The sequence below is a fragment of the Trematomus bernacchii genome, unplaced genomic scaffold, assembly GCF_902827165.1.
Source record: "Trematomus bernacchii unplaced genomic scaffold, fTreBer1.1, whole genome shotgun sequence".
NCBI classification, from domain to species: domain Eukaryota; kingdom Metazoa; phylum Chordata; class Actinopteri; order Perciformes; family Nototheniidae; genus Trematomus; species Trematomus bernacchii.
In genome coordinates, this window is record NW_022987851.1 from 9,081,679 (window position 1) to 9,141,590 (window position 59,912).

The 59,912-nt window shown below is 39.3% G+C and overlaps 6 protein-coding genes and 1 pseudogene across 7 annotated transcripts; 4 read left to right on the forward strand and 3 right to left on the reverse strand.

Annotated features, from left to right (window-relative positions):
* The first annotated feature begins 1,546 nt into the window (after positions 1–1,546).
* LOC117468977 (mitochondrial uncoupling protein 2-like) lies at positions 1,547–9,914 on the forward strand. Its single transcript, XM_034113367.1, has 6 exons — positions 1,547–2,084; positions 4,371–4,578; positions 7,216–7,419; positions 8,661–8,762; positions 8,853–9,033; positions 9,139–9,914. Exons 1-6 carry the CDS (start codon positions 1,959–1,961, stop codon positions 9,251–9,253), a joined length of 936 nt encoding a protein of 311 aa, XP_033969258.1. The 5' UTR covers positions 1,547–1,958; the 3' UTR covers positions 9,254–9,914.
* Positions 9,915–12,591: 2,677 nt separating this feature from the next.
* Positions 12,592–13,851, reverse strand: LOC117469020 (vacuolar protein sorting-associated protein 37D-like). Its single transcript, XM_034113413.1, has 4 exons — positions 13,759–13,851; positions 13,516–13,687; positions 13,361–13,434; positions 12,592–13,008 (listed from the first exon to the last, which is right to left on the reverse strand). The coding sequence occupies exons 1-4, from the start codon at positions 13,849–13,851 to the stop codon at positions 12,592–12,594; spliced, it is 756 nt and encodes a 251-aa protein (XP_033969304.1).
* Positions 13,852–14,046: 195 nt separating this feature from the next.
* On the forward strand, positions 14,047–22,464 carry camkk1b (calcium/calmodulin-dependent protein kinase kinase 1, alpha b). The gene is made up of 19 exons (XM_034113265.1): positions 14,047–14,058; positions 14,222–14,276; positions 14,954–15,108; positions 16,740–17,059; positions 17,166–17,213; positions 17,303–17,356; positions 17,449–17,500; positions 17,583–17,692; positions 17,938–17,974; positions 18,070–18,091; positions 18,226–18,314; positions 18,625–18,824; positions 19,018–19,071; positions 19,161–19,234; positions 20,075–20,162; positions 20,257–20,385; positions 20,810–20,913; positions 21,898–21,948; positions 22,283–22,464. Exons 4-19 carry the CDS (start codon positions 16,820–16,822, stop codon positions 22,362–22,364), a joined length of 1,434 nt encoding a protein of 477 aa, XP_033969156.1. The 5' UTR covers positions 14,047–14,058; positions 14,222–14,276; positions 14,954–15,108; positions 16,740–16,819; the 3' UTR covers positions 22,365–22,464.
* Positions 22,465–31,558: 9,094 nt separating this feature from the next.
* On the reverse strand, positions 31,559–37,435 carry ywhag2 (3-monooxygenase/tryptophan 5-monooxygenase activation protein, gamma polypeptide 2). The gene is made up of 2 exons (XM_034113299.1): positions 37,200–37,435; positions 31,559–34,774 (listed from the first exon to the last, which is right to left on the reverse strand). The coding sequence occupies exons 1-2, from the start codon at positions 37,284–37,286 to the stop codon at positions 34,118–34,120; spliced, it is 744 nt and encodes a 247-aa protein (XP_033969190.1). The 5' UTR covers positions 37,287–37,435; the 3' UTR covers positions 31,559–34,117.
* Positions 37,436–40,416: 2,981 nt separating this feature from the next.
* On the forward strand, positions 40,417–43,457 carry LOC117468924 (RIMS-binding protein 2). Of its 2 annotated transcripts, XM_034113297.1 has the most exons (5): positions 40,417–40,886; positions 41,242–41,398; positions 41,708–41,829; positions 41,947–42,018; positions 42,118–43,457. In XM_034113297.1, the coding sequence occupies exons 1-5, from the start codon at positions 40,665–40,667 to the stop codon at positions 42,181–42,183; spliced, it is 639 nt and encodes a 212-aa protein (XP_033969188.1). In that variant the 5' UTR covers positions 40,417–40,664; the 3' UTR covers positions 42,184–43,457. The 2 variants fall into 2 exon arrangements, with proteins under 2 accessions (XP_033969188.1, XP_033969187.1); XM_034113296.1 differs by having other exon boundaries at positions 41,708–42,018.
* Positions 43,458–46,690: 3,233 nt separating this feature from the next.
* On the reverse strand, positions 46,691–49,650 carry ca4b (carbonic anhydrase IV b). The gene is made up of 8 exons (XM_034113321.1): positions 49,499–49,650; positions 49,312–49,356; positions 49,058–49,222; positions 48,550–48,695; positions 48,347–48,439; positions 47,857–47,923; positions 47,451–47,614; positions 46,691–47,340 (listed from the first exon to the last, which is right to left on the reverse strand). The coding sequence occupies exons 1-8, from the start codon at positions 49,557–49,559 to the stop codon at positions 47,161–47,163; spliced, it is 921 nt and encodes a 306-aa protein (XP_033969212.1). The 5' UTR covers positions 49,560–49,650; the 3' UTR covers positions 46,691–47,160.
* Positions 49,651–51,509: 1,859 nt separating this feature from the next.
* On the forward strand, positions 51,510–55,766 carry LOC117468942 (annotated as a pseudogene).
* The last annotated feature ends 4,146 nt before the right edge of the window (positions 55,767–59,912 follow it).

Genomic DNA, 59,912 nt, shown 5'->3' on the forward strand with positions numbered 1-59,912 from the left:
CGAAAACAAAACCGGTTGCAACCATGTTGTCAAAGTAGCAGCAAAAAGAGCCAATGTGATGTACTGCCCGCTTGTTTGTTTGAGAGCTTGAACAACTACTGACAAGTGAAGAAATGCATGGATGAAATGTTGATGTGTGGTTCAGTTGCCTCTATATGCATTGAATACAAACTGATGATTATTTGCGATGCATTTATGTGAAGCAGTATTTTATTGGTGTTGCTGGTTAAGATAAGTATGATGTAACTATTTTATAGACTAATATGTAGCTTTATCAATAATGCCGTGCCACATTTTATAAGCTATTTGTTTTGAATGTAAAGTAGTGAAGTGGGAGTTTAAACTAACAGAGATTTATGCCCGGGCAGCCGAAAATTATGTTTTGTGTGCACACTTTTGGGCCTTTGGGGACTCCGTAGAATCACCGCAGACAATTACATTTCAGGAAGTTACTTTGAAACTTGCATGTAAAGTTTCACGCTATGTTTTGCTAAATGAAAGTTAAAACGTTTCACTATCACTCATATCACTTTGTCTGATCTCTCTCTCTCTCTCTCTCTCTCTCTCTCTCTCTCTCTCTCGCTCTCGCTCTCGCTCTCGCTCTCGCTCTCGCTCTCGCTCTCGCTCTCGCTCTCGCTCTCGCTCTCTCTCTCTCTCTCGCCCTGTAATGAGTTGATTCAACTTCTTAATGTCAGTCTAAATAATACAATTATGTTGGTCATGGGCGTAGGAAGCATCCTGAATGTGGGGGGGACATTTTTAACGGGTAAAATAAGATATAAATGAACCAGCAACAATCTTGCCTAGGGCAGCAAATTGGTCAGAACCGGCCCTGGTGTCATCCCCACAGCACCCCCCATTTGAAACATGTTCCCACGGCTATGTTTTCATATTTAAGTTTGTAGCGAGTAGAGGGCTGCTGGCAGGCCCAGACTGGCCATCGGGAGGGCCGGGAGGTTTCCCGATGGCCTTAATGTAGGCTATTGTGAACGCAACGCTGCGCAAATGTGGGTTTGCCTCACACAGGGTGACTCTGTCTACATGATGTGGCATCTGTTTCATATGGGTGTTTCCATAGATCTAGTCTCTTTATTTTCCCCTCAAAATGCACCAGATTGATGCATTTAACTCCAAAATTAAAAAAATATCTTACCAGGGGGGGCATGCCCCCGGACCCCCCTAGAGGATTTGAGGTCCACCCCAAAATATGTTCACATGGATAGGTTCCCAAATACATTTGCAATTTTTTTTAAATAGTAACCCCTGTCCATATGTTTATTATTGGTGTGTGTGTGTGTGTGTGTGTGTGTGTGTGTGTGTGTGTGTGTGTTGTGTGTGTGTGTGTGTGTGTGTGTGTGTGTGTGTGTGTGTGTGTGTGTGTGTGTGTGTGTGTGTTTGAGTTTGAGTGTGTGTGTGTGTGCGCGTTAGTTTCAAAGACCCCCATAGAGCTCAGTTTATAACTCGAACCCTGGACATGGCACTTCCTGGCTTGTACAGTTTTCTTTTTGGTCTATGAGACAGTTCTAAGGACATATCCTGACCAAATGCTCTGTATTTACCGAGGTAACTAAAACACCGCTCCTCACATGCGTGGAGCAGCGTGTGTGTTTTTGCGCGCGTGTGTGCAGGGCGGTGCAGCAGCAGAGAGACAACCCCCGGCTGCCGGCTGGTTCGAGATGAGCTGTTATTCGTGGTGACCGACCGGCAGTTGTTTTATTTAAAGTGGAGAGTTTGGAGCTTTGTTTTTATGGCTAATAGCACAACAATATCCAAAAGACACACTTTTTTAATCCCGGAAATTTGACTGCGGCTGCTGGAGCTAACTCACCTGGATCCGTAATGGAGCGGCAGAGAGTAGCATGATTGAACACTTTAATTGTAGGAAATAATTATTGAATGCGCTGTCTGCTCGTCCTGGTTTTTTTTCACAACACTTTGTGCATCCTCTGAGCTGAGTCATGGTTGGTGGAGGATCCGCTGATCTGGCTCCATCAGTCGCTGTCAAAGTCTTCTCCGCTGGAGCAGCTGGCTGTGTGGCCGACCTGGTCACCTTCCCTCTGGACACAGCCAAAGTGCGACTGCAGGTGAGCAGCATCACCTCAAGTGTATGAATTATCCCCCCAACATATTATAGCCACCTAAAACATCTGTAGCCTATCCTTTGTTTTCATTTACCTGTGTTAGCTAGCTGGATATAAACTGTCAAAACCATGGGCGTAGGAAGCATCCTGAATGTGGGGGGGACATTTTTAACGGGGGGTGTGGGGGCGAAAAAAAATATAGATTTCCTGTATTCCGGTGCATTTTAACAGGTGGTTTGATACTTTTATGTGGCTATACTAGCATGAGGAAAGTGATGGGTACATTTTGTAATTTCATCCAGTAGTAAAGAAAGGAAACATATTTGATTATTAATTCAGAGCCGTCTTTGAATTAATAAAAAGCAGTTTAAATGCCCATTGTTTGTACATTTATATACAACAATAATTATTTGTGAGTGCATTGAGAGATATTGTTGTGGAGAGTCATTTATATATAAATCGCAAAATACATTTGTGAATCCTTCTGTGAGCATTTATTAATATTGAGACTGATCTGACTCCATACGGATGTTAAGTTCACCTAGGAATGGTATCATTGACTTAAATGTTCAAATAAATGTTGCTCTTCTGTCTATATTGGTCATATGATGCACCTTGACTGAAATGTTTCCTGTTCAAGATCCCCACTGATTTCCTTAAAATCCTGGGATGAGAGTCCACATCACAATTTACTCTCAACTGTCATTTCCCTTTCATCACTCACCTCAGCAATGGACCTCTCTCCACTGTCCCTGTATTCTGCCTCTGACTCACTCTCAAGTGCCTAGATGTCAAGAGAGGTGGTGAAGTGATAATTATTTATTGAGCAGTATATTCTTTCACATTGAATCATAACAAGTCATACTGAATGTAAATACAACTGACTCTAAAGTAAGTCGCAGTCTGTGACATTGGACATTTTGAAGACTCAAAGTCCCAAGCAGTAGGTAGAATATTCTATGTAATGTGCACAGAAAATAAATAGTTAACTGAATACTGGGATGGAAATAGCCTATAAGCACTCAGTAAAACATAAACACACACAAAAAGCTTCTGAATGATAAGAAGTATAATTAAAACATAATGCACATTACCATTTTGAGAGAGAGTACCTAAATTAAAGAACTCATAAAATAATCTCTTATCGAACTGAGGCTCCAGTAAAACACACTGACTGCGTCTCTACATGGACATCAGTAAGCCGTTTATGAGTATTATATGGTGTTTACATGAGCACAGAGAGATCGGGTTATTCATGTTCCCTGTTTACATGATAAATACTAGTAACCTGGCATTTCGATGCCTTTTTCTCATCTAAACTATTCAGTATTTGTATTTCTCTATCATGACATAAAGACGAAACTCCTCTCCAGAATTGAGACGCCGCCATCACTGTTAACTGATTAACTGCTACCAGCTGATGACTTATTTTCCTCTTCTTTGAAAAAAATGTTCTTATGTCCATGTGTCTGGGGGAGAAAACATCTCACACCAAGAGATCGTCAGCTTTGATTTTCGCTGTATTAACCATTTCCGAACATTTGGTGTGTGTGCCTTACCTCCGGCTACCGGCATCGCTTCAACAACAGATCTGAGCTGTCCAACTATGACAACACTCCTTGACATGCGCGCGCTATGTGAGAATCTGCCTTGGTACAAAGTAGCAGTGATAAAACATGGAACGGAGTTTCATTGATTGGGCATTTCTCTCAATAAGCAAGTGGAATGGATTTCATTTGATAGTGAAGCACTGACACAGCGCTCTACAAAGTGCGGCGAGTGGATAGACCGATTCATGGACTTTCCGCATAGTAAAAGTGGGGGGGTCTAAACTAACCATTTGAAAAAGTGGGGGGGACTTGTCCCACCCTCATATAATGGCTGCGACGCCCATGGTCAAAACACTTTACCAATGCTGGGATATAACTTATTGGTTAAAAGATACACACGTTTTTCCATTTTGTAGTTATTTCCTCTTCTACTTCAATACATTTTTAACTGATAACATCCCCCTCCTCAAGTCTCTACAATCCCCAAATTCATTGAACAAGACAAGTCCTCAGTGGTATCGGCATCTGCTTCTTGCTTTGGTTTTACTGTAGGCAGGCACTGTACAGGGGGAACAACATAACACCAGTGCTTGTTGCTACATGTCAAACCTATGGCGTAACACTTAACATACGAGGAAATCGCTATGTCCATCAACGCCATAAGAGACTGATATTAAAGGCACATTTTGATTTGATCTCAAGTGACCTTTTTGAAACTTGTTTATTCATGTCACTTCAGATTCAAGGTGAATCTAAGCCCTCATTGGAAGCCCAGAGGATGAAATTCCGAGGTGTGTTCGGCACCATCTTCACCATGGTGAAGACCGAGGGCCCCAGGAGCCTGTACAGCGGTCTGGTGGCAGGCCTGCACCGACAGATGAGCTTCGCCTCCGTACGCATCGGCCTGTACGACAGCATGAAGCAGTTCTACAGCAGAGGCTCAGAAAGTAGGCTATGTGTCCAAGTTTTAACAGACAGTCAACCAATCAGTGCAGCTCTTTCCATCACTTATTCTGACCTGCAGTTGCAAACAAAATTATTGCTGGGATTAAACATGTCACCTTCAAGATGCTTCAGTGCAGGGGTACTCAAACGCTATGCATGGGGCCCCCTTGAGGGGGTTTCCCGGCATGTCGTTGCAGTACATTAAAGGGTGTTTCATGTTGTCGTTGCTGTGGACCAGGGTGCACAGACATTTTGGGGGCGGGTGCTCAAGTGAGAAAAAGGGCACTTCCCATAATCATTTATAAAAAAAAAATGTAAAACAAAAAGTTAAATATAGTTGCACATCTCTGACTTACTGACCAATTTATTTTAATACCCTCACACTCACGTAATTGTTTAATACTCAGCAGAATTCTACAAAATAATCAGCTAACACAGAGACAATGGCCTTCTTTATTATTCACTAAGCACAAGAGCAGACAACAAACTAGTACAATTAATAGTTATTAAATGAGCAGCCAACAATCAAAATTATGAAGTTACTGTTTAAGGACATTACAGGCAAAAAGATCGTTTTTTCATGTAGCCTACTTGTTATTTTAGTCTATTTTGCATATGTTTTCTTTCACTGTAATGGAAATAAAACTTCCAAGAAACACATATAAATGGTGTTCGTTTTACTACCATGTCTGAATTCATCTATAGATTTAAAGCTAATCTGCATTTAAACATAACATTTCCGGGGGAAATACTGACTTGACGTAAGTAACTATCTGGGGAAGTTGTGAGGTGATATGTTTTTTTGTTTTATCCTTTTCACCTGCTATGCCTTGGTAACTGCATGCAAATTAGCGCATTTTAATTAGGCCTAGTTAACGCCTAATTTGCATATCAATGTGGCGATTGTGATGATGTTATTAGATACACATTTTACTGTATTCACTTGAAGTGTCTCCCCTTAAGTACAGTACATTAGCCTGTATGCCCATGATAAATTGCCTTAGCTAAACCTTGAGCTAACTTATCCACTAGCTACTACCTACCTTAGTTAACTATATTTGTTATTGTCTTTTAGCTAATTAGCTGTAAACTCGAGGCACTGGCAGTTTAGTAATTTGTTCATCACCACTCACCTTCAAAATAAGCCAAGAAAAGCTGGCATAACATGGGACAGTAAAGTGGGAGGTGCTGCTACCTGTCTGTCTGAAGTGACTGCCGATGTCCGCACCGCTGTGCAGGAGACGTGGAGGGAGGGAGGGAGAGCTACGGAACTTCACCGGTTAATCTCCCGACCTGATATTTTGTATTCAATCAATATATTTTTGGAAAGGGAAACTGTGCGCAAACAGCAGTAGATATATATTCATTTATAAAAATTAAAAAAGGGGGAAAAAAGGGCACTTTCTCTGGAGGAAGAAAAAGGGCAGGGGCTCAAGCCCACTTTGATGTCTATGTGTGCACGTGCCTGCTGTGGACCTTCTTAATCTACCTTCTTTGGGGGCCCCCTTCTGGTCCAAGCACTTGCCTGCCTTGCCTGTCGGCAAACGGCGCCCCTGTATACACACACACACATTCAATACATACATACAGTATGGTGGCTTGAACTAGTGGGAGAAATGGTACTGTTTGTCTTTAGCCAATGCCTTGAACCTCTGCAAAAAAGGCATTAGAAGCATTAGAAAGTCAAGGTAAACTTGCGGTTAACTTGCGGTCTGCAATGCGTGTCACGCTCGCGCACACAAGTAAATATATATGCACGTTCATTTTCACAACGCGTCAGACACAAGAAAATATACAGTAATTTACATCAGAATCAGAATTCCTTTTTTTTTGTATAATTTTTTTATTTTATAATGGGACACAGGACAGGATAGTCCGGATTGATTTGCAGTTCGGTCCGGATCCGGACCTTGGTCCGGAGTTTGAGAAGCCCTGCTTTAGTGCATGTGTGGCGAGACTGCATCATCCTATTACTGATGCTGTAGGATAAATACAACACATTTCTCATCATAAAGCTGGACGTTTGGGCTCGCCATTTACAGAAAGACCGCTCCAGGATGCAGGGCAAAGGTCAAATTCCTGTTTCAGGGATTATATTTGTGTTTTTGCCTAAGGACTGTTCTGTTCCACCTCTGACACATGATAAGCTTAAACTACTTCTTCACTCCAGGTTCAGTCTTCATATCAGTGTACGCCTGCAGGGAACCAGTCAAACCAGTTTGACTGGAGAATAGTTCCTGTCATCTTTGTGTCCTCAAAGTAAACAATGTGCTCCTTCAGCAGCTATTGGTGCCTTGGGTGTTAAATTATTAAAAAGCTAAATTAAAGCTATAGATTTAAAGGAAATCCAGGATGTAGTTATTTCTTGTTGATGGTTTGTATGTTAAATATTTAATTCAAAGGCATATAAAACCCAGACAGTGCCTAAACACAGTTCTGCTCCTGTAAACCAATAATTTCCCAATTTGGGATCTCTATCTATCTATCTATCTATCTATCTATCTATCTATCTATGTGTCGTCCTAATTCAATAAATATTGAATAATTATCAAAACTGCACCCTTGTTCAGTCTCTAAGCATTGTGTTAACATCCATGTGTTGCATCAGAGAAAAACAAGCGCCTCTGCTTGTATCACAGGTGCAGGAATCGGGACTAGGATAATGGCGGGCTGCACCACCGGGGCGATGGCGGTGACCTTCGCGCAGCCCACTGATGTGGTGAAAATCAGGTTCCAGGCTCAGAGCCGCCTGCTGGAGAGCGGCTCTGTGAAGAGATACAGCAGCACCTTCGACGCCTACAGGGCCATCGCCAGGGACGAGGGCGTCAGAGGGCTCTGGAAAGGTAACTTGATGTTGGGAAAATGAATTCCTGTTGCAAAGTCAGTGAAAATCCTCAAATGTTAAGCAGCACTGCAGTGATTTTCACTCAGCCGACATTTTAGAAATCAAGTTAACATCCTCGACCTATATTTTTACATCTTTTGTCAATGATGTTGAACCTGAAAAAAGCCCCTCCTTAAAGGTCCCATGTCATGCTTTTCTTATTATTACCCGTCCCCTTGTGTGTTATGAAGGTTTTTATGCATGTAAACGGTCTGCAGAGTCAAAAACCCTCAAAGTACACCCTGTAGCGAGTAAAACTCTAACACAGAAAAGACCTGTCTATGCTGCCCCAGAATGCCTCGTTGGACATTTCTCTTTTTCTATTTGTTTCTTTCGGGAACCAAAATGGACCAATCCGCGGAGCTCCTCACACACCAGGACCTTTAGCGTACATTTTCAACTAACAGGGAGTCCCATTGACTTGCATAGAGCTCCCTGGTTGGTAATAGACGAGTTGGGATTGCGGAGAAATTCTCTCTGCAGACCCATTCTCACAGCGTTTATAAACCTTTTTCTTACTCAATATCAAGCCACACTTATTGTTTTTACTTCGGCTGTGAGTGTTTGTGTATGCTCAGGATGAGTTTCGCGCTGTCTCGCTGTATCGCCGACCCGGAAACCACACCAGTAAGCCAGATCATTGAGCAGCGAGTCTCGCAACGTCCCGACCAATCAGAGCACACTGGGCTCACAGGGAGGGGGGGGGGGCAGGAGCTCCAACAAGCCGTTTAGGACAGAGAGTGAATACCGGTGAATACACATACTTTACAGAGATGCTGTATGAGAAACCAATATGAGTTTGGAAAATTGCACAATATAAATCTATTTTAGTATACCTCAACAATGGAATTATGATCAGTAGAAATGGCCATGATATGGGATCTTTAAAGGGGGACCCTAGTCATTTTACACATCAACATTTGTTTGCAGACCTTGAAAAGAAATACAGCAAATGTGAAAGGTGCTATAATCCTGTTGTTGCTAAAACTTGATAAATAGCCTCAAGCGATTTCATTTGAGACAAATAAACCTAGTGGTGTGGAGTTGGAAAGTAAAGAGCTTTTCGACTTGCACAACACACAGTAGTCAGCAGTTGGAGTTGCATTGTGGGCAATATTGAAGCCAGGAAATGACAAGGAGAATGTGTACATTAAAATCAAAAGATATCTCTTAATCTAAAATCTTGAACTGTCTTTTCAGGTGCCTTGCCAAACATAACTCGTAATGCCATCGTCAACTGCTCCGAGCTGGTGACGTATGACATCATCAAAGAGCTCATCCTGAAGAACAAGCTGATGACAGGTCAGTCGTGACACTTAACATGACTCCTCAGCATTTCCGACACTTTATATCACTTACTGTGGTCCCTAAAGAACACTTTGTTTCCAACAGACAACATGCCGTGTCACTTTGTAGCCGGCTTCGCAGCAGGTTTCTGTACCACCATTGTAGCGTCTCCCGTGGATGTGGTGAAAACACGCTTCATGAATTCAATGCCTGGGAAGTACAGCGGGGCGATGAACTGTGCTTTAACCATGCTGATGAAAGAGGGACCCACAGCTTTCTATAAGGGGTATGTAACAGTGTGCATGTCAGATTCAGTAGTACAAATGTTTGACAGAGCAAAAAGTCAATGTAAACCGACATTTTTGTTTTTATTCCTCTGATTCCTTTTTAGATTTGTGCCCTCGTTTCTTCGTCTGGGTTCCTGGAACATTGTGATGTTTGTGAGCTTCGAGCAGATTAAGAGAGGTGTCATGAGATTTCAACAGTCCATGGAGCCTTCACTCTGATCCGTCTGACAGCTGGTTGGCATTGAACTAGTGTTGTGTGGCAAAGCCAGGAGCGTTTGTATCAAGCAGCTCCTGCTAAACAGAGAAAATATGTTTTCTGCTACTGGTCAGACCTGCCTTCTCTCAGGGATTAAACGGCACAAGTGTCTTATTAAAAAATAACTGCAGGGAAGATCCTTTTGGATTGTTACTGACTTGTTATTCAAATAGATATTTTCTAGCAATGTTACTAAACATTTTCAAAATGGAGAACAAGGCCTATTTCCTAAGTCCAGTGTGGTGTTGATGCGGGGCCTGTCATCGTTACAGCTTTCTATTCAGAATTTTTTAGTTGTAGTAATTTAAAGTGTCTCGTTGGGTTTTGTAAATTATATTAGATTTTTCATGTGAAGAGATTTTTTTACATTTTTTAGGAATTAGGGTTTCAAGGAGTTTTTTTTTAATAGATTTATTTTTGCAATTAATCAATTAAGCTTTTAATAGAAGAAAAACTTTATTCTCCTGCAGGGAAATTAATTTGGGATCTACGCTGCTGCATCACACAACACACTTGTCAAAAACGTCACAACGGATTTCAAATTGTAAAATAGATATTACATTCATGCATACATTGAAACTTTCAAATGTCAAAATATTGTAAAAAATATTTGTCACAATCTCATCATTTGTCTTGTTTTGTCTGACCTATACTCCAAAACAGACAGACATTTAGTCTGACTCTTACGAAAGACAAGAAAAGGACGCAAAACATCAGAATTGAGAAGCTGGACCTGGGGAACATTTGATAATTTATTTTATGTCAATTGACTGGTTGATTGGTTGATATTCAACGTATCGTTTCAGCTCTAATAAAAATGAGACAGTTGTTTGGTGTATTCTGCCAATGTCACTTCTAGGTTTTGGAAGGAAAGGACCACTCCAAAAAAGACCTCAAATATCTATATACTTATATATAGTTTATATAATAAGAGAGTATGATATTGGAAAGGTATAATATTGAATCAGTGAAATAATCCTCAAGTTAAATACAGTATGAATGGGAAAAACATTTTGATTGTGCATTTACCTACAGACATTTATTACATGCCAATCCCCGCTAAGTATCACTCCATACCTGCTCTACTACCGGATGCTGTTATGGATACTCTTCTGTATAATCTGCTATACAAGTGACCATTCTGGGGGACAATGCAGAGATAACCCACCTCCTAACCTAGAGATACGAGTCAAAGCTGACACTTTACAGACAAGACTCAGGCTCTTTATATCAGCTGTGTTTACATTCAGTATATGCTTTAAATGTATGGTGCCATGTGTTACTTGTGTACACTAATTCAATGTAATATACATTTTGTGTATGCTTCAACGAGGGCAGCTTTTGCATTTGAATAATTATCATATTAAATCTTCACACTGTTTGTTTTTTCCGTGCAGAAATAACCAGGTTTTCTATGAAGCGATGCAGAGACACGCAGGTGAAAGAGCCCAATAGCACAAAACAATCAGCTGACAGACAAGAAAATTGCCCAATTTGAGTCTTGCTGGACAAAAGAGGCTGCTGACAAAGATGTAACTAAAGTCTGTGGAGTAACAAAAGCCTCTGAACACGCTCCACCTTGCTAATCACCTCCTGTAGTGCCAGCAAGGTTTCTCCATGGTTGAATTGGTATGGCAAGCTCAGCTGGCCCATATGGCACTCTGGCTAACCCTCACAGCACTAAAGCAAGTTGATAGGGATCAAACATACTAAGATATGCAACAAGGGATGAGTTATATGACCTTTGGCCTTTATGAAGAGACTGCAGGTTAATGTTAGGATGAATAAAGTTTTGCTAATGCTCCTTTGCTGACCTTGGCAGGAGTCTCTGCACACAGACCATCAGAGATATCGAGTGTCAGGTGAGCAGTTCAAGTTCAGTGAACAACAGTGAGCAACATTTTTCTAACTCGAGGAAACACAAATATGTTCTGACCTGTGTTATGTTGAACACATTTTCTTTGTGTGCAATCAGCTGTTAAAAAACGGTTGTCATCCTGCTGAATGTTTGGTTGATTTACGATGATGATTATGATCTCTTCACTACCTCCTATAGATAAAGGTGCCACAGTGTTACAGTAATACAACAGATTTAAGTTGTGCTTTTATTGTATTCAAATATAGTTTCATTTAGTGTCTCTGTGGGGGGATGGAATAATTTATGATCTTCAAAGCAACCTAGAAATGATAAATATGTGATCAAATGTAATCACAGAATTTGCACAAAACATTTTTGCAACTTCTAACTACTTACAATTTAAAGTTACTCGGTAAACTAATTGCATCCTTTTGATTTCTGTTGTAATGACAGTCTTAAGTGTGAGTTTAAGATGTAAAAATGTGTGTCTACCTTAACAAACAGGCCAGACTTCTCTGTCCATCAGCGTTTATTTATATCTTCACATGAAAAACTTTCAATCACCTAAATATAATACTTAAAGACAGCCAAAGATGAATTGATCTTAAAGGTGGGGTAGGTAATTTTGGAGAAACCAACTCGAGTGCGCTAGAATTTGAAAATACACAGCCCGAAAAACATCTGCCACTTCCTTATAGAGCCCCTCCTCCAACACACAGATGGAAGACTGACAGGCAGGTAGGACATCCAGTTATTTTAGCCGGGCCGGCTAAAATGATTGGTCGTGCTTTTTACAGTACCACGGCTTCCACAGATTACATTTTTGTATGGATTTTTTGTCAAAGCACTTAAGATATTCATTGCTATCGGGATGTTAAGAGCATTCCATGGAATATAACAAAAAGTGTATCTCGAGCCGGTTTCTCAAACTTACCTACCCTACCTTTAAGTAAAATGAGTATAGTTTAGTAAGTAACACAGTGTATAATACTCCCTTACAAATACAATTCTTGCATTCGAATAAACAAATGTATAAAATTATTATTAAGCTGGTAAAGGATAAGCTCTTTGTATACTACCAGGTAGCTTGTCAATTTTATTGAGAGATCAATATAATGTATCATTACCTTTAAGGGTACATTCATATATTATAAATATAACCATATTTTGTATTATTAATCTGACTAATAATATTTAAAGTAACCAAAGTCAGAAAATAAATGTGAGGCAGAAGAAATTTGGAAAACTCAAATAAAGCCCCTTTAAAATCGTACTTAAGTAAAGCACTTTACTGAATTCACTTAGTTACTCCACCGTTTAGTGAAGACACAACCTATTTGGGGAAATATGGAATATCTTTTTAAATCCAAGGCTTGATGCAAAGTCAACTTTACCCACTATCTTGAATGAAGTGAAAACCTGTATCTGAGTCAGGATTAGACTTCATTGTGGTGCCTGTTGATGCCTCCTCTTCTGAACCTTCAGAGGCGGAAGACGGACAGGTCTTGTGGGCCATCTGGGGCCTCGTCCGTGCACTCGAGGACGTAGAGACACATTGTAATCATGACAAAGCGGTAAATGTTGTAGACGGTGATCCGTGTTCACATGGAGGCCAAAGGGGAGCAGGAATGGAGGGTGGCAGCAGGCTGGTAAGACCACAGCTGTGGTGAGACTGCAGAGGCAGGTGTTGGGAGTGTCAGGGTGCATCTCACCGAGCCATTGTGTTGATTCCAATTCAATAACTTCCTGCAGCTTCTTCACCAGAACCATCCTGATGTGTTGGGCTTTCCGTGAGCCCAGAAAGGAATTCAGGAAATCTGCCAGCAACGTATTCCCCTCTTCAAACCTCTGACACAGCATCTGTTAAGAGAAGTATCTCATTATTTCCAAACAAACAATGGGTATCATGTTACCCCAGCTAAGACATCTCCTTTGCTTCTACAAAATAAATATTGGCCTCTAAAGACTGAAAAATCTAGGGTGACACACAAACACAGCAGCAGTTCAAACGTTTAGTGTGTTTGTACAGAGTAGGAGTTATGAACTCTTATTTTCTCAAAATGCTTGTCTTTTTGTAAAGTGTATTTGCAGAAGAGACCCATAATGGTATTATTTATGTGTATTGACACACATTATTGACATGTTAATTGAATATTTGTCGTATGTGAACACTAGGAAAGAAAATATACCAGAGACTGAGGTCAATGCTTACCTCACACTCCTCCTCTGCATGGTTTACTGTTTTTAGGAGACTCCACTGAGCACAATGCAAACTGGATTTTTCTGCTGCAAATGTAGGAAATGAAAACAAATTAGGCACACAGTTTAAAAAACTAAACTAAAAACAACACAAATACAGAGTCTCACCAAGTTGTTCTTGTTTGGCCTGGATGATGCTTTGAATGTTTTCCAGTTCTTTGTACTTCATTGCAAGTAGCAACTTAGCATCTCTAAATTTAGGTTTTTGAGAAAGAGCGACTTTGGCTGTTTTCTGATTGGAAAGCAGCATCTTCTCTGCAGCACTCTGCAGCCCCTGAACCTGGAATGACCAAAGATAGTTAAAAAAACACTAAATGGAAAGTTTTATTTTACGTTTCGTGAATGTCCCACCTTATCGCTGCCCCTGATGATGTGTCTTATTCTGTCTTCATCCTCCAGCAGCTCGCGCAGCTCTCGGGTCCTCAGAGCGGCAAAGTGAGACATGATGCACGCGGGATGCTCTCTGCTTCTTCAGTTAACTTTGCTCCCTGTTTGTTCCACGTGCATCCTGCGGGGCGCTATGGGAGCTGCTAATGCTGCGTTTAAGGGCTGTCGGGAAACTAGACGGTTAGAACCATAAACAAATACAGATGACATGTTTTAGGTTTCCCGTAATAGTTTCAGAAATGACGTCGTGGGAAAAAACATACGGTGGTAATAGTCTAAAGTTTTGTTGACATCCTCAATGACACTTACTTTCTGCTTTTGCTAAATTATAAGCGAACAACACATTATGTCATTACCGCAGAGTCATTGTCCGTAGTGATGCTGTAACAACCAATTAGACTTGATTTGTATTATTTCTCCGTTACAGAGTTAGGTTTGGACTTTTCTTCTGGGCTTCATATCCGGATTCCACACTACAAATGGTAAGTATTTCGAGGTATATTTTAGCCCCAATTCAAGGTTATAAAGAAAGAAAGAAAGAAATTCAGTTTTCAGTTTAGGATTGTAGGCCTATTTGTGTTCATGGTGTGTCTGGTTGTAGCCTAGACATGCAGGCTCTAGGGGAAAAAAGCTCAAATAATAGTTATAAGTGACACTTAGATCAATTTGCACTAACTTTCTGTACCCGCAGGTTAATAATATTAACAATATTATTAGGAATATAAATATTAATAGTATAAACAATATTGGTCATGTTAATACTTTATTGTATTATGATGTTAATTACATGTTATTTATTTTAATTATATAATTAAGTACAAATATATAATATTAACACTAATAAGACAGCATGCTATTTTGCTAAATGTTTTTGCAAAATGTTTTTGTAATGTATTGTAAAATATATGCTTTTTAGTATATCGTCCCCTTAATTATTAATATTGTGAAAAAGTCAAACTTTGTCTCTCTTATATTCATGGTATATCAGAATAATATGTTAAATACAGTTTAGTCATTTAAAGGAAAAGCAAAATATGTTGTTGTAGGTGTGTGTGTGTGTGTGTGTGTGTGTGTGTGTGTGTGTGTGTGTGTGTGTGTGTGTGTGTGTGTGTGTGTGTGTGTGTGTGTGTGTGCGTCTGTGTGTGTGCGTGTGCTTTAGGATAACTGTGGCTCAGCTATATGTAGACTCAGTTAATCCTTAAAGACGTCGATGCTGCTCTTCAGTGAAAGTCCTGCTCTGAGACACAGAGGAGTCTCCTGAGAGAAACATGCAGATTAACCTGAACAGACATCAACACAGGACACCTCCACTGTGTGAGTAAAACAAATAATTCACAATATATTTATGATACAGTAATGTTTTTGTGTCATTATTAGTATTATTAGATTAGATTCAGGTGAGTTTAAGGCTGTCGTTGACTAGAGTAGCTCTTGTATTTTCATATTTAATTAAATGTTTTAGCTTAACATGTTGCAAAGGCATATATTTCAAAGAATATGTGTTTGGATGTTACAACAGTTTTGTTTATTGTGCAAGTATCATACATTTTACTTCCCTGTTAAAGCTTCCTTGTTACATAAGAAGCTTTTCAGTACTCCATGCTGTATTTTAGGCCACCGTGAGCTGTACTGTGTGAGTGGACTCTTATCTCCTTCTACACTGGTGTCACAGTGTGATATTTCTTATTTTCTCTCTTTATATTATGAATGTTACCTTAATTCTTATCTGAGGTTTTCATCTTTTATACACAATTCATGACAAGAATACAACCAAGCTTTAAAGCTTCGAGCTGCCCTTTGGAGCCAAGAGGCTCAAACACTGAAGGAATACACTGAATAACACATTTTATTATGATGAATATTAATCATGGTAATACAATATAGCCAAACCTACATTATACAGCAAATATTGTTATTTGGCAAAGCAACAAAAACACAGGCTTTATAATACATCCATCATATAGGTTTCTACCACGTGTTGTTGGTATATACTGTAAGACAAGAGTATACATGTAGTTTGCTGACAATTTCTGAGGTTAGTTTGGTATTTCTCCTTTTTTGGCGAAAGATTTAAGCCCCTAAATACACGTGTCTCCACTTATGTTGCCTGATTACACCTGTTAACAGTAATGTGTGTGTGCATTTGAGTCCTAATTAAAGCACCTGTTTCGTTGTAAAGAAATTGATGTAATTCTTGTTTAAGACAAATATGAATGGACTTTAGAACATCTGATTGATCCATTTAAATGTTGTGGCCCATTAACTAAAGAAGCTGCTAAGCTACTTTCTTAAAAGAGTACTCCATCCGTTTAGCGTTGTACTGTTCTAACTAAAGATTATATCTCATTTATCGGCAGAGTAAAGTGGTTGGTTCTTCTGTTTTCAATTGAACAAAGTCTGTTTTTGTGCTAGCAACTTCACAAAACGTATCATATTATATGGGTTATTTGAAAGATCTAACATAGCCGCTTTCATTTGAAATCTTAGGAAGAGTAAGGAATATTTTAGTCCAATAGTTAGCAGTACTTTGGCAGTTCCAAAATCTGTGACACATTATGAGATTGTTGGGTGCTTTAAATGGGAGAGATGTTGATAACTTTCAGGTTTCTTTTTGGACTAGTTTACATGCTTTAATGTTCAAAATGCCTGTCTCTTTAAGACTCCAAAAGGCCCAATCTGCTGTGATTGACTTGCTTGGGAAAGGTGGTGCACCTTGGCAAAGGTTGTTTAAAGCTGTTGGTAGATAGATCAAATGGAAAGTGGTATAGTGAGCCTTAATGTGACATAGTTAGGTAGTCAAATCTGAACAGCTTTTTGAATCGTATGTATTTGAGCCTAGGCAGCCAACACAAAATGTACTGTGTTATTTGTGTTGTTTGATGGTAGATAACCAATGAATGTTCTTAAGCCTCATGTGCCTCCATTTTTGTTTCCACCCCTTTCAGTGCAGAGATGCTCTCTCTGGTGATTTTACCACGCCGGCTCTGGGTGGTTCATCTGTGAGGGAACGAGGGTCATAGCCACCATGAGTGCTGAAATTGAGGGCAGGGCAGAGCACGACTCGGAGCACAATGGTGAGTTGGCTGACATGGTGGCAGACATGAACGTGGCCGGCCAGCGCATAACCCTGCCCATTGGCTGCAGGCCCGGGCCCCCGAAGACCACCAGGGTCTCAGACAGGAAGCTGTCCCTGCAGGAGAGAGGGAGCCGCATGCCCAGACAGCCCACCATCGAGACCAAACGTGTGTCCATCACAGATGCTGAAGTGAGGAGACTTGAACTACAGAAATGAACTACAAAGTTGGATTTTTTTAAGAGAATTTAAAATGTTGGATCATTTATTGATCGTTTATCTTTTTTATTTCCTGTAGGATTGTGTCCAGCTGAATCAGTATAAATTGAAGAAAGAGATTGGGAAGGTGATTATCATATTCATCCAATGAGCAAACAAAAGTGATGACAATTATTTATAAAGCTGTTTTCCTTTGTTTATTTTCACACCATATAGGGTTCATATGGAGTGGTCAAATTGGCTTATAATGAAGATTCTGAGCAGTACTATGTAAGTTGAAGCTTATGAATTGAGCACTCATGGTCCCTGTGTTTACATGTCCGTTTTACAATAACGTCACTTGCCTTGTGTTCTTTATTCAGGCAATGAAAGTTGTTTCAAAGAAGAGGCTGATGAAGCAGTGTGGATTTTTTCGTGAGTGTCTAAAAATAACAATTAAATGCGTTCAGTTTGTTCCTGATGAGTGGGTGTTGATGGTTTTTGTGTGTAATTTCAGGCCGAATGCCTTCTAAAGGACCAAATCCTGCGTTTCCTCTCGAGAAAGTCTACAAGGAGATCGCCATCCTGAAAAAACTGGACCATCATAATGTTGTTAAGCTAGTAGAGGTGACGCTATACTGGGAATGACTTGATGTCACCAGACTATGTTAACTAATAAGAATTAAACACTCAGTCTTATAAAGAGCTCTAATCAGCCAAAATATGTTACCTGTATTGGTGTATCAAGATGTAGGGCATTTAAAACACATAAAGTACTATAATGAATTATGCCTTTCGTAGAAATGACTAACTAGACTTCAGATATCTGTGTAAACCAGTGCAGAGAGACTTCAGAATTGACTGTCTTGCAGGTGCTTGATGATCCTGATGAAGATGGACTTCACATGGGTAGGGCACATTCATCTGTTTTACAGTAGCTGGGTTTAGTACAGGTGTCAACATAAAGTGGGGGTCTCATTCAATTCTGATTATTTGTATTCAAGCCTTCGATTTGATGACAAAAGGGTATGTTTGTGCATCTCTTTTTCTGTCACAGTCCCAAACTAAGATAGTTTGGGAATTTAAGTTGAACAATAATGTATTATTATGATGTATAATATACATTGACTTCTTCCTTCTCCACCTCTCATGTTGGTCAGCCAGGTGATGGAGGTGCCCACAGACCACCCTTTCACAGAGGAGCAGGCTAACTTTTATTTCAGAGACATCGTCCTGGGAATTGAGTACTGTAAGTTAACACGATTTCATTATTAAGTAAACAGAGAGTTAAAAGATCAAGGGTACTTGTAATCTTTGCTTTAAGAAACATTGCGTTGTATTTTACCTGTATTCTCTATGTCTTGGGATTCAAGACTAATTGTTCAAAGAAAGATAATTTCATTATGGCTGGCATAATGATCTATGACTACACTTACATTAAGTAAGATTCCCCACAGTTTCCTGTACCTGTCCTAAAATGATGGCAGAGCTGATATTTCTCCTCAGCAGATAATCAACACGTTCACTTCTTTGCCTGCTTTACATACTGTCTATCACAGTGCACTACAACAAGATCATCCACCGGGACATCAAACCCTCCAACCTGCTGCTGGGGGACGACGGTCACGTCAAGATCGCAGACTTTGGTGTGAGCAACGAGTTCGAGGGGACGGACGCCAACCTGTCATGCACAGCGGGGACGCCGGCCTTCATGGCCCCTGAGATGGTGACTGAACACGAGCTGAGCTACAGGGGGAAGGTGAGACAAAACTTCTTCTGTTGGCCAACTGGAAAGACGCAATGGCAATTACTGAATCACATTATGTTTTTGAGGTTACTCATTATATCACTGTGTTTCATTGTGAGAAAATATAAAGAAATTACGTCCAAACGCCTACGGAGAGCTTTCCAGTAATGACACAGCCCTGATAAATACTGTGTCTGTTTAACAGGCATTAGACGTGTGGGCGATGGGAGTCACACTCTACTGTTTTGTCTTTGGAAAGGTAAGAAAAATCACAGCATGTAGAATAAAGAGCACGTTGATGATTTCATTACACATTTTAAGAATTTCCTTTTGTGTGTCCCGTTCCAGTGCCCTTTTTATGATGTAAACATCATCTCTCTGCACAACAAGATCAAGCACAAACCTGTGGTGTTTCCAGATACGTAAGACAACTTTCAACACATTAAGATAGCACCATGGCTATATGGCTTGTTATCTAATATTACTTATGAGCCAAAATATGATATCAGAATGTGTTCAAAACTTATAGTGTAAGTATTTTGTCAGGTCTGGCAACAACTGCCTCTTCTTTTGATACAAAACTGTCATCAGATATTATATTGTACTGACAAGCAGCAGTTGATATTCTCTTTCCTCCGTTCACCGATTTTCTGTCTCTGCTCGATGTCTTATGATAATAGAAACTGTAATATATTATGTGTTTTAATGTCACACCTATTGAAGTTAGCATCGGAGCAGTTATTTTTCTTTATTATTCCCAATACCTTTTCCACTGATGATATTTTGGCTTGTCAAGCACAGGTGGAATTAATACAATTTACAATAGCTCTATTTCAGAAATGAAACACCGGTGTTTGACAAGAAAGATATCCGCTGTGACAAAGGTCCATTCATATTCACTTCATTCCACTTTGTACATCTTGGTTATTGTTAGGAGGTAAAGTGTGCCCAGTTTGGGAATGTTATGACCTTTGTACAGTTCCTGGCCTCCCTTTCTTGATCAGGAAGCTCCCAACTAACTCTTCCTATCCAATCAGTGGCACCTGATCCATGTACAGAAGGCCCTCCTTCGCCCGCTCAAACAGCGTAATCTCTCTACGCCACATTGTTATTTTACTTTCATTTAAAATAAAAATGTGGTTTATCCAGCCTATTTTCTCCCTTCTTATTGTTTCCCCTTTAGCTGGGGTTGTAACAGGAACCTTCTAAAATAGTTTTATTTGCAAAAGCATCAAATCATGATATTGTTTTCTTTTTTACAGGCCATCGATAAGTGATGCTTTAAAAGGGCTCATTGAAAGGATGCTGGATAAAAACCCTGAATCAAGAATCACCATCCCTGAAATTAAGGTGACTGGAAAAGAACATCTGAATAATATTGTTTAATAATATAAGACCAAAAATTCTCTAACAATTTCACATTTTCATAACGATGCTATTAAAGCTGGATGCGTGGGTGACGGAGAACGGCTCTGATCCTCTCCCTCTGGAGGAGGAGCACTGCACGGCGGTGGAGGTCACTGAGGATGAGGTGCAGCAAGGCGTCACACTCATCCCCAAACTCTCCACGGTGGTGAGTCGCACAGGGATCCTTCTCTGGTCAATATTCAACACTTTAATGAACAAACATGGCTGCTAGTTTGAGTATTTTAATTAGAAAACTTGCAGTTGCAATATTTACATTTATTTGAGCTTATTGCTTGAATGCCTTTCCTCAAAAATATCTTCTGTGGTTTGTAGAATTAAGTTGTAGAATTGAAATATTTATATGAAACAATAGTTGAAAGGTAGAAATTAAACAATTTGGGATGGTATTTAAGAAGAACCCTATGAAAAGTAACCCCATGATGGTTAGCCAGAAAGTGAAATTAGGATTTCATGTTAAAATCATACAGATTTGACCTTAAAATATCTGTATGTAGTTTGGTGTGGAGACTTTACTGGCATATGAACATGTGTTTTCTTTCCATTGACTCTCTTTCTGATGTCCACTGCAGATTCTGATTAAGACTATGCTGAGGAAGCGCTCGTTCAGTAATCCCTTTGAGTGTCTGGGCGTTCGGACACAGAGGTCCATGTCTCTCCCTGGAGGTCTTCTTACGTAAGTGGCCTACTCTGCAAATCCTTCCTGCTCCGCTCTGCCAAACTGTGATTAGGTCTCTTACAAAACAAAGCATCCGGCAGATGCTTGGATGAAATCAGAACCATCAGTAACCTTCTTTGTGTGTGAGGTATTTGTCTCACATATTATATTAATATTATATTCACCATTATATCTAGGATATTCGTCCTTGAACACTGACTACCGTGTTCACTGTATTTGTGCTGGTCCTGAAATGAGCAACACATTGAGGGAGATAAAAGCATTTATTTCCCATTAACGAGGCAGTCTGTGGGGGGGCCACTGGCACAGTTAATTACACCTCCACGTGAAGAGATGTGCAGCTGCATCCTCCTCCACACTCACCCAGGCCCCAGCAGCACTGCTGCACTGCAGTCTCCCACGTATAATATGTGGAAATCATGTATTATATATTTTTTTTGAATTTCTTAGACAACAGCAAGAAACTTGAAACTATATTTGAAAAGCTGAACAAATTCGTAGTTTTGCTTAAAGATGGAGATTAACATGTTTTATTTTGGTCTTCTTGGATGTATTGTATTACACTTGTCTGCATTTCGTCACACTTTGGGTCCCCCTCTGTTTAACAATTGATTTAGTCATCATCTGTACAAATATTTTTGTTATAATAACTGCTGATGGATGCAACATTATTTAAGTCACTTTCATACTAAGAGTTTAATGAACAGAATGATATAAGTCATTTAAACAATGAGCTTTAAAGTAGGTGGCCTTGGAGTGAAGCTAGCGATCTTGATGCTAAGCTAACAGCCTGTAGCTTCATACTTCACACTTACTAGAGACACGAGTGATATCAATCTTCTTATCTAACTCTTGGCTAAAAAGATTATTTATTTATTCTTCAAAAGTTCTGATTATGCCTTCAAACAGCATAGACCTCATTAACAGAACTAACACTAACAAATAACTGTCGGCCTCTTGCATTACATCTCCTTCTTGCAGTGGCTCTTGGAGTTTACCGAAGGCCTCGCCTCAGCTTCCTCCAACCTTGAGGTAACATTTGAAAAAGCTTTAGCCTCAAATACACCTCAGCCCATCAGTTGTTTGTTCAACCTTTAAGAGGATTCAACGGCAAACAAAGCTCTTAACAACAAGCAGTATTTAAAGTAAATGGTCAAACAGGGCTGTTGTCAGCGGCTTTGTGTTGGCTTTGCTGTCTATCTTGTTTCATCTTGGTGTGGATAAGCATGATGAGCTGAGTTGTGAAGAATATGTACTCCATGACTTTTGTAGTCAAGTGTTACCTCCCCCCCCACTAATATACAGTACATCATCTGCAATCTCACTTAGCGCCTTCAAAAACATGAGTGTTTTTTTTGCCCCACAGGAAAGTCGGCAGGGAGACGAGCAGAGAAGGCGAGTTAGAGGACTTGCATGAAGATGATACATTAAAAGAGGGTGAAGATTAAAAAGAAACATTAACACAGATTAAAAAAGAAGAGAGCTTCAATGGTTAATGCATAATACTGATGACATACTCTATGTTATAATATGGATAGTTAAATACATACAAACCGTTCACAAATTTGATTTGATTGTATTTTTACATTTTCTACAGTTGTTGAGAATATTATTTGTCTGAATCAAGATAAATAAAGTTGTCATTATAAACAATGACTGAACAATTACAGATTTATTTGTTTAAATGCACCATGACAGCATTGAATGAGAGACACTAGAGGGCAACCTTGTGACAACTCACATTATTATGGTGTAGTGATGGGAATTATGGCTCTTTGAAGGGAGCCGGATCTTATGGCTCCGTTCCTTTCAAAGAGCCGTTCAAAAGAGCCGTTCAAAAGAGCCGTTTTTTTAAAAGGGGGCGGGGTTACTAGGTTTATTTGTGAAATAATCAGCAGGATAATGATTGACTGTATTGCCAGACCTAATGTCAATAATCTGCATTGTAAACATGACACAAGGTGGCGCCATATCCATGTCATTCATGTCAGTGAATGTACTACTTTCAATTTACCCTCTGTAGCCTTGCCTTGAATGAAATTCACGCAACTCTTAATATTAGATACTGTGTTTTTAAGTGGGGATGGAGATTATTTGTTGACCCTGCTTTAAAGGATATTTTGCCTTTACAAATGGTGTGCTTTATCACTGCCTGGGTTTTGGTTGAAGTGCATCCAAATGCTGCTGCGTTTTCGCGTTTGGCTAATTTTCCATCCGAAAAACATGTCGTCTACCTGTCCTGTACCACTTGTTATGACTTCTCTCTCGCGCGTATTCCGTTAAGACCCACCCCATCTCACTCCTCGTGCTGAAACCTACCAATCAGAGTAGGGTCGGGTCTTCACAGAATACCTTTGGGGAACAAAATCAAGCTTTTTAAAAGGCGAGTGGATTTTGGCAGGCAGTGAGTGCGGACCAACGATTGAACTATAACAAGAACGGCTCTCAACAAGTACGACTCGGTTCCCCTCGTTCGTACCAAAGAGCCGTTCAAAAGAATCGGCTCGTTCGCGACCGACACATCACTATTATGGTGTTACTGCTGCCTCTTCGTTAGTTCTCTGTGTCAAAGAGGACATTAAAGGTCCCATGTCATGGCCATTTCTTCTGATCATAATTCCATTGAATAGATAAATAGATTTATATTGTGCAATTTTCCAAAATCACATTGGTTTCTCATACAGCATCTCTGTATAGTATGTGTATTCACTCTCTGTCCTAAACGGCTTGTTGGAGCTCCTGCCCCCCCTCCCTGTGAGCCCACTGCGCTCTGATTGGTCAGCTCGCCCACTCTGTTCTGATGAGTCCACCACCGTTACAGCGGAACATCAGTGATTATGTGTTACAATGGCGTTAGCAACCAGAAAATTACACCAGTAAGGACAAACAGATGAGAATGCTGCGTGGGGTCTGGGTGCCGTGTTGGGACGTTGCACGGCTCGCTGCTGCGAGGAGCGGACAGTGTGAGCTGGCTTACTGGTGTAGTTTCCTGGGGTCTGCGAGACTGCGAGACATCGCGAAACTCAGCCTGAACTCATCCTGAGCACCATGGATGCGGGAAGGGGGGGTGCTGAGGGGGCCCATCTGCGAGGCTCCACTAGCACCCGCACCCCCAAATGCGGCGCACCTACAGTGTAAGCGTGCCACAGTTTCGCCGCTGCGAGGCTCCACTAGCACCCCCCTCCCAGCGCGTCACAGTTTTGCCGCTGAGAGAGAGTGTGTGTGTGTGAGGAGCTCCATGGATTGGTCCATTTGGACAATGGGTCCATTTGGGTATGGTCACGTCACTGTACCCAGGAAGAAAAAGAGAAATCTCTCGCGTTCTGGGGCAGCATAGACAGGTCTTTTCTGTGTTAGAGTTTTACTCGCTACAGGGTGTACTTTGAGGGTTTGTGACTTTGCAGACCATTTACATGCAGAAAACGCTACATAACACACAAGGGGACGGGTAATAACCGGAAAAGCATGTCATGGGACCTTTGACATGTTGGCCATAATAACCATTTACATTTCTTAAATAAATCTTGATTGTTGCATGAATAGAGACGAATACTCAACATGTATTCTAGTCAGTGATTTAAAGATGCTCTGCAGCGCCACAAAGGAACACTTTTATACCAGAAAACGGTAGCAAGGTTTGATTTTTACAGTCTTAACTCACTCAAATGCACGTCAGACTCCAGACCAGTAGAGGGCGGCATTGTGTTAAAGATATTGACTACAAACTAGGAGGGCCTGAGTTTTATTCCCCCATAAAACAAAAAACCACCCTGACACTGGGGTACTTCCAACTTCAGCTACACTGCTCAAATGTTTATCTTACAACACAAAAAAGCATAACAAATATAGTTTTTGGTATATTTTAAGCTTTAAAATAATTGTCCTAGATTCATAACTGATTAACCAACAACAAACTACAGACATATAAATAAATATATTGATATGATGACCAATATAAATGGAACTTGAAAATACTTCAACATAAAAAAATTCAAATGTGGATAAGTTAGAGGTATGATGATGCAAAATATAAAAGTGCCACGGACAGTCCACATCACAACGTCCATGATGTGGCCTGATGATGAAGGTTTGAGGAGGCAGGTTTTAATATGCTGGAGAAAAGAGTGGGTTTCTCTGGAGGTGTGCAGCTGTAGGTGGAGCATCTCTGACAGGACAATGTGGAAAAGAGACAATGGCAAAAAGCACTGAGCAGAGATTAGAGGAGTATATTCTGTGTGACTATAAATACACATAATAACACTGAAGAAGATTTAAGGAGCTCCACATTTTGAGGGAAATATGTTCCTTTACTCTATTTTCAAAGCGCTATTAGGGATTTGATGGAATTGGGTGAGCATTGTGTAACAACTTATTATATTGATGAGGTTTGTAAAAAGTTAGGCATATATAATTCAGGATTGAGAGTACATTTTTTTATTTTGTTATCTTTATTTGACCAGGATAGGTCAAAAATAGGCAGCAGCACAGTTACAGACAACTTAAAACATTCACAATCATAACCCAAACACAGTCATAACAAGAGAAGCCAAAGCATTTACACACACACCGGCCTGCTTCAAAGTAATTTAGAGTCACTTTAAACACACCAGCTCTCTGAGTTTCATTATTATTATGATTAGCTGAATATGTGTTGTATAGGAGCTGCAGTAGCACAAACATCCCACATCCTCATATGGCCTATAGTCTCCAATGCAATGCAGTCAAAGTCAAATGAAATTACATATATTATATTAAAGGTAGGGTAGGTAAGAATGGAGAAACCAGCTCGAGTGCGCTAGAATTTGAAACTACGCAGCCGAAAAAAATCTGCCCCTTCCTTCAGACTTCCAGCCCCTCCTCCAACGCACACGAACGTGCACATGACCAATGAGGGCACGAGATAAGTTTGTGCACGAGATGGAAGGCTGACAGGCAGGTAGAAAATAATTGGTTGTGCTTTTTACAGCGCCACGGTGAACTACCTACCCCACCTTTAAAGTACACAAAATCATGTTGCATTTTCTGCTCTGGAAATCTGTAGGAATATATAACTCTTTAGCTTGTACAAGTCGAATTGCTTCATTAGATCATTTGTATTCCTGCAGTCAGCCCATTTTTCTCTCGTTGCAGTTATGTGAAGACCAACGAGGAGTGTTTCTGAGCAAAGATTTCTGTGGAAACTGTTGCCATGCAACAGCACAATACTGCTCTCATACAAAGTAGTAACTTCCCTGTATGACTGCTCTTTTTCCTGAGCTCACCGCCTGAGTGGTAAAGCAACATCATATTCTATTCTAAACAACATATGTCATGTCCTTTTAAATACAAAATAAGGCTTTTATATTCTGGTATACTCCTATGCTGTAACTGTGGTGGGATTTTCTTCGTGGATGGGCAGGGGAAACTTTGATTCAGCCTCTTGTTCGGCACACACACTGTCATCAGGGTGTAGTTCAGCCTCAGATATTAGTTAACACTGACCCTTGGCTCCCACTGTTAACCCTGTATTCCTGTCACCACGCCACGCATCATGCCTTCAGAATCACCCCACCCTGCTCTCTCCTTCGCTCACTGCCTGTTACTCACCTCGGCCAACCCTACTGGCCCGCTGTCAACTGAGCTGTACGTCCCCTCCAGGCTGCAGAGTGGAAGGCTTTACATCATTCTCCTTGCACTGTTGGGAATCCCTTGAGCTAGTATTCATAATGAGTCACCAGCTCACACATCAGGCAGACCTGCAAACACTGGAAGGTATCATTTGTCAACGCGTTGGCACCTGAGGAGCTGATTGTGAAGCAAAGCATGACTGTCTAGATCCTGGTAAGGTAAAAGAGCACACAGAGGCAAGACATTCACAACTGCTACATGTAATAATAATCATTATTATATAATAAATAATATAATAATTATGTGTTGCAAACGAGTGCATGTCTTTTATCAAACCTGCACTATCAGCAGATGTGTCATTATTTAGTCATTAACAGTTGAATGTATCCCATTGTGATCCTGTCTGTAGTGAAGAGAACTGATGTCATTTTTTTCACACTTTCAAGAATATGAACAAAAGAAAAACATGTCAGCCAGAAACATTTAAATCCCTGTCTACAGATGCAGCTAAAATTAGCCTGACGTCAGGCGTTAACTGTTTCACTATGTGTGGCCTCCTCGCTGCAGACGCCCCCTGGTCAGTGTCTGTCAGAGGAGGTCACACTGATAGGTCACCTCCTTTGAGAGTGACTGCAGAGGATCCTCCTGCTGTACGACTGTGAGGGAGGCTTTGAATGCTTAAGATGCGCTCCAAGAAAAAACATAGTACCATTAAATACTCAATTGTTACTAAAAAGCTTGACGCATCTCCACAACAATAAAAGCAGTTTTAGGACACATCAGAATGACACTTTTTGCAATGTTTGTTCTTTAGGAGAAAAGTTGTGATCTTATCTCGGTATGTCAAACTTCACAGACTTTAAGAAAGTACAGGAAATAAAGGGGGAATTACTTATAATACACTTTCTTAAAGGAACTTCAAGACACGTTGAGATGTGTTTCACACATACAGCATATACTTTAAGGTCACAGAACTATCTTTATCCTATGATAAAATATTTTCCACACTTTAACGTATACTTATATACTTTACACAGGGGAAAGTATTGCTATACATGTGCAGGATATTATTTCGTATATTGTAAAGAAGTATTGTTGGAGAAAAGTAATGATCTGAAGCTCCATTTCAGAAACGTAAGTAAATAATCCTCATATTTCTAAGATATTCAATCAACACATCAAATGAGGGTCTTAATAAATAATTTTCTGCATACTTTTGTTATATTGATGGTAATGATGATTGTGTTTCACAGAACATGGTGTGACTGTGATTCTCCTGCAATGGGAGGCCTTGAAAGAAGAACATGCAGAATGACGTAACTGTGAGACAGGGGTGGGGATGGGAGGACTTAAATTTAGACTCACCTTTCAACAAACTTCTGTTCATCAAACAAGCCTCTGTAGTTATGAATAATCCCCTCCAGTATTATTAGATGATTTGATCATCACATTTGGCAAACCATCTAAGTGACAGCAGCGTGGTTATATGCTGCAGCCAGATGGAGTGCTTTTATTTGGGGGATGGGGGGTAAAGCTCTCTCAGAAATCATGTGATGACACTTTTTCACTGCCTATCAGATACAATGTATCTTGCAATGTTTTGGGACATGTGCCCCCTTAAAATAGTCTCTAAAACCTCCAGCTAAAGCACTTTTGATAAATAATACAAAGTCTAAATGTTGGCTTGAATAATTCATTTTGCAGCAGTCATGCATAACAGCTGTCTTTGTGCCTGAAGAGTCAGCAGCAGTGCTCTTTGTCCCATCAGAACTTAAAAACATAAAAATATAACACAGTGTATTGAACTTTTCAAAAACACAGTAGATATTGGACCTGATTATTTGTGTTTTTGTATTATTTGATGTCATGTTGTGTGTTTGCTCAGCTGGAGATAAAACTGATAGATCAGCCTCCATTAAGTGATGATATCAACTCTCACCATCCACACACAGGCGGATAGTCTCTTTAGTGCAGTTGCTGTCACATTGATGTCTCTGGTCTACTCACTGTCTACACACAGGCTGCAGGGAGGCCTATTTATAGATCTGTCTCTGTTCTCTGCTTCTACATCGGTCCCCTCTTCCTCCTCCATCTCTCTCTTCTCTCTCCTTCCCCCTTCTAATGGGTTGGTGTAGCTGTACAACAATCTTCTTCTTTGCATCTTTGAGGTGCAGATCACGTTGAGGCAGATCATAAACTTTTTTAAATGCACCGTGCCTGTCTGTTTTATCAGTATCTGTGTGACTCAGAAAAGTATAATCTCCTTCTCAGTACTGAAGAATAGGCCTAGTGATTGAATTAATTGTTGGACCAATATAATGTTTCTATTGGTCACAAGCTGTCATGTGTCACCTCCATGACTCCAAACTAACGAAGCCATCCTATTTGTTCATCCTGTTCTGAAATTAGACAAAATATTTTAATGATTTGTGAGTCAAACTTCATGTTCCTGTTTGTTTAAGCAGTCCTCAGAGCTGCCACTTCAGCCCAAAAACTACCCATGACAGCCATGCGGTTTGCTCGGTGATTAATGGCTGAACAACGGCAGTGAGACGCCCAAGCCACAGGAGGTTAAATGCCTTTCAGTGCAGGAATTTGTAGATAGCAAGAAAAGCTGCATTCAGCATGGAGGCAAAGGAAATCAATACACAACAACAAAGTGCAGACCTTGTAATGACCTCTTGACAGAAATGACTGACCTCTCTGCCTAATGAAGAAAAGCAAACAAGCACTTTAAAAAACAGGTAATCTGTATTTAGGAAGTAAAATATGTTTTGTTAAGGCCTGTATTGGATTGGAACAAGACTTATAGTTTACAGCCTTGCTAGCAGCTGCTAGCAGTGGTGCTTTAAGCGTAATGCTAACGTAAGCATGCTACATGCTTACAGTGACAATGTTAACATGCTGATGTTTAGCGGGTATAATGTTATCAGCATCTTAGTTAAGGGTGTTGGCATGCTAACAGTATGATGATTAGCATTAGCAAAATGCATCCAATAGTTTGCTATGGTATGTCACTCAAAAACAAAAATGTCTGGAAAAGGAAAAGATAAGGTTTAATAGTCATGACTATGGTTACTTCTAACATTGCCAACCCTAGCTCCACATTGTTAGCATGACTAAAAACATGGTTTTGCCATTTAATAAAGTCTAAAATAACCAAGAAAAAAAGCCTGTCTCACCCGAGGCAATTATGCAAGTTGGAAAGTTAGGTATCTGCAGTCTGGATTTTAAGCTACCAAACTTCTTTTGGACTGATAGTTTTGACTCCTCATCAGACAGATGGCAAAGTTGAATCATTGCCTTTTTTCAGTCCAATATTTATTTGGGAAGCCTTAAGGAATAGCTTGGAGTTTTCAGGAATATTGAATTTATTCATCTCTGCATAGAGTGGTAGTCTATCGATTGTATCATCTTAGTATAACTAATCGTTTCCCAAAAGGTCTAGCTATTTCTTTAAATCTAGCCCATTTTAAACCCACTCCCCATTTTTCCTTCATTTAATCCATCATCCTCCACCTGAGCCAAAAAGAGAAGGACGTGTACACAACTACCTTTCTAGAAACTTGAATTCAGGGAGGACGAAAATAACCTACCAGTTTCATCTATACACCTGGCTTCCTCATTTTATTTTGAATCATCAAGGATTCTTTCATATCAAGACATTTTTTTATTAAACACTGCTGATAGTGGCGTCATAGTGGCCGTCTCAAATGCTGACAAGGAATTCGGTGTAGTGATTTAGCATTCGCCTTTGTGTGACATAATGTATGAGCTCTATGATCTCGCTGTCATCCAGGCCTCCCCTCAGGGAAAGAGTGCTTCATGTGATGAAAGTGATCAGGCAGAGCAAGTGGAAGTGAAGCATGCTTGAACCATTTTCTGTTGTCTGCATCCTGTAGATGTAACCTTTAAAGCGTTATCTTCTCCAGGGATGTAATTCAACCAATTAAAATGAATGTAACATTCCGTGTGGTCTGTTTTATGCAAAGAGTCGTATTTATACTCTTTGTGTTTAGTTTGCTCTAATTTGACATGATGTGTCATTAAGCATGCTCAATGTATTTGAGATTCCATCACATGTCTATCAGTAGGCAACCATTTGTTTTACGATGTATAAAGTGATCAACATTTGACACCAGTAATGACACCTATGTCCCTGACAGTGTAGCAGTGCATTAAAACACAGGCTGGATAGATAGGTTGGTGCGGAATCCTAATGCCTCCTGTGTGCTTTGAGCTTTCTTCTTTTTTTCTTCTTACAGGATGCAATAGGTGTCTGAGCAGTGCAGCAAGGAGCCGGGCTAATAGTGGGATACTTATTATAGCCCTAGCAACAGAGAGAGGATTGGAGGATGCAGAGAGAGAGCCTGTCAGCGATTGGCTGGCGAGGAGGACCTTTCAAAGCACAGAATTTCATCTCATGAAAGGTTCAGTGCAGCAAGCTGCAGCAGGAGGCTGCAGTCTGAGGGTGGGTGATCCAGCAGCTTGCCATACAGCTTCAGTTGGAAACACAGATATGTATATTTACGCAGATTAAACTATCGTTCATGTGTAAAAATGCCACTTGCATGTTATTCAAAAAGCCTAAGAAATGCAAATTCTGCTATTGTCCATTATGAGATGCAGGATTTAGTTTTATTGCAGCACCTGCTGTCTTTTTAAAGCAACGTTTTTTTGATCCATGTCTAATTGAGTTAATGATCAGTAAGACAGACTTAAAAAAAGAGCCTCATTTAAGACACACTGTTGTTCTTGTGTGTGCTGGTGTCTCTGCATTGCAGCTAATACAGACTCCATCTCATAAATTCACCCACTCACACTCATCACATGCAATGGTGCAGGCTTAAGCTGAACACACACACACATCCAGATAAGGATGCACACACACCTGGTATGCGGGGTTACATGAGGTCATGTTGACCTTGGACAGTAAAACTCAACGGAAATCTGTTGAAGGAATCTCAGAGTGAAAATAAATGAATGTATGACTGCAAATGGCTATGTGACAGAGAGAAATGGAAATAAAGAATAATACCGATAAACAAATAACTTTAATGGGCAACAGATGGCAACCAAAAATTCTTCAGAGCATACAGTTTGTATCCCTAAACCCCCCTCGCTAGTATTCAGCAGACCGGATACTCTAAAATCAAATTTGTGATTCAATTTGAATTATTTTCTTGTCATTCCTTGTATTTGTATACTTTCATGTCACAGCAGAAAGAAAAGGAACCAACATTAAAAATAATAACAACTTTAAAATAAACGCAAACCACAGGGGAAAGAAAACAAACTAATTCAAAAGGAACACAATGCATGTATTCTTGGCAATGGGTGATAGTTTCAAAAATATTCTAACAAAGAAATGAGAAAGATTAATGTTAAACATATTAATGAATGAATTGACTCCATTACAATAATCATAGGCTGTGTGTTGCATCAGGTTTTCATGCTATCTGTGTGGGGAGCCTTGGAGAACATCAACTTTATACTATGTTAAAAATAAATCAAAGCAGCTGTGACATACAGTTTGAGCTCATGGAGGCTGACTCATGATAGTGACATAATTGGCATACATGAACGAGGTTGTGTGACGGACCTTAAGGCTTTTGGTTTCTCTCTTAAGACAACACACCTCAGATTAAAAATATAAATCTGATAAAACTGCTATCTATTCGCAAAAATAAAGTCCCAAGAACTGCCATCTGTATGAATATATTAATGTAATAATCTATAGAAGTAGCAGCATTATGAAGATACATCTGTTCAGCAGCTTTCTGTGCTCTTGAGCAGCTTCTTCATACATTAATTATAACATTTGCTAATCATCAACCAATTCTATTGAATTGCCTATGCTTTCCCTGTGACTGTTTTAGTGCATTTGTGTTTTAATATTCATATATCTATGTGCTGTAGCAGTACCGTCAGACACACGTATTAGTGAGAAAAATACTACATCTTGCAGACATGCTTGCAGGAACTTACTGGCATAAATATATTTTTTTCTTTTCCTGAACTTGCTAATGAGGCATATTAAATAATGAAACAGGCACAAAAAGAAAGCACATACTGTACTCAGGGCACAAAACAAATAGTTAAAACATTCTCCTCTATGAAACAGATGTTTTCTCATGGGTGACAATACAACAATACACTAGACCATATGGTGCAGGTATAATTTAGTCATATTCTTTTTTATTATCATAGCTATTATTTCGGTTCTTGTGCAACTGCTACATAATGACTCACATTCAAGATATTTTGTCACTCAGGAACAGCTAAAAGGTATAAAAACAAACTGACAAACAAAAATCTAAACTGGCAGAACTAAAATATGGTCCATGTTTGTGAATTCAAAACAGAAACATTGAGCCTGAATACTTCAACATCATAAAACTGGATAGCATGACAGAAAAAATTACTTAATTACTGTTCAAAGAACAAAATATATCATAATCATACTTCAATGTGACAAACACCAGTTGGTAAGATTAAGTGATCGCTGGTGAGATTTTATCTTCCTATTTTTTTTTCTTTCAGTAACAAATTAAATACACATATTGCATGTCACTATAGCAACGCCCATTACAGGTAAATTTTTACGATCACCATTTTGGTATAGCAAATAAAAAAACCATAACAAAACGATATAAATAAAAAATCAACATCAGACAAAGCCTGTTTTTCTTAATCATATGAATACTTAACACCCACAGTATAAGTTAATAAAGTCAAGCTACTGTATATAAATACATCACCAGCATGCACAATATTGAATAATCGATATTATTGTTGTCATCATGTTACACTGAAGAAACAGTATAGTAGGCAAGTGCATTTAATAAAACAAACACAGAAGTAAACCACAAACTCTGAAGCTGCTTTTAATTGTATTTTTTCTTCATTTTTTTATATTGTTAAGTCTCTGCCTTTTGTAATCTTCACCTCCAAAATATTCTATGGTTCCAGTGACATAACAGACTGATCTGCACTCAAAATAAGGGAATCAATGTTTACTATTAAATCTTAATTTTCACTCCCATCTTATTAAATAATTCAAATCTAGGGGGATTTATTTGGTTTAAAACGTTCTGTTTTCCTGTAGTGTGTGTGTGAGTGTGAACATCAATAGCTTCTAGGGCCCTTTCTGAAATTAGACTTAGTACTGGAACCATTGCAAACTAGTTTTGTGAGACATTCCCATTCAAGCATTTTCTCTCTCAAGTGACTCATCTCTATCACGCAAAAACCTAAGCAGCTTGTCTCGACAGAACAAGATCAGTTCTTATGCCAGTGTGAGGCTGCCATTTCAATCCAACAACAACCACTTCAGGCTGATTGACTGACATATCAGTGGTTTTGGCAAATGTCAAAGAGAAAACCAAGAAGAAGGAGGCCCCTTTCAACTGTATATATATTTCTATATATATTTAAACTAAGATTTAACCTCCACTCTCACCTCTCTTTTGATTCTTTTCTTTTAACACATGGAAAAATAAAGAACTGCTGCTGCGGTAGTATCATCGGCAAAAGCGGCTGCCAAAGTCCACCGGCCCTTCATATATATTTTTTGTCGAAGTGTGGTTTCGCTTTAATTGTTGCCCTCACCGCCCTCGTCATCCTGCTGGTCACTTGTCCACAGTGTCAAGTTGTCTCGGAGCAGCTGCATGATGAGAGTGGAGTCTTTGTAGGAGTCCTCGTTGAGGGTGTCCAGCTCGGCGATGGCGTCATCGAAGGCGGTCTTGGCCAGGTGGCAGGCCTGCTCGGGGGCGTTCTGGATCTCGTAGTAAAACACTGAGTAGTTGAGAGCTAAGCCCAGGCGGATGGGGTGGGTGGGCTGCATGTGCTCCTTGCTGATCTCATGAGCCTCGTTGTAGGCCTTCTCCGACGACTCGACCACGGTGGCCCTCTTCTCTCCCGTGGCCACCTCGGCCAGGTACCGGTAGTAGTCGCCCTTCATCTTCAGGTAGAACACCTTGCTCTCATGCTGAGTCTCGTTGCAGTTCTTGATCAGGAAGTTGTCCAGAAGGTTGAGCACGTCTTGGCACACGGCCTCCAGCTCTTTCTCGATCTTCTCCCTGTAGGCCCTCACCATCTCAATCTTCTTCTCATTGCCGTCGGCCGAGGTCTTCTGCTCGATGCTGGAGATCACCCTCCAGGAGGAGCGACGGGCCCCGACCACATTCTTGTAGGCCACAGACAAGAGGTTCCTCTCCTCGTTGGACAGGGCCTCGTTCAGCTCTGTCACCTGGAAGAAGGAGAAAATAAAGCATTAAACCAGCTGCAGGGCACAAGCCTTTATTAGCACCCCACTGCATGAACATTGTACAAAAAGGACGTGAGAACATATAATCCATGAAAATCTATGGTTATTACTTGAGTTTGCAGCATTTCTATTTTAAAAAGGGCTTTCTTTTCATAGTTACAGTTTCTTAAAAGTTGGGACCTCTTGCTTTTCTTTGTTTAAAATCATTGTAACATTAATTACTTTTGGTTTCAGATTGTAGATCGGGAAAGAATTGGGCAATTTTATTATGCCACATTGAGGGTTGCCTCTGTATTGTGGTTTGGGTTTGAACATGCGGACCATGAACTGCAATGTGTCCTGATCAAGCCTGGACATTTGTTACATTTCCTTTCATTCATGTATGTTTGTCAGCATCAAAGGCATACAAATGGAGAGAAAATATACTCCCTAAAAACTTTTAGGTGAATGACTCTGGACTAACAGAGCAGTTCACAGCACAGAAGGTGAACAATATTATAATGTGCAACTTCCAGTCTCCATACTAATCCATTCATTCAGTGCAGCAATAGCTCCAGTTGCCTCATGCACAGCTACTGCTACTTAGGGAGAAACAATATTCAAGATAGTCGACGGCAGTGGGGGGTTGGGAAAGGAAAGGGGAGGAAGGAGGGTTGGAGATGGCCAAAATGTTCCCACGAGCACTCCGGGCAGCTGCACTGTAAGTGAAAACCATCACTGCACAGGCGGTTCACGTGTCCCAGTGACCTTATCTCCGACTCAAACTGACCTTTTTACCTGTCTCAAGCTCAACGCTGTGACATCACTCTGAGTTTGACTGTCAAATTTAGATTTTGAGAGATGGTTCTGATAGTTGGGTGGTTTTAAAGAGATGATATGGCTTTAAAGAGGCCACATGACTCAGGGTTATTTAATTGGAGAAGAAACCTTTGAATGGCCTAAATCAGATTAATAATTAAAATCCAGCATACGGAGAGAGACATTTGTAGCTTAGGTTGAACAAAAGACTAAGCTATCTTTTTCCTGAAAAACTCTTCCTTGACATATTCATAGACTTTTTTTTTTTTTTTAAAGGAAACAATACTGAGAAAATAAATCTGAAAACTGCATAAAAGGCTGTTATGATGAGAACAAAGCATGTATATGTTCTATGTCATATTGTATTTTCTGGCTGTTATGGGAAGGGATTCCCTTTGATTGGAGAAGGAGAGTACACACCCAAACGGGCCTGGTTTGGACCGCACTGACATGGCAGATTGTTTAAAGGGAAAGGAATCCCTTCCTGCACACACACTTATTCCCACCTCCTGAAACCAGAAACCCCCGATGACAAATGATCCGTAGTGGCTCGCTCCATCCCTCCCGAGAGACATCAGGAAAATGTTTCCTCCTTTAAATGCCCTATGATAATTTGAATCGGCATGTGAGCTCATAAGGGCTCCCGGCTAAGACTCCCGGGATGCTAGGTTTGATTATGAGCTGGTGTGACACAGCAGTTTTTTTTCTTTTTAACCCACTGGGAAATCTGTTTCTTTCAGAAAAAAAGAAGAGCGGACCAAAGGTTCTGTCCTCAACGGCCAAAAAGAGCTGAGCAAGATCTTGTGAGGATCCTCTTTTCATCAAATATTACACCTGAGCAGTCATTTACCCCAAATGCCTTCAAATTGCTGCTCAAGAGTAGGCGGACACAGAGACAGAGAATGCACATTCATGGGAAATAAAGTGAGAGGAGAAAACAAAGCCCACAATCAAATCTGATGAGAGAGATTCTGCTGCCTCCTACGTTTGTGTAGGAAAGAGCAGTTCAAACGCTCTTTCGGCCTCTAAACCTTGGATACAGTATGACAGATGAGCAGATTTTGATAATACATATTATTTTTAATGAATGTTTCAAAGAGAGGAGAGGAGGAAGATTAGGAGGAGGAGGAGGCAGTAAAAAAGATTCCGAGCAACCTCACATGGCTCCCAGCAGCAGAAGCTTTTATAAATTAGGCATAATGGAGGAAGGGGAGGTGGGGTGGTAAAAGCAAGGGGGGACGCAGAAAATGCAATAGAGCACAGCCATTATATGATAAGAGGCTCGAATAAACTGAGAGATCAAACTCAGGCCTGTGTGCATTTCATTGGAGCCCTACAGTATAGCCCTTCATTGAACGGCCCGACAGACAGGCACCGCCCAAGGAGCAGACGATTTGGACTAGACTCAGAAAAAAAGGCTGATCTGTCAATCAATTAACAAGACAATAAAACAATAAAATATGTATTTGTCCTCTGAATTGGAGCGCAGGTAATATCAAGGAAGCAGTGCAATCCCTCAGACAGTCGAGATTGCGGGATTACACAAATAAAGCAGCACATTATTCACACAAATAATAATCATTATGTTTTAATTTTTGAATTAACTTACCGATTTCATTGCAGCTGCCATATCATCATATCTCTCAGCCTGTTCAGCCAGCCTGGCTTTCTGCACCAGCTGCTCGCGATCAACCATGTTTAAATGATGTTTGGTTGCTTAGTCGAGCTGCTCTACTTGAGTTTTGGGGATGAAATGATTGATATTTGAAATCGCAATGCAGTGAAATCCTACGCTAACCTAATGCTGCAGCTGTTCCCTGCTGTCTGTCTGTGCTCCGTGCAGACGGGACACCCTCTCCTCTCTCCCTCCCTCACCCCTCCTCACTCTCTCCCTCGGCTGCGTCATCAGTCAGGAAGGTGGGTGTCTGTGCCAATGATGTAACACTCCATACAAGGGAAGTACAGGCGTATAGGGATGGATGGGAGCAGCTGGGGTAAAGGCCTTGTGGGAAATGAAGTCCTCTGGTGCCTGTGAAAACTGATTGATTAAGGTGTGGTCTGGGTATAATACAGGGTCTCACTGTGGGGGTCCGCTGATTGGGCAGCATGAGCCGTTGGGCCCATGTTGAGCTACATGAGCGTGCTGCATGTGAAAACTGGTAAAAATTCATTTGTCTGAATCCTCGACTGGACATCCATCCGACCTTATCCTGCCAGCTAGATTTAACTAGAGGGACCAAGATAGGGGAAACGAAAGACCTGATAATACAGATATTGTTTGAGTTCATATGAGATAATGGCTCAAATGCCTCTTTCTGCTTGTGTGTGTGTGTGTGTGTGTGTGTGTGTGTGTGTGTGTGTGTGTGTGTGTGTGTGTGTGTGTGTGTGTGTGTGTGTGTGTGTGTGTGTGTGTGTGTGTGTGTGTGTGTGTGTGTGTGTGTGTGTGTGTGTGTGTGTGTGTGTGTGTGTGTGTGTGTGTGTGTGTGTGTGTGTGTGTGTGATGAAGGGCAGTTCGGGGACTATAATATTACTTGTGTAATACCTTCCAGGACCCATGACAAAGGGTAAGATTCATAAAATGGATTTCTACAACTGTAAAGTCTATTATGTAGAAACAAGTTATACACCCTTTCAAGTCATTCTGTATGTTCCTTCAGTGGACTTCTCAGATCTGCTCTTATCATGAGAGTGGCAGCTGGACAGTAAGAGGCTGATATCGTATGAAAATAGGACATTCTACATTTCAATAACCATCTAGTCCCAAGTGGAAATTAAACTCTTGGGCCGACCGTACACAAGGAGTTATTGACTACGTTTGTGTAGTCAATAACTCCTGCTGGCTCTCACAGACTGAGTTCCTCACGGTCCTGGAGAGTGAGCCTGGCTGACCTCGAACCAGCGGGTCAGACACCTTGTGTTCTTGGACTGATCATAAAATGACATTTGGTCTTAGGCAAACCGGCACAAATACAGCTTTATGAGTTGGGCTTTGGTGGGCTAATCCTCCTGGTGACAGGTGGAGGTCCTGAAAGCAAGCTTGGAAGAAATGTTCATGATTTGAGAAATTGTGTTGGATTTGATGTTATTAGCTTTTCTGTGTCTTCTTTCATTATTTCTTAAATCTTGCCATATGGGCCACACTTGGCAAGGATTTTCTTCATAGCACGGTTGCTAATGTCTACATTTGGGTTTTTTTCAGTGGCCAGCAAAGAGCTCTGCTAAACAAATTGTTATTGGAATGTTATTCTAACATAAAAACATTGCGGTCATCAAATTCAGTGGCCATTATTCATTTAGTAGAGGTAAAACTCATTTGGCTCCCAGTTTGATAAGAAAAATACTTCTTATTTTATCCCCTTCCTTTCCCAGAAACATTTTTAATGTAAAGATTTGAATCGAATGAAATGGCTAGGTTATTTTTTACAGACATAATGACACACCTCTTCACCCATTTTATTAGCTTATTTAAAATTGTATAGGTTACATTTCACATATTCTGGCTAGATACCCCATGTTTTCTGACTTTTTAAATGTATTTTCTTTAATTCATGACATCATCATGTTTGCAGCTCACAGGGCGTCCCTGAGCTGTAATCTGAGACAGCACTTCCTGTCCTCCATGCCATACGAGCGATGCAAAGGGAAAACTCTGCTGAAGAGGCTGGATTTGTGCAGCTATTTTCCAAGCATGCATACTGAGAGCAGACAGTGCTTATCAAAGGCAGAGGCTTCATATCACTGCATCTTGAACGTCAGTCACTGCAGTGTGAAACAGTACTTTCAATTATTTCACCCTGGTTTATGCGAGGAGTCTTAAGCTAACTAGCAATATGTGTTACTTAAAGCAGAGGGATAAACATTAGTTCACAGCCCCATCTTCTGGTTAAACATTGAAGGGAAAGTGTGTGAGAGTGTGATATCATGTCTGTATTTCATAACAGACATGATATAAAATAACAGTCTAGCACGAGGCCACCTGCATGAGTGGCCAGCCTTTGTCTGGTGTTTGATTTGGAAGACTACTTTCTAAAATGTGTTCAAAGCCTGATTTTAAAAGTGGAACTGTAGAAGTATGAAATATTTATTTTAGCTCATAATTGTAAAAGATATGTTATTTGTTATATTTTTGGTGAGGCAGTAAAACTTGGATTGATGGCTTAGGGACACTAGCAAGGAAACAAGCCATGTTCAAGCGGAACAGAAAAACTTCTTCTTTACGTTTGCTTTTAGCCTTGTTTCATGGGGCTTTCTGCTTTAGGAAAGGGGGTTGTGGGGGTGTGTAGCCATTTTGCACATCTTTAAATGTGTTAATGTAGCGACATTTTAATTATTTTGGCAAAAGTATTTAAAAACATCACACATGACTATTCGTTTTGTCCTGGTAAAAAGCTAAAATATTAGGGCTGAGGGTGTGTAATTTTGTTAAAATATGAATGAATGAAACCGACATCCTTTCTAAGGGTGTCTAATCACAAAACTCTGGTGACAAAATAGAGCATGTTGTTGTCAGTGTTCTCCCTCTATTTCCTTTACCATCCGCTGGCCTGCAGGAGAAGATTATCACCTACTGACCTGACCAGAGGTCAAGGGAGCAAGCGTGACTAGTGACGTGTAAACTGGGTCAAGTAGGAGGAGTTAGATACTAACTCTGTACACTTTATCATTTCATTTGGTTTAAAGTAATATGGATAATATACTGACATGGCTACAACCAGAGCAATTGTTTATTGATTTATTGTATTGAGTGGTATTCTGTTTTGACCACTGCAGAGATGCAAAAGTCAGGTCTGTAATACCAGAGTTTTTTAAAGCAAAAAACAGTCCAATAACCTAATAATAGCCTAATAACACAATAGTTTATTTTGCAAACAATTACTTCCATTATGTGTGTTGTACAGTCTTATAATGCAACAAGCAGTGCTAAGCTAAGGGATCTCTCCACTTCTCCAAAGAGGATTACTGTTCGTCCTGATTAGCTTAGTTACATTACATTAGCATAAGTGAAGGAGAGGTCCTCTGTCCACAGCGGTCACCTGCCTGCCACGGGGACAGTCGAGCGCTCTCGCTGCTGTCAATGGAGACCAGGCGAGAGTTGGATGTTTTGATATTCCCAGATAAAGTGAGGATTCTTACTCCGGAAGAAGTCACACAATGGGAGCTTGCGACTGCGAGCCAGGTGCCAATGCCCTCCGTCAGACTCTTTGTGGCACTTTACCCATACAACCCTGCTGCAATGTCCCCCAACTATGAGATGGCTGCAGAGGAGCTGCCTTTTGTGCCAGGCCAGTTAATCAAGGTAAGAACCAAGTGATCTCTTTACTTTTGCAACTGGATGTTGATCTTGAGAAGAAGAGCAGGTGAAAAGGTGTATAAATGTTATTTGCTGCTCAGCAAGTGTGCTGGTATGTTTAGCTTGTATGTATTTCCTCACCTCATTAGTTGAAAGGCTGCGTGATGGTGTTTCCTGTTTGTGCTACATTCAGCTGAGGCTGCAGAGATCTCAGCTTTTTTCTAATATCCTGTCACCTTTTGATTTAATTCGCTGATTGATTTGAATTTTCACTCAATCCACTGACTGCTGCAACATGCAGATATCCCTTAAATCCCCCATATAACTAAAATAAAGTAATACATCTGCATGCATGTATCAGGTGTTTGGAGACATAGACTCTGATGGTTTCTATCGTGGTGAGTCCGGGGGTCTCTCCGGTTATGTGCCAAGCAACATGGTGGCTGAAGTCCCAGTGGATGATGAGTACCTGAAGCATCTACTCATGCAGCAGGGATTCCTCCCCATGGACCACTCAGGTATAAACCCTCTGTTCCTGCAGAACACTAACACAGATGTAGTATAACAAAACATAGTTGTGTTTACACTGAGCTGTATGTGTGTACCTGGAGGAAGTTACAAAAAATACAAACATACTGCAACAGACAAGATATCATCGGTGTATATTATAACATTATGAATGAAACACCGCACTAATCATTTCTTCTGCCCTTACTTCAAAGAGTGTCAGCTTTTTAGCTGTTATTTTTTGGAGATTTGATGATCTCTAGAAACGTGCAATTAAAAAAAAGAATTCATACGAGTTTTTTGTGTATTTTGCCTCTCAGGTATGTGTTTTAACCCGGATATGAGCGAAGTAGCCACTATCTCTGATGATGTGGTTGTTCGACGAATGGTGGCCCTATTTGACTACGATCCGTGGGAAAGTTCCCCTAACCTAGACAGTGAAGTAAGCGCTACAATGACACATGAGCTACATTGTGTTTCTGCTAATTCTGGTCATCTGTTGTTTCAAATAACAGCGTGGTTTGTGGTGATGTTTCAAAACTATTTTTGTCTCTCAAAGGATGAGCTTGGCTTTCGTTCTGGAGACATCATAAACGTGTTAGGTGACATGGACCAAGATGGATTTTACCCTGTGAGTGTCAACTCTACAATTGAAATAAAATGATGTATTTGATTGATTAGTTATTGCACTGACTTGTGGACACAACTTCAACTTTAATCTCAATTTTAGGGAGACCTGCACGGCCGACGAGGTTTGGTTCCTTCAAACTACTTGCAGCCACTACCATGGAATTAATAGTAAAGGTCACACCAAGATCTTACCAAGTGTCAAACACATTGAGAATTTAGCAGTTTTGTTATAGTATACCAATGCAACTGCTTCTATGATTTGCTTTATTAGGTTAATATTTAAATGATTGATCAAGATGTTACATGAACAAGGGAAGAGTTCCTGTCTTAACAATTTTCAGATAATTGATTTATTGGCAAACAAAAATGACAAATCATTTGCTGAAAAAAGAACAGAAAAATACAAATGAAATGCATTTGAAAAAATGAAACAAATCTTTATTCACATTATATTTTGATCTGCCTACATTCACTTTGCTTTAACTTTATGCACTTTCCCAAAATAAGCCAAGAGTATTATAGAAATAAATGTTTATATACATGTATATCTGTAAATGTAATTATAATTACATATCTGATGGCAATATACATTATATATTATATTAGCCTTAATAATACACATTTATTCTCAGTTGATTTGAAGACAAGAGTGTACAGTATTTATATAGTAGCCATGTTTGCCTTATTCCCTGTTTCTATCTTTTCTATTATTGGCTTTTAGTTTTTATCGAAAATATCTATGTTTGTATACAAATATATTTATGTTATCAATGTAAGAACTGTGAAGCAGAAACTGAAAATAAGCTGTCTTGATTTTGTACAATGCTCATATGCTTTATTTTAAAAATAAATTAAATAAAAAGATCTCAGCTACTTGTTTGTAGTTGTATCTTTTTTTTACTACATTGATTTGAGTCATTTCCTATTGTAACAGGTTGTAAACATGCACTATTATCCTAAAAATTACTTGACAAAAGCAACAGACACATTTAGCAGGTGGTCATGGTGGCAAGTTTTACAAATCTTTCACGCAGAGTCCGTTGGTTTCTTCTTGTACATTCCTTTGCAGCCAACAGTATACTCATCCATAAAGTAGGAAACACTACACTGTGTAATGACGTTTAGTAGTGCTTTCTACTTTATGGGTGACAACACTGTACATCAGTAGCTTCTGGTCGATCCAAAGCAAACACTCAAGACATGATGGGTTGAGTAAAGGCAAGTTCTCAAACATTATATTCAACACAAGCACATTCTCTAACATCATTTTATAACTGAAAAACAAGAAAACAAATGGACTCAAAGAAACGTTTATATAGAAAAATAATGTTAGTATTAAGTCTCAAATATTATGATGCATTTATATTACAGAATGCATTATTACAGAGATACAAAAAATAAAACCAAGTCAAGTCACACGCGGTCAGGGTCTTACCAGCATTTGGACTCCTCAGAAGAAAGAAAAACAGAAGTGAACTTGATCTATTTATTAACCCTGTCTGAGCCACGTGGTTACAACAGGAAACAGTGTCTCACACACACACACACACACACACACACGCACGCATGCACGCACGCACGCACGCACACACACACACACACACACACACACAAAGATGGTTGTGGGAAAAGTATTTCAACATGTATATAAGTATGTGAACATGCGCCTTCCGTTGAAATAAGTAATCATTTGTTTAAAAAATCTACAAATGTTTTAATGTTTATGAGAAATAATTATTTATATATTTTGATTATGAGCCTGTCGCTGCTCGGGGTAGGTCCATAACCAATTATATAGTGAATATCAAAATACAATTACATAGTAATACATGTAGGATCTCCCTATAACCTTCTGAAAGTCCGATTTTCTAAAAGTAATAGCACCTTGGAAATTGAACAATTGTATTTAATAAAAAGAGTTTATAAGTCTACTTAGTTACTTTCAACATCTGCACACACACACACACACACCCACACACCCACACACACACACACACACACACACACACACACACACACACACACACACACACACACACACACACACACCCACACACACACACACACACACACACACACACACACACACACACACACACACACACACACACATACACGCATGCAAATTAAAAACCTACGCCTTTCAAGCTGCAGACTTCACCACTGATGCCGAGCGTTAACTCATCCCTTTTAAGGACATGCAGTTAAGAGTTGACACCTGCTTTTAAGAGAGAAGTCAGACACTAAAGCAGAAAAATGTATCCAAGTTATAATGAATGTGGATGTGTTTGAATAATCTCACGAAATTACACTTTGTAGTGGTGCAGCATTGAGGCATGTTCCCAGACCAAATATAATTATACAAGTCCAAAGTAAATCAAGATTAATAGCACATTATTCACAAAGTGAGTTTATTTTAGAGATGTTAATTGCATATGTTTTCAGACCGATTATTGTGCCATTAAAGATTCCAAAGATTCAAAGATTTAAAAGCTTTATTGTCATATGCACTATAGCTACAGTGTAGTTTTGGCAATGCAAATCCTAAATCTACGGCTCCTCCAACAATGCAACAATACAATAAACTTAAAATAAAAGACAGAAACATAAAACCTAAACAATTAAATGCACACTTGGAGAGGGGCTTGAGATGCGGCAGACCATTAGCACTGTTCTTCAATTAGTCTATCTTTTACAGTCATGCAAGGCTAAAAGTCTCTTACTATAGATACAGGAAGAGATTCTTATCTCGATTTTATTTCTGAGAACTCATTCACGCCTGCGTGTTTCTGACAAGGTGTGGGAGGGGGTGGTGGTGGTGAGAGGTTCTTCCCCATCCCAGCAGCAAATGTGCAATACGCTTGCAACAACAGAAACTTTGCAAATAGAATAGAGACGGGCCTGTGTCCTCTGTTGTCACGACAACCCAAACCTCAGAGTCACACCAAGAGAAATAAGAGGAAGTGGGGGATGGGTGGCACGCACAAACCGAGAAAGGAGGTGCTTGTGAGAAAAGTAAAAAAGAAAAGACAAGCAAGGCAGTAATGTATCAGACTTTAAAAAAAAGAGGTTGCAAGTGCAGGAGTTGACAAGAAGTTTATTTTGCTGCACAAAATCAGATGCTAAATGATTTACTGTAAAGCAACACATGTACCCTCACAAAGATTACAATATGTGAAAACTAGTCCTTATATGTCGTCCAACAACAAACAGGCTGACCCTCTGCAGCAGCCGAGCATGACTGTGCACCCTGCAGATTATCTCAGCACTGCTGTGCCAGAGGCTGTGTTTGCATCCGATATCTATTCCTGTACAACATGGGATTAAATCCAAAGTCAGCTCCTTGAGTATTTACGATGGTTTGAATAGTGATGGTGCCAAAAACAAGTGAATGATCTAATGACAGCTGCAGGTATTGTCCTCCGAAGACTCTGCTTCGGACTGATTGAATTATGTTTTATCTATGTTTACACTAATTGCTCCCAGACAGGGGTTGGTGGCTGCAGTTTAAGTTTTGTATGTGTATTGCCTACAACAAATCCAATTTAAACCATTCAAATGTAAACATTTTGAACAGTTATGATGAGTCTATCAAACGTGTGACTCCAAACAGGTGATTTCTTTAAAATGGCCCAAATTATAAATGTAACTGCATTTTACTTCCCCTGAATAAGATACCATTTATTTGCTGGCTCTGTAAGTCTACCCAAAAGTAAAAATGTATATTTGGAATATATTTGTTGAAGGGGGCAGTCAGAATTCTTTCTGCATGTACTATTTATTTTATGGTTGTGCAATTACACCTTGCGTTTCTTTTAAAGAAATGATGTGTAGCTGCATTGGACTGATGACTTTTTGGCATGGCCTTCCCTGTGTCTACTGCCTTTAGTTATTTTCTTTGTTACTCCAGCAGGAAGTAAGGGCTTCTCACTCATGGGTGGGGGTCACGGTCACCAGAACTCTGCAGACCACCAGAAACCCTCAGACACTGAAATACACCCATATACAGTACAGTATTTTTTTAAAGAGAAGAGATCTGATGCTAAACGTCCAAATAAAAAGCAGATATTGTTTAAGACACAAGAAGAACTTAATGTTGTCATGTCCAAAAAATACAAGGTTAGCAAGAGTGTGAGAGAGCGCTAATCCTTCTTCAACACACACACAGCTGACAACAAACAACGTGCAGACCATACAAAATGCTCAAATACGCAAGAAGCCTACTGATAATAGGTGTAACCTTTAACATTTGAGTAAAAAAACAACTAAACATTTACATTTCTATTTCTCTAATACAATATATTTAAATATCTGCAATATATTTTGTGCCCAGACCATTGAGTGACTTAAAGGTAATATGAAGGGACTTAAAACACATCCTAAATTTAACTGGAAGCCTGTCTGAAAATCGAAATATTCAGATTAGATTCAAACATCTAACAATTCCTTACATCATGGCTCCAAACTGCATATCAGACTTGTTTGCTGCTGCCACATAGTGGATGATAGTGGAGGTGACTGACTGATACCAACTGCAATACAGTGATCTAATGGGGGGGAGAACAGCATGTGATACGTCGTCACGACATCTCTGTAACTAAGACAATGCATGCCCCCCAAATAATTACCATACTTTTCTAATAATGCTCTACGATGCAGGAGTCACACTTAAACTTTAATAATACTTGCACAATGTTTCACAAACAGCTGAGATGAAACAGTCTGTATCAGAGTCTGAACCGTTTTACCACACACAACATCAATTAGATGACTGATAAGACTCAGAACTGAAATAAATGACAGTTCAGAGTTCCAATGACTGAGGAACGACATGCAGGAAGGAAGCTTTCCAGTATCATAAGACATTTATTGAGATAACATATCACAAGAGGCACTATTATAACACCTTAAATTAGTCCCGTAGTCTGTACATTTGTTATGTACATAGCTACCGTGCAACCGTGCCAAATTAAGAGCGTAAATATACAAATTATTTGATAAACAGTATACGACAACAAAAGTAAATACTAATGACACATGTTTTGAAGTAAGAGGTTGTCTTTACACCGAAGAAATCACACACAGTGCTTAAAGTCTTAGTTGTACATATTCAGTACATTTTATTCCATGTATTAGACAATCATCAGTGGACATATTCATTCATTAAGGATACCAGCACTGACATGATCAATAACACAGTGCTAACCAGAGCAGCATGACCTCCTGAGTAATACACCTGCCGTCCATTCAAAGGCTGCAATGGTCTGAAGGTTTTGACCATCTGCTCTCCATTAGAAAACTGAAGGTGGGAGAATGCAGCAAGCTGTATCGAAAATCACAACAGACAGGTGAAAAAGCAGAAAATGCAGTCCATTTACCATCTTCAAAAACTGCAGATAAAGGTTTTCAATGTATTATTGTGAAACTAATCACCTGCTTTCTGCTGAGAGGAACCGTGTTTTCGAACAGGCTCCAGACGACAGCTTCAGCACAGTCGGGTGTAGTGAGGGAGCCATTATAGCGTAAGTACTTGGTCATGTTCTTCTGAGGAGGTGTGAACATTTCCAGGGATACACCCTCCAGTGTCGTGCTGTTGCCTGTTTTTAATGAAATATTAACAAGGCAAGGCTGTTAGCAAGATATTAATTGTTATACAACAAAAAGGTTCAAGGTGACAGCTTTTTAATCTATTCATTGTTGAGATGATAATAATGTATTTTATGGCATTATTTTATCACATTACAATTGCCCTTCAGCCCAGAACGGTGTATTTAGAACCCTATTGCTAATGATAAGATATTGAAGAACAATCATCTTACATTTCCACGTCAGCACTCACCGGGTTGTGTGATGTTTTTCAGAGCGTTAATAAGGGGATCGAATTTCTTGTTTGCAGACTTCGACTCCTGGAAGGAAAAAAGCTAAATGTTCTGGGTAACAGTTTTGCAAAAGAAAAGAAAATGTAGATTGTCTGATGAAACAGATGCTGACGGAACATTTGATCCAAAATAAATGTTAAAATGTTTTATTCAAAAATGTTTTACAATGTCTTTTGGGTTAAACTTTTTATCCTCGCTTGATTCTCGGGCCTATTATTTCTCTTTTGTTATTTAATGGAGGTCATTGTAAGGAGCATTTTCACACAAATTGAATTGCAAATCTTTCACATCCATCCAACAAAGCTGAGTTTAAGATTGAAGGAGAATATAGTTTAGGATCAACCCTGGAAGGATGCTGGTCCAGAACAACAAATAACTTACAGTATGTTCAACTTCTATTTGAATGAGATCTCTACTTTTTTCTTCTGCACAGTTATCAAAGCAAATCACCTCAAAGACGAATCCAAGAACAGCCACGCCTGTGCTGTCTCTTACAGCCTGGGATAAAGAGTTGTATTCTTCTTTTATGTGCACAATATGCATCTGTTGATAGAATATTATAATTCAGCATTTCATTTATTTGGATATAGTAAACAAAAATGGCTTTATTACATAATTAAGGGACACTTCCATGCTGCAGTAGTAGTTCCCACCTCCATTGGAAATTGTTCTCCATCGATTGTGTGTTCAGACCCTGGTCCTCCGTCTACGCCCCAATGCAGGTGAAGTTGAATTGCCTTGTATTGTGCGGCCAGATTTCCTCCTTTGATCTTTATACTGGAGGGTAAATCCAGTTGAACTGAACATAAACATTTGACGATGAAAATCACAGAATTATGAATCACAATATTATGAATTAATTATGGTTACAAGCAAAAATAGTTATTTTGTTTTTTTTGTTTTGCACTATAAACATTTGGGGAAGTTATTTTCTTTTATACCAGATGACACACAGTTTCAGATATTTTTGTATTGAATGTTATTATCCTTTTGCCACCCCTTTATCCATAAAAGATCATTGTAAAAAAGATTTACAACTGTGTTAGTTGCCTTGTGATAACGTACAGCCAGTTAAGATTTGTTGAGCTGATTTAAAATCATTCACTGACTTCTTACCAATACTCTTTTTGAACTTAATCTGTAATTATCAGAAAGACTTACCAGAGTGACCATTGTTTAAGAGGCGACCATGAAAAGCTTCTTGGTATCGAGTGAAGTGAAAAGAGGTGAGCCTTTCATCTAGAAGCATTCTCCTTGTAACAATGTTCACCGGAGACTGATGTTTGCCGTTGCAATGCTGTGAAACTATTCCCCATGCCTCTGGACCTGTGAGGGCAAATAGGTGAAGAAAATAACTCCACTACTGCATCTTTTCCTATTTTTTTAAACTGTGAATTGCTCGTCTTGAGGTTTACCTGTACAGTTGTGACTGCATGTAACTTGTGACTGATAACACCAATCTACAAGAACAAGTTTGAAATAAGAAATCAAATACAAGCCTCAAGCCGAGGAAAATGTGATCTTCTCTTTCACAAACAAAACACCAACACTATGTTTACTTTATAAATGTCAAATTAATTCAATTATTTTTGGTGAACATACCATCCCCAGAGACAATCCTTATAGAAGATGCAAACAAAAACAAAACAGGTGCAAGCAGCATTGTGACTTTACTGTATCTGTCCGAGTCTGCCTGCTTTGAGTATTGATCTTTTGGAAGATGATCCCAGAAACAGAGGTCAACCAGCCTGTTAAACGACAGGTTGACCCACCTATCAATCCCGCCCACAGCGTGCCTTAGTTTTATGACTCCTGATTCCCGTGAACACTGATAGACAGCAAACAGTGATATCTGAATGCTGACATTCACAAGATATAAATGGACCCTTACTCACAGGGTTTGGCCTTAAACTCATAGCTTCAATGATACAGTTGAGACATAACCCCACCTGATCAGATATGGTGACGTGATTAATATTATAAAGGGTTTATTTTCTTAGAGTAAAGAATTCTGTTATCAGTAATTCAGGCTGAATGTTATTTATCGACAATTACTGTTACTGATGCGTCTTTTATGATTAATGCTCCGCTCGCCAAGTGTAATACTATTTCCAGTATTGCTCATTTTACTTTTCAGTCCGTATGTCTGATGTAATGACATTTCAACTAGTCTTTTCACTTGCAATGTGTTCCCTGACTTTACCCATATCTAGCTTTATATTAACTGATTGTGATACAGTAGATGTGGTTTAAAAACCAGGTTTATTGGGTTTGAAAGTCAATGGCAGGTACAATTTATGCAATAATTGAATCATGCTGAGTCGATGACAGTTGATCATTTGTTCCATGTTGCTCATCAAAGCCAAAAACAAACAGCGCATTAAAGGTGGGGTAGGTAATTTTGGAGAAACCAGCTCGAGTGCGCTAGAATTTGAAAATACACAACCGGAAAAAATCTGCCACTTCCTTACAGAGCCCCTCCTCCAACACACACAAACGTGCACATGACCAATGAGGGCACGAGATAAGTTTGTGCACAGATGGAAGGCTGACAGGCAGGTAGGCCATCCAGTTATTTTAGCCGGGCCGGCTAAAATGATTGGTCGTGCTTTTTACAGTACTACGGCTTCCACAGATGACATTTTTGTATGGATTTTTTGTCAAAGCACTTAAGATGTTCATTGCTATCGAGATGTTAAGAGCATTCCATGGAATATAACAAAAAGTGTATCTCGAGCCGGTTTCTCAAACTTACCTACCCCACCTTTAAGTATACAATAATGAATAACAATGTTTAGGACTTTTTACATGTATTTATCGGCCTGCATAATTGCATTTCAAGGCATCTGTCAGCATCTATTGATATTGAGATTATTCAGATTGTTTTCTCTTTTGTGCATCATATTTTGTGTATGTTTGGATATTATATTAAATGTTAAAACTTTAAATGTTTTAAACGGTAGACAGATTTGAAGGATTTCATGTGCCACAACTGCACAAGAAAGAGAAAGGTCAGAAAAGTTGCATAAATGTACACATACAGTTTTAATACAATACATGTAAATGTGTATAGACATTTATCTTTTTATGTGCAAATTTAGGTCACAATGTACCCTATGATTGAGATAAGCAATGATAAGAGAGGGCTTTGTGCCAAAGTCAGTCAAATTATATATGTATATTTCAAACTTTATACACACTACATTATTCAAAAATATAAATAGTAAATAAAATAAACGTACAGAAAATGTATACAGTACATGGATAAAGAGGGTTGCAGTCTAAAATTAAATCAAATGTATGAAAGTGCAGATTACCACCATCTTTTTTACAAGCAATAAAACTGCAGGTGCCGAACAGGTGGATCTGTGCCACTTTATGACAAATATGTAACACTATTAGTATGAGTTAGTTGAGGTTAAAGTAACCAACTGTATCTTTAATAATGATTTTCCTTGTGGGCACAGTAACAACCGTTTCAGTCGAAACATTGTATTTAAGTGTATTTCCAACTCAGAGATTGTTATTTCTATCAAATTGCAACAATTTGCTTATTGTAAGTCCTCGAATCCACGCTGTGGTTCGAAATCCTCCAGTTAGCAGTTCACCTGAACGCATCAGTGACGTAATGACGCAGGCAGAGCTGAAGTACGTCCACTGTGCTGCGTTCACAAGCACCTGGCTGTAGGAGTTCTTGTCCGCCTCTATCTCTGCACCCAAAGCGCGGTGACCCTCTCCTGTCTTTAGTAAGGGGTTTGTGTTTACAGCAGCTTACCGAGAGAGATGGACCGCTGGAGGGGCAGAGTGGCCCTGGTGACCGGGGCCTCGGTGGGGATCGGGGCGGCCATAGCCAAGGAGCTGGTCCGGTGCGGAATGAAAGTGGTGGGCTGTGCCAGGGACGTAGAAAAAATACAGGTACGTTTGCTCTGAACTTAAAAGTGAATTACCGCACTGTCTCGGGGTAGGTAATGAGTTACAGCCCACCTGAGTAGTACACAACACCGCCACACTACAAGCGAAGCTCAAGTTAGCTGTGAGTTAGTTAGCCACACTTCCAAACACTGTGTTGATATAATGTGCTAAAGTGGAAGTATAACTTTAGAGAGACCTGGAAGTGAATTTTGTAGAAAATGCATTTTATCTTTGAACGTCTTTCCACAAGTTGTTTTGCTCCAGCCATTAGATAATAACATAATATGAAAGTTGTTGTTAGTATTATGTAGCCTAGGCTAGGGAGTATGGGGGCGTACACATTTGATAGAAGAAGAAGAATAGGGAGGGATGAAACCCTCTTTAATGGTCACACATGCAGAGCACACAGCACACACAGTGAAATTTGGCCTCTGCTTTTAACCCATCCTAGTACAAGGAGTCTAGTACTAGGAGCAGAGATGTTTTTAAAGAAAGGTTTCTCGTGATCAAGTGATGCGTACAAATACAAGGAACTGGCCTCTTATTTTCCTGTAGGTCTAAAAATAAATAAACATAAACATTCTCATCTGTTTCTAATCTTGCTGCCAACTTGGTGTGTTGGCAGCAAGTGTTTATTTCATTGAAAACCTCCTGTGGCTCAATCAAAAATGAACAAGTTTAATAGGCTACATGGTTTTATAGCTGACTTCATAAAAGTTTTATGAAATAAAACATTGACCTCCATAAACAGAGGTTCTTTCACACAGAAACTTTCTAAATGAGCTGTGGTAGGTCGGGTATCGTGTGGCTTTTGTTTGGGATTTATTATCCCACTTATATGATTTAGAATTGAGATGCATCAAAACCTGGATGACTTTGCACCTGAACAACTTCCTGGTAAACAACCTGTAAAACATGTTCCAGGCTTGGCTCAAGTTTTCCTGAGGCAATATGTTTTCCCACAAAACAACTGCTCTAAAATGCACAACTGTATCATGAAGGAGACATTCAAATTACCATCACATGTAAATACAAAGTAAATCTTTTCTTGCTGTCGCTTTTATGTGTGCAAGGTTTTTCCCTAATCTACAAATAAACAAATGTAGAAAAATAATGTCCAAATAAGATCCCTCTAAATGCCGAGTGAGAAGGTTTTGTGGACAACCGACTTGACTATAACTCAGATTGTCTGACATCTTTTTCTTTTTTTCTTTTAGAACCTGGCAGCTGAGTGTCAAAGCGCAGGCCACAGTGGTGTTTTGGTACCTTTCAAGTGTGACTTGAACAACGAGGAGGAGATTCTGTCCATGTTCGCTGCCATTAAAGATCAGCACAAAGGAGTGGATGTGTGCATCAACAACGCTGGCCTGGCTCACCCAGAGTCGCTGTTACACGGCCAAACCAGCGGCTGGAAGAACATGCTGGATGTAAGTGTTTTTATTGTTTAAAAGAAATGCGGTACATATAATAAAACATGTGTTTCACCTTAACATTGAGTAGTGAATACTAAAAACATATAGAAATGTCTCCGGCAACTCTGAGTTCACTGATTTATAGTTTTCACATTGGCTTAAAACAGGTAAATTCTGTTGGCATCTTGTTTTCCGCTTCTTAACACTAGAGGCCATTATCCGGAAGCTAGTAATGTCTTTACTTGTTAGTTTTCTGCTTGGTGTCTTGCAGGTGAACGTTCTTGCCTTGTGTATCTGCTCCCGTGAAGCGTATCAGTCAATGAAAGAAAGAAATGTTGACGATGGGCAAATCATTAACTTAAACAGGTAAACCTTTATTTATTTCCTTTGACATTTGCAGCAGTGGAATTCCCCTTCAAATGTTAACTAACGTTACTCAATAGAGTTATTACCACAAATACATCACCCATTTTTTAAACTGACTACGGCTGCAACCAACAATTATTTTCAGTACCGATTAATTAGCTAATTATTTTATATAATTTGGTTTGTAAAATGTAATAAAATAGTGAGTCACAATATCCTGAAGCCTAAGGTGACACTTCATATATTTTGCTGTGGTCAACCAGCAGTCCAACACCTAACGTTATTCAGTTCACTATCAAATAAGACAAAGACAATTTTCAAACACAGATACATTTGGTGTTTTTGCTTGAAAAATGACTTTAACAATGAAGATTTAATCCTTTTTTTAAATAGTTGCAGCCCTAAACCTAATAGAGTTTAGTGTCTCACACATTGTCTGGCAATTCTTAGTCAAACGTGGCTTTTTATAGAACGACTTACAAATACATTTTTGGGGACTTTGGAACATTCCCATGTACAAGACTTATATCAGTAAATATAGTTAAGTTGCTGTCCTGGTTAACCCTTTGTATAACTCGTATATCCTCTTCTGTTGCAGCATGAGCGGACATCGTGTAGTCCACAGTACTGATGTACATTTCTACAGCTCCACCAAGTTCGCTGTGACAGCTCTGACCGAGGGCCTGAGGCAGGAGCTGCGTGAGGCCAACACCCACATCAGAGCCACAGTAAGAGATACTCCAAAGTACTTTTTAGTCAGATTTACACATCCAGCCAGTGTTGGGAACGTTCAGAAATGTAATAAGTAATGTCACTATTTGAATGACTTGTTACTTAAGAGATTGTTTTACTTCTCTAACAAATGTTTCAAACTAGGCAAAGCTGAAAGTCCTACCATAAACCTAAACCTCACTTTTATTAAATGTTCCCCATTTAAGTTGAATTAAGATTGGAACAGAGTTCCCTAATGATTGTAATATTTCGAGCTATACATTGTTTACCAAAAATAATATATATGGATGTAACTTATTTTGAATCACCAACAATTTAATTTACTGTTATGATTCCAATAACATTATTTTTGTAATTTAATAACATAACTACATGTTCGTAGCTGTACAGTATTTATGTTAAATGTGTTTAAAAAGTGAAAATACACCATCATTATCTAGAACACTTGAGTCAATTAAAGGTGGGGTATGTCATTTATTTCAGAAACACTTTTTGTTATGTTCCATCGAATGCTCTTAACATCCCGATAGCAATGAATATATTAAATGCTTTGACAATAAATACATAAAAAAATTGTCATCTGTGGAAGCCGTAGCGCTGTAAAAAGCACGACCAATCATTTGGCTAAAATAACTGGATGGCCTACCTGCCTGTCAGCCTTCCATCTGTGCACAAACTTATCTCGTGCCCTCATTGGTCATGTGTGTGTTGGAGGAGGGGCTCTGTAAGGAAGTCTGAAGGAAGGGGCAGATTTTTTCAAATTCTAGCGCACTCGAGCTGGTTTCTCCAAAATTACATACCCCACCTTGAAGTAAATGTGCCAGATTTAACATCATTTTTATCATTTCAGGATTTTCTTTAATAGCTGATGATTTCCTCTTGTTTTTAGTGTATTTCTCCTGGGGTGGTGGAGACAGAATTTGCTCCGAGGCTCTACAGCCAAAATGCTGATAAAGCTGCTGCTTCTTACACAAAATTTAAGGTAGAAATATTATTCCTACATTCCTACAAGTATTGTTTTTATATTTTTTTAGCATATTTATAAATGTTCCACTTGTCTTACAGGCTTTGGAAGCAATAGATGTTGCTAACTCGGTTACATATGTCCTGAGCGCCCCTCCCCATGTGCAGGTACAGTATGTGATTCCATGTCGATCTATTACAGCCTCTATAATGTCTTCTATAATGTTATCACTCATGTTTTTACCTTTGGTCTTTGTCATGTTTTGTTACTTTACCCATAATGGGACTACCTTTATGTCTTTTCTTTCAGATTGGAGACATTCAGATGCGACCTGTGGAGCAGGTGTTGTAGTGCTGTGACAGCTGAGACACATTCTTCATCTCACTGGTTTACTACAATCATTTTATTTGATCATGTAACAGATTGGGTTTGGAAGTTTGTACACTAATTTTGCACTTAATAAAATGTCTGATTTGAAGAATAATGTTGCACTCCAAATTTATTGGCACAGATTTTGATTTTTTGTTTGACAGTAAACCCATATCACAAAGATGCAAGAATAGCAACACGCAGCATAAAACTGTTGTAAAGATAAAATGTCACAAGCATGTGTAACAGTAAAAAACACAGTTTACTGACTTCGATGATCCTCTTACTTTACCTCAAGCGCATCCATCAGGTACACATTTTTTTATACAGTACTATTTTGTTTTTAACCATAAACCTACAAAACAGAATTACCCTTCTTTCAATCTCAGCTGTACTTTCTGTTAAAGGTGGGGTAGATAATTTTGGAGAAACCAGCTCGAGTGCGCTAGAATTTGAAAATACACAACCGGACAAAATCTGCCACTTCCTTATAGAGCCCCTCCTCCAACACACACGAACGCGCACATGACCAATGAGGGCACGATATAAGTTTGTGCCCAGATGGAAGGCTGACAGGCAGGTAGGCCATCCAGTTATTTTAGCCGGGCCAGCTAAAATGATTGGTCGTGCTTTTTACAGTACTACGGCTTCCACAGATGAAATTTTTTTAATGTATTTATTGTCAAAGCATTTAATTTATTCATTGCTATCGGGATGTTAAGAGCATTCCATGGAATATAACAAAAAGTGTTTCTGAAATAAATTACATACCCCACCTTTAAGTGCTAATTTGCAAATATTGGAACGTTATACAATGATGTGACCAGAGTCAACTACACTTGCTCAGCATCAGCATTTTATCATTGTGATTAGTTTAAGAGAACCTTTGTGCCAAGTACAGCACTGTAAAGTTTCTCAATAAATTAATTATTCAATAACAAAGTCTGCCTGAATCATATATTGGATCTATTCTGCATTTATTCACAATCATATTACACTTAGCACAGTCATACATTATACAAACAGACAGCTATGGGCTGGGGTCAGGACATTTCTCTGTTGTAGATAAGGAATGTCCTCCCTAATAGGTGTGGATGTTACAACATTTTTTGGTATCAACATTAATCATTTACTAAATATTTTTCAGCTTATTAAAAGCTGTTTCTATAGGACTTTGTACATTAACCTCGATTACAGAATTTATGCGAAGAGGGTTGCATCACATGTCAACATTCAGGAAGTACTTGGTTGTCTGATAAGGTGCGGTCCCTTTAACACAATTTATCTATTTTTCACAGACAGACTTTTTACAATTCTTATCAGCATGGTTATAATTGTCATAAAAATAAACATAAGTTCCCATACTTCATTCCAACAAGGATTCATAAACGAAATATGATACAAACTTTACATGTTTCTGTGCTTAACTTGACTGTAAATATTGTATGACACTTTATACTTCACTACATGTTAAAACACTTTTACTGCACACCATTTTTCTGACAGCTATAGTAGTTACATTTACGATAAGGATTTGAAATATCCGATTAGTTTATTCAATATAGCGCTTTATTTAATAAGAAACTGCTCAACAGTTAATGACAACATTAATATTGAAACTCTTTTTACATGTTATGCATTACTAATATTATTCCAATAACCTATACATAACATAACACCCTGAATGGTGCCATTTTGTACTTTTACTTTGGATAATTTAAGTACATTTGCCGCCAACAGTTATGTACTTATGCACTTCAGACAGAGGATGTTGATAAATGTGTTGTGTATGGGTGGTGGTGAAGGATTTCCTATTGTATTTTCTGAGATTTAGATATGATCTGCAATAATGCACAAACTTTTCACAGACAGAATGAGGGTGGATTTCAATTGAGCAGCACAACTTGACAAATATCCTTTCAAGATTGTCCACTAGAGGTCACAAGCACAATATTATTACATGCCTGCAGGATGGATATGTCATGGTGGGGCTCAAACCTTTACCTTAACAGCAGAAGTCTGTTGGATTCACATTGAAAAGCTTTGTTGTGGGTGAGTTACTCTGTTGTTTATGCTATAGTGCTAATACAACTAAAACCTATTAAAATAATCTTCAGGACAACTCAGATCAAACTTCATGGGTTCTTTAAAATATGCATTAACCAAATAATCCAGTTCATTTAACCACATAGAGGGGGCATTAACATTAATCATTTTTCTTCCAATACGTCCTCCTTTATTTTCTCTACAACACGATACACATTAGCCTCTTCTTCCATAATATAAAAAAGAAAGAAAGAAGAGGATCAATTGTAAGATTGTTTTCACAGGTGTAATGGAAACCTCTGGAGCATGGAGTCGAAACACAATGAGACACGGGAGAGCTGGAACTCCATGGCAAACACTGAAGGTTTATTTGAAGTTACGGCCGGAGAATTGACAAAGACATTTGCTGTAGCTATGAAGTGACACAGCGTTTGGCCAACCAATTCTGAAGATCTCTCACCCAGTCCCATGAACTTAGCTGGTTCGGAGAGAAGAATCAACATTCTGCATAACAAGATAAAACAGGCAGGTCACTATAACACCTCTATCAGCTGACGCCAACAGCCAGGAATAAGGAGACAAAACACAGAGAGCACCCCAAGGTCGCAAGCCTGTGCTGGGCAGTAGAAACAAAGTTATGGGCCTAGGAAAATATGAGTAAATGCATTATAAGCCACGTTACTAGCACTAGAGAGATGCCAGTGAGTATCCTGCCCAGTCTCGAGTCCGGAGGAAAGCCAAGCTTTGCTGGTAACTGCCAACCAAAACCCACACACCTTTCTGATGGTAATGATCATCCTTTTACCCAAAGCCTTCATTTGTATACACACACACGTTAGAAAAAGCACTTGGCTGGCTGTATCATGACAAGGCTGCAGCTTTTCGCACCCAAACAGAAAATGTGTAACAGAGAAATGGAGGCTAGTCTTCACCGCAATCAGCTGCCAGGAATAGAATAATGATTACTGGGCTTTTATAGGAACCAAACAAATAAGCAAAGTTCCTGTATTGTACTCTTAAAGTTAAGACAATGTTCTTTTTACGTTTTTGTGAGATATTTGCATTAAAATGTATCACATCAATGTTCAACATTTTATATTTAAAATAAATAACTTCTTAAGTCCTTGAATTCCTTTACTCCCGCAAAATTGTTGCCCACATTTGCTGTTATTTAAACCTCCAAATACACTGCAAGAAATAGATTTCTGAACAGTCTAATTGATTTTATTCAATGTCCATTTAATGTTAATCTGCAAAAATCTTTGTTTATTTCCATTTTAAGTTGCTTTAAATTTGTAGGACAGAAAACAAATCGGAGCCTTAAATATTTGCAAAGGTATTTTATTGATGCTTCCTTGCCATTTTGTGTTCTTACTCACTATAAAATGAGCTTGTGAATTATGAATTCAAATCGCTTTTACGGTCTTTGTTTAACTGTTAAGCGAGTCTATATAGATACTTGACTAACTAAACTAACTGTTCTCCACAACCTATTGAAATCATAGAAGCAGGATCCCCATCTGCATGTATTATACTTGATCTGATTGGCTCACTTTGAGCAGAAGCACAACATCTCTCTCCCTCATCCATCAGTGACACACCAGCTCATTTTTACCCACTCTCAATCAATAACTCCTCCTCTGTGTTGGTAAATATAATGTGTTATTGGATTCTTCACCGTCCTAATTGGTTGTCACAGAGTGTGCTGTCCTCTCATTATCTCCCATACTATGGATTGTATATCCCTTTTGTGTGTTTGTTCTGCCTGACCGGAGCGTGCCTCCTAACACATCTCATATATTTCAATGCCTACTCTGCCGTAACGAGTTGGGGTCAAAACCCAAACACAACCTGTGACCAGTGGGCATCCAACCAAAGCGGCATCAGCTGCAATCACATACCCTAGGTTCAGGAAATGTGTGTATATTAAGACTGTATGCTTGTGTTGATCTGTGTAAGTGTGTTAATCATTCTTTATCCATGTATAAATCTGATTTGTACAGATTAACTCAATGTAAGCTACACACATGGACACCTTTGTTGAGTATTTCATTCACGTGCACTGTACATTTAATTGCGAGTAAGGCATAACTATGAATAACAATACATTTCATATAGGGTATTTTGCAAAGCATATTTTGAGTTTTAAATACAGATTCAATTTGAATGCAAATGTGGTGTTAATACAACTTAGAATAAATATAAGCAAACGTGA

Excerpts from the sequence above, each read along its gene's own strand:
- LOC117468977 (XM_034113367.1), top strand. The coding sequence starts at position 1,959 with ATGGTTGGTGGAGGATCCGCTGATCTGGCTCCATCAGTCGCTGTCAAA. Across the intron at positions 7,420-8,660 it reads CGTCAGAGGGCTCTGGAAAG|GTGCCTTGCCAAACATAACT; the intron begins GTAACTTGATGT and ends CTGTCTTTTCAG. Across the intron at positions 9,034-9,138 it reads CCCACAGCTTTCTATAAGGG|ATTTGTGCCCTCGTTTCTTC; the intron begins GTATGTAACAGT and ends ATTCCTTTTTAG.
- LOC117469020 (XM_034113413.1), bottom strand. The coding sequence starts at position 13,851 with ATGTCTCACTTTGCCGCTCTGAGGACCCGAGAGCTGCGCGAGCTGCTG. Across the intron at positions 13,435-13,515 it reads GGCCAAACAAGAACAACTTG|CAGAAAAATCCAGTTTGCAT; the intron begins GTGAGACTCTGT and ends CTACATTTGCAG. Across the intron at positions 13,009-13,360 it reads ATGCAGAGGAGGAGTGTGAG|ATGCTGTGTCAGAGGTTTGA; the intron begins GTAAGCATTGAC and ends TTCTCTTAACAG.
- camkk1b (XM_034113265.1), top strand. The coding sequence starts at position 16,820 with ATGAGTGCTGAAATTGAGGGCAGGGCAGAGCACGACTCGGAGCACAAT. Across the intron at positions 20,386-20,809 it reads TCCCCAAACTCTCCACGGTG|ATTCTGATTAAGACTATGCT; the intron begins GTGAGTCGCACA and ends TGTCCACTGCAG. Across the intron at positions 20,914-21,897 it reads CTCCCTGGAGGTCTTCTTAC|TGGCTCTTGGAGTTTACCGA; the intron begins GTAAGTGGCCTA and ends TCCTTCTTGCAG.
- ywhag2 (XM_034113299.1), bottom strand. The coding sequence starts at position 37,286 with ATGGTTGATCGCGAGCAGCTGGTGCAGAAAGCCAGGCTGGCTGAACAG. Across the intron at positions 34,775-37,199 it reads TGGCAGCTGCAATGAAATCG|GTGACAGAGCTGAACGAGGC; the intron begins GTAAGTTAATTC and ends TCCTTCTTCCAG.
- LOC117468924 (XM_034113296.1), top strand. The coding sequence starts at position 40,665 with ATGGAGACCAGGCGAGAGTTGGATGTTTTGATATTCCCAGATAAAGTG. Across the intron at positions 40,887-41,241 it reads TGCCAGGCCAGTTAATCAAG|GTGTTTGGAGACATAGACTC; the intron begins GTAAGAACCAAG and ends TGCATGTATCAG. Across the intron at positions 42,019-42,117 it reads ACCAAGATGGATTTTACCCT|GGAGACCTGCACGGCCGACG; the intron begins GTGAGTGTCAAC and ends TCTCAATTTTAG.
- ca4b (XM_034113321.1), bottom strand. The coding sequence starts at position 49,559 with ATGCTGCTTGCACCTGTTTTGTTTTTGTTTGCATCTTCTATAAGGATT. Across the intron at positions 49,357-49,498 it reads AAGGATTGTCTCTGGGGATG|ATTGGTGTTATCAGTCACAA; the intron begins GTATGTTCACCA and ends TTGTTCTTGTAG. Across the intron at positions 47,341-47,450 it reads TTCCTCTCAGCAGAAAGCAG|CTTGCTGCATTCTCCCACCT; the intron begins GTGATTAGTTTC and ends TTTTCGATACAG.